General features: G+C 34.7%; 2 pseudogenes; both read right to left on the minus strand.

Annotated features, from left to right (window-relative positions):
• Positions 1–30,375: 30,375 nt before the first annotated feature.
• Positions 30,376–36,956, minus strand: LOC118851056 (annotated as a pseudogene).
• A 30,684-nt stretch (positions 36,957–67,640) lies between these two features.
• LOC118851057 lies at positions 67,641–68,005 on the minus strand (annotated as a pseudogene).
• Between the last annotated feature and the right edge of the window lie 4,084 nt (positions 68,006–72,089).

A 72,089-nucleotide genomic window follows, 5' to 3' on the forward strand; every position in this document is an offset into this window, starting at 1 on the left:
TGTCTAACTAAGCTCTAATCCTCGACAGTGACTGTTTCGGCCACTTTGATGGCCATTGGAACAAGTTGCTCACACCCACTTCTCCATTGGGGAAATTTTCATATGTTTGGGATAGATGCCTCCCAGCTCCCTCATGGCTTTCAGGCCCCTCAGTTACCTTCAATATGATTTATCTCATCAACCTAAATAGTTTATTAGGGTGTGGCCACTGTGCATATTGCATAATGGAGCCACAGGTAAGAATTGGACAGCAGGTGAACACTAAAGGTTGAAAGCAGCTCTGGAAAAGGACTCAGTAGCCCTCATACCAGAGATAACAGTCTTCTCTGAACATGCATAAACCCCAAGCCTCACAACAGATTAAATTTGCCATACATTTTGTAATTTTAAAAACATGCTGTAAATTCTGGCTGTTACGATTTTTTTTTCTTCAGAGAAATTCTTCAAAATTTTTCAAAAGGGCAAATGGAATTTTTCTGTCCTTTTATCACAAATTTAAATCAAATTTTATTGAATTTGTACAAGTTTTAAAATATTTAACATATTTCCAAACTATGTACCAATATTCCTATAGGCATCATGATTGAATAATAGACTCGGAAAGAAATATTATTTTCCTCTATCCTTCCAGAGCCAGGACATCACTGAATTTCATGCTGAATAGACAACTTATCTTGGCATTCCCAGTTATTCTTCCCAAGAAGTTGTAATTTTGGATAAACCTTAAAAAAGATAAAGGATTTAAGGATAAACCTTAAATCATAGTTGTTTTGTTTTGTTTTATAATGAGTACTCACAATCTTGAATGTTTTCATTTCTGAACTCTGTGATTTTATGAATGTAAAAAGTGTACCTGTATTTTGGTTCAGTTTATACCCAATTACATTATTTTTCTAATATTTTATTGAAATTAGCATCACATATCAGTCTCATCCCAAACAATGAAATTTAACATACATAAATGACAAACTTGTTTAACTTCAAATTACTTAACTTCTAATCATCTATTTTAAGTATCAAATATAAATAAAAATGTGTATCTTAATATTAAAGGTTAATAAGAGAGACAACATGAAGTACTGGAAAAATACAAGAGTTTGAAGTGGGGGACTTGGGTTCTCAGCTCATTTTTCCTCTCAGTTGCATAAATTGATCAATTTATTTAGCCTTTCTCATGCAAAGAGTTCATGACATTAACTGAAGTGAAGAAACTGACCTAAATAATTTCTTTGGTTATTTCGAGTCCTAAAACTTATAAATCTTTTAGTTTGTTAGGAACTGGTAATTGAAATTTTATTATCTTTTTTTTATTTTGAAACACTAGTATTCTATAATGATGCATGCAATTAGTGATAAAGTAATTAAGCATGAAAAACTGATAAGATATGGTCAATGATGGTTTCCTTCAGATAATTGGAAATACAGATACATGTCGATACCACTCCATTTGATATATGAGGTAATTGCTATAGGTATTACCTCCAGTAATGCAAATCACAACCAATCTATGCAAATATATGATTTCCATATATATCTTAAAAAAATATATTAGCAATAATGATTCTACCACTACTAACAATAATAACAAAGCACTTTACACATATTGTGTCTATTTTGTTATTCTCAATAGTCCCTGGGAGAAACTGATATTATTATTCCTATTTGGTAAATGAGGTTAATGATTTGCCCACCATAACACACACACACACACATGTATACACACATATGTACACATACACATCTATTTATATATATGCACACACAATACATATGTACACACGTATTACACTGTTTACGTATGTAGGTATATATGTGTATGTATATATTTATATCTGTGTGTATATTTAATATATGTTTATATCTATATATGTATTGTGTATATTTGTGTGTATACAGAGAGAGAGAGACATCCATTTTTAATATGTTTCTTTTGTTTTTGTTTACATTGTTTTATCTGTAGTCTTCCATGTTCCAAAAGACTGAGGGAATGTGGGAAAATGAAAAAATGTGTCTTTGTCTTCCAGGTGTGAGCATATATATCCCAAGGAATTTTTGGAAAAGAACTATGTCTTTTTTTTTCCTTTTTTGCAAATATGCTCACTGAAACAATAAAGTGTTCTAAACAATGCCCTTTGGGGGTACTAATAATACACCTCAGGCTGTAAAATAAATTGTAAGAGCAAAGGCTAAGTGACTTTAACCACATGAAAAGCTCAATAACAGTTTTCAAATCCATTGTTTCAAGTGACTTAATGTTGTTACAAAACTGAATTCTTACATAAAAACAAAGAAAACAATATGGCCTATGACTTTACTTGGCAGCCTTGATAATGGACTTGGCAATACTGTCATCCAGTCATAAAGCTCTAATTATGTCCCAGGCTCTGAAAGCATTTTAAGATAAAGTATAAAAAGCTTCATTCACTCAATGTCAAATCAGTCAGCATCCTCCATCTTGAATCAGTAACTAGTTTAATAATGACTACAGGGAATGAAGACCATTTACATAACTTGACAGTATTTAGACAATCCAAAACTGAGTTTGAAGTTTTGCACTATCACTGCAAAGAAAATCTATTCATGAATTGATCTTGTCATTAATTATTTGTGATGACATTTTAATCAATACAAAATGCATTTCATGAACTCTAGGGGCTTGCTGCTTGCCAGTTGATGGAGCTAGGCTAGTTAGAGCAATTTGTTGCTTGATTTAAATTTAACAATAGACTCACTATCATGCATTAAAAGAATGACAAAGTATGTCAGAATACTTTGGAAGTTTTACCTTCTAAGTAACTCAAAGATGATAGATTAACATGGTCTAGGAATACTTCTCTGGAAAAGGAAGCATATTGTATATTACCTAGAAGTAAATTTGATGTAACATTTAATTATTATATTACTTTGATTTTTAAAATGTATGGATTGAGAAACTGAGGTAACAAAAGAAGCAGCTTTGTATAATATTTAGTGATCTGTAATGGAGTCTGGAAATCCTGGGTTTAACTCCTTTTTCATAGTTACATTAACTTCATGCAACTTGGTCTCTTTCAGCTTCAGTTGCTTCAACTGTTAAATGGATATTATAATATTTTGGGCCACAGTTAATAACTGTTTAAAGTCTTATTACAAATGCAGATAAAATAAAGTGAAAGTTTAAAAATCCATTGAGTACTTGATTACCAATTTCATGCTTTATATATTTATTTGTATCACTCTCATATTTGAACATCATAACGTTTCTTTTCAGAAAGATTTACAGATTCTAATCATAGGTGCATTCCTTTTCATCTTCAAATTGGAGGCATATACTGGTCAGAGTAACTCTAAATTATCATGGCAGCAGCCATGGTCAAAGATGAACAAAACATATAATACTTGCAACTGGACCTCAGTTGTTTTTTTTTTTTTTGGCCCACTGTAAAATGAGGGTGGTAGACTAGATTACCTCTGAACTTTTTTCTAGCTATCTATTTATGATACTATGATGAGTTGACCCATCTCTAGCACAGAAGGACCTGCAGTATCAGGGTAGCTATAGAAGCTAAAAACCCTGAGATATTAACAACAAAGAAGATGTACTTATATCACGAATCTTGCAATTAAAGTTGAGATAGATCATGAAACCATTCAAAGACTATTTCAATCATAAGCAGCCACCCATGAAAACAATATAACATGCCATACACATTTAAAACTAAGCAAAATGATTGACGCTTGAGAAATCACTATGACTTAAAACGGCCATATAAATATTATTGCAAAAGAGAATTGTAACCTACTATCAATGCTAAGGAAGAATAATTTCTGATTCATTAATTTTGGATCAGTTTATTTTATTAAGGTTTTCTGCCTCAATTAAAGAGGTGATATGACATGAATGTGTTTTCTGAGACTGAATTCTGTATTGAACGCGAGATCTGGGATATGGAAAGATAATTCCCGTACCCATTAGTCATAATCAAGTTGGAAACAATGTATATTAAAGAATTTCGAGAATTGTGATACGAACCAAAACATAGCTTGCAATGTTATTTATTTTCTTCATGTTTTTGCTGTTAGAAACTATTTAATCACAAATTCACACTTTGAAGACTCACATTAAATACTCTAGTGGATTTCCTATCTCATAAATGTAGGTACTTTCTTTACATTTCAGAACTCAAGAAATCCATGTGTTCTTACCCTGTGTGATTTTTCTCCGTGTATGTCTTCCTATATGATCAATAGAAGATGTCTACCCAATATGCTAAGGACCTCCCCCACTTGCTCTTTGCAAATAAGAACAAAAATTGATCTTGAGAATTGTGACCATTCATTTCCATTATAAATTTATTTGATGATGTGCTTTGTATCACTTTGGGCAGTGAGATGGTTCAGTGGATAAAGTGCCAGGCTTGGAATCAGGAAGACTCCTCTACCTGATCCAATCTAGCCTCCGACACTTACTAGCTATGTGATCCTGAGCAAGTCACATAACCTTGTTTGATCCAGTTTTCTCATTTGTAAAATGAGTTGGAGGAGAAAATGGCAAACACTCCAGTTTTTTTTTTTTTAAGAAAAACCATCATCAAGTTATCAAGAGTTGGACATGACTGAAAAAGAACTAAAAAACAAAAATAATAATTCTAGTGGATAAACAATTAAAAGTTTCTTACAATTTAGATTTGTTCCAGTAAAGCCTATTTATACTATTTATACAATTTATTAGGCTAAGATTGTTCTTTTCCTTTTAGTTATTCAAACATAATTCCACTAATAAAACAAAAAGAAACACTTTCTTTTTCTTCAGAGTTAAAAAAAAAAACAAAGCAAACAAAACTTCCAACAAGGGAAAAGCTCTTCATTTTATATGCTCTTTGGGATTATTTGCTTAATAATGTCTTTTTTCCCTAGAACAAAAAAAAATTAAGTCAGAAATTGTTCAAGGACATCTGCATATCAAAAACTTATTATTCAGGTTATTCAATATATAATAATTTTCTTTCAAAAATAACCTATTGAAAATTTTATACATGTTCTTTCTGTCTGTTTCTCTTTTTCTTCTTCTCTCTCCAATGCATTGAATTGCCCAAGCTATTTGAGATATGATAGATATCAATTAAATCAATCATTTCAAATTTCATCAAAATGTATTTTTGTCATGTGTGAAAGTGTACCTGGGGCAGAAGAAATCAGAGTTCTGAAGTATAAATGCTTATTTTTAACCCAATGTGTTTATATTTTTATTTACAATCTCACGTCATGGTTTCTGTTAAAAATGCCCTGCAGACAATTTGAAAATCACAAGATAGGGTATCTTTTTTATTTATAGGGAATCATATGTTCCCTGCTTGTTAAAAAGAACATCTACTGACTTCAGTTTACATTCAAGTTTTGTACTGTTTCATTGGTCTATCTGATAGTTTCTCTCTTTTTAAAATGCCATCTATTTTGCATTTTACATTAGAATTAATTAGGGTGATAGTGTGCTCTTGTACTGTTCCTTCTAAGAAATCATAAAGTACTTCACTTCCAATTTGCAGTCAAGATCACTGCTTAAAACTTCAGCCTTCTGTGCTGCTTCTCCTTGTATATTCTCTCAATTGTCATGCAGAAAAATTACAAAGTGATTGTGTAAAAACAAGACAATTATCACTATTTAATTATGTTTCCTTATAGAGGGATTTTTTTTTCTGGAAGCTGAGGTCTTACTGGTTGCATCATATCAAGATTATTAGATTTAGTTCTGGACACTCCATTTGGGGAAGGACAATGAGATACTACCCCATCCAAAGTAGGTACAAAAGATAGCATTGGAAACTATGTGGAATCTGTAGGGCTCCTTTCTCTCATTTTTTTCATAAGTCAGTCATGGCAGGTGGCAGCACATTTGCCTCTAACTGTTTATTAGATGACAGAAATGAGGCAAGAACATGTGTAATATAAAACATGTAGTTGTTTAGTGAGTTTTAGGATTTCTAAATCCTAGGATAGAAGATAACAGAATTTGAGAGTTGGAAAAGACCTCAGCAGTCAACTGTATACAGATATAAACTGTATACAAAGCCACTACAGAATATCCAAATAGTCATTCATCCTCTGCTTTGAAACACTTAGGGAAATGAAATGAATCACTTCTCAAGGTAGTCAATTACACTTTTGAATAACTCTACTTGTTCAGAATCCCCCCCCCATATTAAACCTAATATGATTTCTTTATACTTTACATCTATTTCATTATTCTTGGTTCTTTCCTCTGGGGCCAAAAAAAATCAGCCATATCGTTTCCACATAATAACCCTTTGAGTCCTCATAACAGCTATTATACTCTCCTTAACCCCACTCCCTCACATTTTATCTTTTCTTTGACAGACTAAATATACATACTTTCTACAAATGATCCTCATTTGATGTAGGCTCAGGGCCCATTCTGGTTATCCTCTCATTCTCTAATTATCCATGCCCTTCTTAAACCATGGCATTCAAAATAGAATACAATATTCCAGATGGTATCTTATGAGGTTAGAAAACAAAGAGGCTATTGCCTACTTGTTCTGGGAACAAGGCAAGCTCCTAGGAAGCTATGCTTCTCTTAATACAGTGCAATTTTGCATTAATCTTCCTTTGACTGCCATATTACATGCTAACCTCTTTTGAGCTTCTGGTCTACTAAAATCCCAAGATCATTTTTTCAGACAAATTGCTATCTACCAATGTTTACCCACCTATTATTTGTGTTATTGTTGTCAGCTATAAAATCTAACAACACAGATATTACCATAGTATTTAGCAACTGAGTGATTTCACAAATACCTCCAATTTATACTTGCTTTGACTGAGCCAAGCTGAGCAGTAAATGTGGGTATAGGAATTTTAAGAGAATTATCTACAAGTCGGCAAATCACTACATAGTACAAAGAAATAGACCAATAATGATCAAGCAGTTCCATGTGCAGATTTGTAGATAAATAAGAAGGCTTATAATCAGGCCCTCTTAAACCTGAAGCAAGAGTGATATTCACCTGAATTAGTAAACACAAGAATATACAAAGTAGAATAAGACATACAGATAATTCAAAACCATGAAATACATTATTTTGAAAGAAAATTCTATGGTTATCTGCATCCTGCAATAATTAAGTCCTCTGAATCAATACCCCATATTTTCACCTTTCATATTTTCTTAATGATGATATATAACTGCAAATCATGGACTAATGTAACAGTTGATCAATTAAAATGATAACACAAAGAATAATTGAAATATATATATATATATATGGTGTTCATAAATAAGCTACATCACGCTTTTTATTGTAATTTGCCAATTAGAGTCTGAGTTCTAGGATAATCTAGAGATATGTTTGAATATTTCACCTCTAATTACTACATTACAGTATCTATTTAATTATTCAACTCCCTCCAACTTGTTAAATATTATTTATTTTAATGAACTGGATAAGTACATTTTACATAAGTAATTCATATCTGTCTATTTAAACATATGCATATGCCTCCATATGTGTATGTATTTACATACATATGTATGCCCCTTGATATTCTTAGTTTAATTAAATATTAAAGGTACTAGATAAATAGTTTAAAATAACAATAGGTAGCATTTATATACTCTTTAGGGTAGCTAGGTATAACAGTAGATAGAGTGCTGGGCCTGAAATCAGGAAGACTCATTTTCCTGAGTGCAAATGTGACTTCAGACAATTACTAGCTGTGTAACCCTGTGTAAATCACTTCACCATGTTTGCCTCAGTTCCTAATCTGTAAAATGAGCTAGGCAAAGAAATAGCAAATCACTCCAATATTTTTGTCAAATGGGTCATGAACAGTTAGACACGACTGAAATGACTGAACATCAAAAACAATATAGTGCTCTAAGGATTATCAGGTATTTCACAAAAATTATTTTATTGTATCCTCACAACAATTGTGAGAGGTATTGTTCCCCCCTATTATTTCCCATTATTTCCCCCATTTTACAGATAAGGAAACCAAGACAGACATTGATTAAGTGACTGGCTTGGATTTATATAAGTAGTAAGTGTCCAAAGGAAGATATGAACCCATCTCCTGCAGGAGATCTATTATGCCAGCTACCATCTTTTATTGTTAACTTTATTTAGTTTATTAACTAGTTATCAGCTATGATGTTCTATAGCTTGTTAGTAATATTACTATTAATAACAAAAAAACATAAAATTATTTACAATGTTTTAGCTGTGCAAAATGGCAGAGGAAGAGTAATTCCAAACCTCATTGCAATGACAAATGATTTCTTTTTACTTCTGAAAACAGATCTGTCATTCATCTCACTCAGGATACTGGTTGTATTCACTTCTTTTTTAATAGTATTTTATTTTTTCCCCAAATACATATCAAGACAAATTTTAGCATTCATTTTTACAAGGTTTTGAGTTCCAAATTTTGTCCCTTCCTCCCCTCCCTTCTTCCTAAAATGGTAGACAATTTAATATAAGCTATACATGTGCTATCATGTAAAACATATTCTCATATTAGTCATAGTTGTGAAAGAAGAAACAGATTAAAAGAAAAAAAAACATGAAAAAGAATAAAGCGAGTGAAGAAAGTATGTTTCTATCTGCATTCAGATTCCATCAGTTCTTTGTCTGGATATGAATAGCATTTTCCTTCATGTTTCCTTTGTACCTTTCTTGGATTCTTGTGTTACTGAGGAGAGCTGAGTCATTCATTGTTGACCCTCAAATAATGTTGTTGATACTGTGTACAATGTTTTCTTGGTTCTGCTCATTTCAATTTGCATCAGTTTGTAAGAATCTTCCCAGGTTTTTCTGAAATCTGCCTGTTTATCTTTTGTTATTGTACAATAGTATTCCATTACATCCATATAAGACAGCTTGTTCAGTCATTCCCCTGTTGATAGGTATCCCCTCAATTTCCAATTCTTGGCCACCACAAAAAGAGCTGCTATAAATATCTTTGTAAATGAAGGTCCTTTTCCCATTTTTATGATCTCTTTGGGATATAGACCTAAAAGTGGTATTGCTGGGTCAAACAGTATGCACAGTTTTACAGACCTTTGGGCATAGTTCCAAATTTTTCTCCAGAATGGTTGGATCATTTCACAACTACACCAATAGTGCATTAGGCTTCAAATTTTCCTACATCGTCTCCAACATTTATCACTTTTCTATTTTTTTCATATTAGCCAATCTAACATGTGTGAAGTGGTACCACAGAGTTGCTTTACTTTGTATTTCTATAATAAAAAGTGATTTAGATAACTTATTCATATGCCTCTAAATATCTTTCATTTCTTGCTCTGAAAACTGAATGTTCATATCCTTTGACCATGTATCAATTGGAAGATGGTTTATATTCTTATAAATTTAACTCAGTTCTATGTATATTTGAGACAAGAGAAGGATTGTGGTTTTCAATGCACTCTGCTATCCACTTCCATTTTATGGGAGAGTTCACCCCATTCACATTCACAGTTATGATTATAAGTGTGTATTTACTTCCATCCTCCTCTTTCTACTCTCTTTCCTCCTACCCTTTCCTTCCTTGACATGGTTTTGCTTTTGTCTACCACCTCTACTATTCTGCATTCTCTTCTTTCAGTCCACCCCACTTCTTTAATTACTTTCCTCCCCTCCTACTTTCCTGCTGGGTAAGATATATTTCTATGTTCAACTGATTGGGTATATTATTCCCTCTTTGAGCCAATACTGATGAGATTAATGTTCAAGTGAAGCCCACTGCTGACCCTCCCATGTTTCCCTTCACTTAATAGGTTTTTCACCCTCCTTCATTCTAAATTACCTACCCCATTCTACTTCTCCCTTCTGCACCCAGTGTACCACTCTTTCTTATCCCTTAATTATTTTTTATGTCATTCCCTCAAATTTACCTTATACTTGCATGATCTGTCTACGTATATTCCTTCCAGATATACTATTAGTAGTACAGTTTTTTTTAAGAATTACAAATATCATCTTCCCATATAAGGATGTAAACAGTTCAGCTCCATTTAATCCTACATGTTTTAATTTCTCTTTTTACCTTTTTAGGTTTCTCTTGCGTCTTGACATTGGTGAACAAATGTTTTGCTCAATTCCTATGAAAGCTTGAAATCCTTCTATTTCATCAAATAGGCTTTTTTTTTCTGTTGATGTATGATGCTTAATTTTGCTGAATAAGTGATTCTTGGTTATAATCCTTGCTCCTTTGCCTTCTAGAATATCATGTTCCATGACCTCTGATCTTTTTATATTACAGCTGATAAGTTCTGTGTAAAGCACTAAGGCCTTGTGGTCCCTCATATTTGAATTGTTTCTTACTGGCTACTTGCAGTATTTTTTTTCCTTGACTTGATAGTTCTAAACTGTGGCTATAATGTTCCTTGGAGTTTTTTATTTTGGGATGTCTTTCCTAAGCTGATCAGTGGACTCTTTCAATGCATATTTTGCCCTCTAATTCCAGGATATCTTGGATGTTTCCATTGATAATTTCTTGAAAGATGATGTCCAGGTCCTCCTTTTGATTATGGTTTTCAGGTAGAACGATGATTATGACATTGTCCCTCCTGAATCTATTCTTCAGATCAGTTGTTTTTCCAATCAGGTATTTTACATTTTCTTCTATTTTTGTTTCATTCTTTTGAAAGTGTTTGATTGATTTTTGATGTCTCATAGAGTTATTAGGTTTGGTTTGCCCAGTTCTGATTTTTAAGAAGTTGTTTTCCTCAGTTAGCTTTTGCATTTCCTTTTCCATTTGGCCAATTGTACTTGCTAAGGAGTTGTTTTATTCAATGGATTTTCATATCTCCTTTTCCATTTGGACAATTCTATTTTAAGCATTTGTTTTCTTTTTCCAAGTTGATGACTCTTCAGAATTCCCTTGCATTACTCTCATTTTTTCTCATTTTTTCCTTTACCACTCATTTATTTTTTATTGGTTCCTGTAATTCTTGCTGTCCTTGAGTCTAATTAGCATTCTTCTTTAAAGCTTTGCTTATATCTAATTTCATATTGTTATTTTCTTCTGAGTTTGTGTCTTGTTCTTCCATACCACTGTAATAGCTTTTTTTATGGTTAGGTTCTTTTTTGTTGTTTGCTCATTTTCCTACCTTTTTTTTCACTTTGAACTTTATGTTAAAATTAGGCTCTGATAACCTGGGTTGGTGGGGAGGCATTGTGCCAATTTCAGGCTTTTTTATGTTGCTACTTTCTAAGTTAGTTCTGGGGATCTGTAAGTTTTTTGGTCCTCCCAAGTTGGTGTTATACTGGGACAGGTGTGATCATTGCTCTTCTGGCCTCTGTTCTGGTCTATTCCAAGGAAGGGACTATGCTCCCCTGCAGCAACAAGTACTAGTACTCTTCATGACCTTGTGACTGTAAGCAGGTTCCCTGCTGTCCACCTTGGACCTGCAACCTATAGCTGCTTATGGGCAATACAGCTGCCAATCACTGACAGTTATACCCTGTGCCAATGAAGGGTCCCCTGCAATATTCTTTTGACTAGTTATCTGACTCCCTTAACATCTTTGGACTGGGAGTATCCAAATGCTCCTGTTGCTACCACTACTACTACTCTTGTCACCACCTCCTGGAATCAGCAACTGCCTCCTGTCAAGTACCAGGCTATTGCCCACCTCAATGACACAGACCTCTCATTTGGATCTCCTAAGTTGTCATAACCTGGATAAAGGTCTCCCTCTCAACTATTGTTGGCCTTAAAATTTTATTTGAGTTGTTATTTTGAAGTTATTTGGAGGAAAATGTTGGGAGAGTTCAGCTAGGTCCTGTTCTGTACTCTGCCATCTGCTATTGACCAGTGTTAATAATTATAATAATACTTTTATGGAAATGTTATTGAGTAAAATACAAAACATTAGGAATAGAATAATAGTACAATAATAAGGTTATTCACATAGAAAAGTTTACATTTGTATGAGGAATATGAAATTAATTCACATTACTAAAACAATGAAACAGAAAAAATTAATAACAAAACCTACATAAATTAAATTAGTATATGAACCGAGACAGAAAAAGCTTTTGACAAAATATAGCATTCCTTATGCTTAAACTGTCCTTTGAAAGAATAAATAGATCTTTCCTTAATATGACAAACAGCAACTAGCAGTATTTGTAATGAAGAAATACAAAGATCCTTTTTGATAAAATTAGGAATGCATAAAGTATATTCACTCACAATGTGGTTTATTTCAGACTCTTGATGTTTCAATGTAAAAAATAACCAAATGAATTATTAACTTCTATAAAATACCAGTATGTACTTCACAAAATAATAAACTTAGAGATAGAAAAGTAATTTTTAAATGTGTACATACTTAAAATAGCTTGGAGTTGACCAACAAAAATATATATAGGATTTATATGAACATAATGATAAAAACATTCTTGACAGTAATGAGCATCAGCTTAAATAATTTGAAAAAAGTTAATTTTCTGTCATTAAACCATTCTAACATAAAATCATAATACTTAATTTGTAACTGTATTGTCATGTTAAGCAAACTAAGATATTAGTTTATAGAATTATATACCTCTCAAAGGGAATAAAAATTCATTTTCAGTTACAATCGCCTCTTCAAATTAAATTGATTGATTTTGAAAATTAATTCAGAATTTTTTATTAGTTTCAAATTATCTCTCACCCATCCCTCCATAGCCCATTTGGCAGAAAAGCAATATGGTACCTATTCTATATGTGAAGCCATGCAAAACATAATTCTGTATTAGCCAAGATGCATAAAAAGAAGACTATTTTTTAAAGGAGTGATGTATGCTACAATACGCACACTCAGAGTTCATCAGTTCTTTCTCTGGATGTAGCTAGCATTTTTCATCATGTATCTTTTGGAATTGTCTCTGATCATTTTATTGATTAGAGTGGAGTCTTTCATAGTTGATCATCATGACCATGTTGCTGTTATTGTGTACAGTGTTTTCCTGACACTACTCATTTCAGTTTGCCTCCTATAATTCTTCCCAGGTTTTACTGAAACCATCCTACTCATCCTTTCTTGTAGCACAATAGTGTTCCATCACAATCATATACAATATCTTACTCTGCCATTCCCTAATTGATGGGCATCTGCTCAGTTTCCAATTATTTGAAACCACAAAAAGAGCTACTATAGATATCTTTGTACACACAAGTCCATTTTGTTGGAATCTGTTTCTAAATTATTTGGCTATTTGCTTTTTTTATTATGGGTGAGTTCATCTTATTTACATCCACTGTTACGTTTATTATCTATGCATTTCCCTCCATCTTGTTTTCTTCTATATATCCTTACTTTTCTTTTTACCCTGTCCCTCCTCTGATATTTGTTTTGTTTTTCTCACCACTACCACTCTTAACCTACCCTCTGTTTTATTACCCTCCCCTTTCACTTATCCCCTTTCCCTCCTACTTCCCTGTTGGATGAGATAGATTTTCATACCCAACTGAATATTTGTGTGTGTTTGTATATACGTATATATGTGCACATATGTGTGTGTGATACATAAATACATGCACGCATACATACACAGTTACTGGAAGTGAATATCTAGACTTGAGAAGAAATTTGATATTCAAAAGAAAGAATGAATGTCCTAAGTTAATAACGTGAATTGTAATAAGTATAAATATCATACCATACCCTTGGCCTAACACATAAATATATAATAGATAGATAGATAGTCAATCAGTCTTCAGAGACAAGACACTAACAGCAACTAAGTGTAAGGTAAAAACAGACAATTCTCCATGTAGAAAATTCAATTTAAACTGAAACTTGAAGTAATTTAGATATTCTAAGATTTGGAGGTAATAATGGGAATGATATTGAAGAAAACAGAATTAATAGATTAAAAACTGAAAAGAAATTATTGAATTTCTTTGGTACTATTTCAAAACAGAAAATTAGGTCAGTTGAACTGAATGTACAATCAAACATAGTGGCACAATATTTGTTAAATTTCAAAATAAGAGCTATATTCATGAAGATTTCCAACTCAACAAAAAATTGCTAAGAAACCAGGAAAGAAGTTTTGTAGAAGTTAGCTTTAGAATAACATCTTATGCCACATTCCTCAAGAAGCTCCAGATACATATGTGAATAATTTTTAAAAGATGATATTATAAAAAATATTAAAAGGTAAAAGAAGTAGTTTTCTTGCACAAGTGTGAATAGAGAATTTCTTAACTCAATAAGGAATAGTAGCAATCAAGAATTATCAACTAGATGTTTCCATTGATAAAAAAAATTGAAAAGCATATTCATAAGTAAATTAGGGCAGCTAAAATAAGAGGAAAAATGGTTAATTGGCAAAGGGTCTTTCATATTAAATATTTCTGATAAAGATAAGTGTTAAGACATATTAATGAATTGTTTATATAACTGTGAAATGGCGCAACCATTTGGTAATAATTTGCAATTATTATTATTTAAAAATATATATTTTTTCCATTGCTTTTTAAAAATTTTGAGTTACAAACTCTCTCCCTTCCTCAAGCCCCTCCTCTTCCCATTAAGAAGGCAAGTAACATATCAATTATACATATTAAAAAACCTCCATATTAGCAATGTTGAATAAAAAGGCAAGATAAATCAAGTTTAAAAATATACTTCAGCTTGCCTGAGAGTTTATCAGTTCTCTCTCTGAAGGTAAAATGCATTATTCATCATGAGTTTCCTGGAATCATCATGGACCACTGTATTGCTCAGAGAAGCCAAGTGCCTCACAGTTGAATGTCACAATAGCACTGCTCTCATAATTTAAATAATTTTAAAAATCAATAAATTGTTCATGTCTTTTGATCCAACATAATCATTATTAGATTGTGGAATAATATCTCTAGATCTGCAAGTTACTCAGAAATTTGCAAATCCAATCCTTTCATTTTACATAAGAAGACATTGCAACCCAGAAAGGTTAATTGATTTGACCAATGTAAGGCAGGTAGGAAAACTTCAGGTGTATGAGTTAAATTCAGGTTCTGTGATTTGTTTGTTTTTTTTTCCATTATACCATTTGGCTTTACATGACACTAAGGAGACTGAAAAAAAAAAACACACGAGCAAAGATCCCATGTTTAGAAAAAGAAATGTTTATATTATACACTTTTTCAAAGCAAAGAAATTAAAAGGAAATGGAGTCATGCAGTTTGAGAAAGAGTTGAACAAACTGGTATATTAATTCAATTGAAAAAAACAAATATGAAGAATTAGAAAAACTGGGTAAAAATTGTATGAATTGATTCAGAACAAAATAATTATAATCAGAACAATTTACCCTATGACCATGATAATGTAAAAGAAAACCACCTTTGAGATATTTTCTGAATTCTTGACTTCATGGGATTGATGACAAATTGTGACTCTTTTGGCAAAGATATATTAGACTAGAGGAGTTGCAAGGTGCAAACATTTCCTTTTCCTTTTACAATCTTTTTCTTTAATTTGAATTCAAAATTATCTCCCTTCTGCCACTTACCTATTATTGAAAAGGCAAGGAATGTGATATCAATTAAACATGTAAATCCATATAAACTGTATTTTCATATTAGAAAATAAATATATTCTGACATGGCAAATGTGTAAATTTGATTTGTTTAAGGTGATTATCATTATATATTTAAAATATTATTTGTACATTTTAAAGTGGGATGTTTCATTGAATTTGAAGAGGGTATATTTGGGTAGTAAAAATTGTAAAAATGCTTTATTTGAAACATTGTAAAAATTAGTAAGAAAATCATGCCTGTTCCACAAAATTACTTATTCTCTAAAAGTATAAGAACATTTTAAGAACATTTTTGTGTTAATTGTACCAGCAACATTTCACTAATGTCTTAATTTTTAAAAGAAACACTTAATGGTGAGCTTTTTAGAACTATATTCAAACAATTAAAAAAACTGAACATAAAAAGCTACAACCACGACAGGCAACATCAAAACAGAAACTCAGAAGAAGACAACGAAGTTCTTTTGTTTGTTATTGTTGCTGTTGTTGTTGTTGTTGTTTTAAACTGAAAGAAAAACCTCCAAGAAAATGTGAATTGGATACAAGCCCAATAAGAATTCCTGGAAGAGCATTCACTCCCCAAATATTTTAAAAATCAAATAAAATTGGTAGAGGAAAAACTTGGTAAAAAATGAAAGTAAAGGGGGAAATATGAAAAAATAGCTAAGAAAAAGAGATACATAAAAACCCTGAAGAAAATAAGACCCTGAAAAGTGAATTGGCCTAATGGAAAGAGAGATACAAATTTCCACTGATGAATATAATTCCTTAAAAAGCAGAATTGACAAAGTAGAAAAAGAGGTACAAAAAAGCCCTAAAAAAGTAATTCCTTAAAAATTAGAATGGAGGAAGTGGAAAGTATTGACTCCATAAAAAACCAAGAAAGAAAACAAAATCAAAAGAATGAACAAATAAAAAAAATATTGGAATATTTAATAAAATATTGTCCTGCAAAAGAGATTGAAGAGAGAAAATTTAAGAATTGTTGGACAAGAAGATGGTGGCTGGAAAGCAAGGACCTGTTGGGAGGAATTAAGTGGCAGATCAGAGCAGCAGTGCACAGCCTGCTCAGATATGAGTTGCAGTCCAGATTGGCAGTTCCTGGGAGAGGAGGAGTCCTGGTGTGGCAGAGCTTACTGTGTAGAAATAGCTCTGGAAACAACAGTGCAACCCCTCAAGCTTGGAACAAAGTCCTCTTTACTCTACAAGCAATCATACCCCAACGAAAAACTCAGGGGTCAAGTAGTTGGCTGAAAACATGAACAGGCGGTGAAAACAGACCGAGATTCAGACTCAGATTTTGGAATCTTTCTTTGGTAACAAAGAAGACCAAAACACACAGACAGAAAAAATCAACAAAGTCAAAGAGCCTACATCAAAAGCCTCCAAGAAAAACATGAACTGGTCTCAGGCCATGGAGGAGCTCAAAAATGATTTGGAAAAGCAAGTTAGAGAAGTAGAGGAAAAATTGGGAAGAGAAATGAGAGTGATGCAAGAAAACCACGAAAAACAAATCAATGACTTACTAAAGGAGACCCAAAAAAATGCTGAAGAAACTAACACCTTAAAAATAGACCAACTCAAATGGCAAAAGAGCTCCAAGAAGCCAATGAGGAGAAGAATGCCTTGAAAGGCAGAATTAGCCAAATGGAAAAGGAGGTCCAAAGACCACTGAAGAAAATACTACCTTAAAAATTAGTTTGAAGCAAGTGGAAGCTACTGAGTTTCTGAGAAATCAAGATATAATAAAACAGAAACAAAGGAATGAAAAAATAGAAGACAATGTGAAATGTCTCATTGGAAAAACCACTGACCTGGAAAATAGATCCAGGAGAGATAATTTAAAAATTAGTGGACTATCTGAAAGTCATGATCAAAAAAAGAGCCTAGATATCATCTTTCAAGAAATTATCAAGGAGAACTGCCCTGATATTCTAGAGCCAGAGGGTAAAATAGAAGTTGAATGAATCCACCAATTGCCTCCTGAGAAAGATCCCAAAAAGAAAACTCCTAGGAATATTGTTGCCAAATTCCAGAGCTCCCAGATCAAGGAGAAAATATTACAAGCACCAAAAAAGAAACAATTTGAGTATTGCAGAAACATAATCAAGACAATCCAAGATCTAGCAGCTTCTACATTAAGGGATTGAAGGGCTTGGAATATGATATTCTGGAGGTAAATGGTGCTAGGATTAAAACCAAGAATCACCTACCCAGCAAAACTGAGTATAATGCTCCAAGGCAAAATATGGATTTTCAATAAAATAGAGGACTTTCAAGCTTTCTCAGTGAAAAGACCAGAGGTGAATAGAAACTTTGACTTTCAAACACAAGGATCAAGAGAAGCATGAGAAGGTAAACAAGAAAGAGAAATCATAAGGGGCTTACTAAAGTTGAACTGTTTTTTTTTACATTCCTACATGGAAAGATGATGTGTATAATTCATGAGACCTCAGTATTAGGGTAGCTGAAGGGAATATACATATATATATATATATATATATATGTATATATATATATATATATATACACACACACACACACACACATATATATATATACATTTTATATATATGTATACACATGTGTGTATGTATATGTGTGTGTTTATGTCTATGTATGTGTATGTGTGTGTATATATCTTGCACCATATAACAGGATAAGGTCAAAATAGATAAAATATGTAGATACAAAAGAGGATACCATGAACAAATTAGGGGATTAGGGAATAGTGTACCTGTCAGATCTATGGATAATGGAAAGGTTCATTACCACACAAGAGATAGGGATATGAGATATAAATAACTAATTTTGGTTACATTAAAATTATGGTTTTTTGCACAAACAAAACCAATGCACCCAAGATAAGAAGAAAAGCAGAAAGCTGGGAAAAAGAAATTTATGGCTAGTGTCTCTAATAAAGAACTCATTTCCCAAATATACAAAGAACTGAGGCAAATTTGTAAAAAAAAAAAAAATACAAGTGTTTCCTGGATTGATAAATGGCCAAAAGTTATAAAGAGGCTGTTTTCAAAGACATCAAAGCTATCTACAATTACATTAAAAATGCTCTAAATCACTATTGATTAGAGAAATAGAAATGCAAACAACGCTGAGGTACCACCTCACACCTATCAGCTTGGCTAATTGGAAAGAAAATGAAAAAATGTTGGAGAAAATTGGAAAAATCAAGACACTAACATACTGTTCGTGGAGTTCTGAAGTGATACAACCATTCTGGAGAGCAATTTGGAACTATTCCAAAATGGCAAACGCTTTGATCCAGCATTGGGTCTGTATCCCAAAGAGAAAATTAAAAGGAAAAGGATGTATATGTACCAAAATATTTATAGCAGCTCTTTTTATATGGCAAAGCATTGGCAATTCCCATCAACTATGTGATTGGATAACCATGTTGAGGCATATGATTGTGATGGAGTACTATTTTGCAATAATAAATTGTGAAGAAGATCATTTCAGAAAAACCTGGGAAGACTTATTTGATCTGATGCAAAGTGAGGTGAATAGAATCAGGAGAACATTGTACACAGTAATAACAATACTGTAATGATGCTTACATGTGAAGAACTTAGATACCTGGATAGATAATGATCAAAGAGAATTCCAAAGTACTTGTGGAAAAAAATGCTATTCACCTCCAGAGTGAAATGTTGAATTTTGAGTGCAGATAGAAACATATTGTTCTTCACTCTATTTTTGCTTGCCTTTTATGCAATATTGCTAATATAAAAATGTTTTGTATGGCTTCATATTTATAATGGGTATCATATTGCTTATCTTCCCAATGGATGGGGGAGAAGTGGGAGAGAGACAATTTGAAGCTCAATTAAAAAAAAAAACAAATGCTAATAAAAAAATAAAAGTTTACCAAAGATAAAAAGAATAAATTTTAAAAAGAACTACTGCATTCCACATTTTGAAAAATTTCTCATTATTTTAAATTCATTTCCAACTGGATTATATAATTATATACATGGTAATATAATATATCTTCCCCATTGTTCTAATAGTCACATCAGCACAGATTAACTTCTAGAACAATATTATATGCACACTACAACTACATCTGATTAAAACCCCTCACCATATTTTGTTCTGTTTTCCCCAAGGTATCAATTATACTGAAATTAAAATTACCCAGCTGTTAAGTTCAGTGCTCACTCATGTTTAGCTTACAGCTAGCTTGCTAAGAATGCTCACTTCTACTGGATTCTGTTTTCATGCAATATTTCCAAACATATATGATACATTAATTTGCTCTCTGTTCAAAGGCAGCAGATGTTACCAATTGACTTTTGCTATAAAGTTCATGCAGTGGGGCATTGTTGTGTAGTGGTCCCTTTAGAATATTTTTGACATAGTAACATTATTCATTTTTATCACTGAAAATCATCAGAGATGTTTTTATGTTTGTATATTTATGCATATATACATATATAAATTTGTATATTTATACATATGATTGTGATGGAGTATTATTTGGCAATAAGAAATTATGAGGAAGATCATTTCAGAAAAACCTGGGAAGACTTATTTCATCTGATGCACAGTGAGGTGAATAGAACCAAGAGAACATTGTTAAGTATGTACTCACAGGACTAATATATGTATACATATATGTATGTATAGAAAAATATATATTTTATCTATTTAAATATATAGATAGAGAGAAATGAAATGAGAGACATAAGAGAGAGAGAGAGTTCCTTGCATGTGCCATCAGTGGTCTTGGCATACATTTAAGAGTTTAAGCTTCCCACAGAGAATGCAAATACAGAGAATAAGTTTCAATTACTGGATCAGAAATATAAACAAACAGATTATGTTTCCCTCTGAGTCTCTTAAATTTTCATGTATAAGTTTTTAGCTCAGTGTACCCCAAAACCATCAATCACATTCATTAATGCTAAAAATAATTGTGTTTATTGTAAATTTAATATTAGCATTACTAATTAGTCAGTTTAGATTCCCAAACACTACTTTATCTCTACTTAGAGGAGAAATTTCTGAACAATGACATTTAAGTGCTTGATAGGAAAATCGGACTGCAATATGGGGTGTTAGACAGGAAATAAAAATGAAGCAGAAATGAGATAGTAAAAGTGTGCCAGCTTTTGCCTTTAGTGTATAAACATAAAAGTCAAGTTCAAACTTTTCCTGGTTTTTCCAAAAGTCTGACCAAGTGTGACTGAACTACTGTAATGTGCTATTACCTTTCATTCCCCAAAAGAAGTCTAGAGTTTGGGAGTTTGACATGTAAGCATAGGTTGCTTATACCACATGGATTAATTACTAGGGAGCATATCCATACTCCACAATTTTTGAAATGCCACTGAGAGGAGAATGACACAGCATCTTGAATCATTGCTTATTTGTCCTCAATAACCAAGTCTCATTAATCTAATGAAAACATTAAGGGCACACATATCTGAAACACTATTTTCCATAGATGTTTTTTTGTTTTTCTTCTAAGGAGTTTGAGCTCAACCTTAGTGCAAACCTGGGAATGTAAGTTTTGGAACAGTCTTTCTGTCACTGATCTGTCACAGTGCTTTGAATATCCCATTTCTATGGTCCTCAGAATGATTTGATCCACATATTCAAAATATGAATTTTGAGGTTATAAGAACTTGCTAAATATCTCCTATGAAGATATAAAGATTGATAAACAAAAGAACATGAATAATAATAATAACAAATGTATGTAGCATCTATATAGACCTTTAACTGCTTTATATATTAATTTATTTGGTATTATAAAATGAGACATATTTCTGAAGATGGCCAATGGATAAATTTGTTACTCTCAACTATGCATTTCTGTATGAAGGCTTATTTTCATTTTTTTTAAATTCAGTTGTGTGTGTGTGTGTGTGTGTGTGTGTGTGTGTGTAGAAGGGGAAGTGGGAAAGACTGCTAATAAATAGTTATATGATAAATAGATATATAATAAGTAAATAAAATAATTCAAAAAAGAATATTACATAATGAATAATGGGGAGAAAATATATGTATTATGAGAACTTTACTGCATTAAAAAATTATGAGCTTTGAAAAGTAGTTGGGATATAACATGTATTCAGGTACATAAATATGTGAATAAAAAACAAGACAAATCACATGGTGAGAGCAAACCCTTCTATCTTAATGTCTTCAGGAGAAAGCAAGGAGGTCTCTGGTAGATTGAGTGGAACTTTGTGGTGAACTTTTGGGCAGGCAAGGATGGGTCATGATCTCTATTTCTGGATCCCAATAAATGACATCATGAATCAAAGACCATTTTAGATATAGAAACATATATTCTTCCCCCAAAATATGCATTTGTCCTCAAACAATATCTATTGATAGAATATCGATAGTTGTCAAAAATAGTTTGTTCTAAAGCATTTGAGTCAACGGTCGTTTTTTGACAATATGAACCATAGCAGAGTTTGAAATAGAGCTTGAAAGGCATACAGTCTCACAAAAAGAAATACTTTCTGCATGCTCATATGTGCACACGGAAATTTTAGAGTTAATATTTGCACATAGTCCCATCTGAGAATAAATTGGAACCAAGAATAGAATATGTGAGGCTAATGAAAGAAATGTTTTCTCCCATCTAGAACTAAGGAATGCCTGATCTCCAGAGAGCAAAGGAGTATTGGGAAGAAATGTGCCAATTCAATTGCGATTGCAGATTGACACATTTGCAGAGACCATCTGAACATACCACTGGGACCTTACCTCAAACGCTGATGATAACTTCTTCCATGCTCGATATATTAGAAAATTAGCTTCAATCTGATGAGTCCAATTAGTGGACTAGCTGGAATTTTTTTCTTAACTATTTTTTACAAACAGTTCCCTTTACCAGTTGCTAATTTTAAAATAGATCTCTAGCCTTTGCCAATAAAGGTGATTCTTTGAGTGGCCTTATAACCCATTTTGGTATTGTGGGACCAATTGAATTAATGAGGGGAAGATTGGATCATTGGATACCGACAAGTATCACTGAGAACATTGGCTTAAAGCTTACCTCATTAACTCTGTTTTAAATGGCTAAAGTACTTACAGCCCCAAATTAAAGACCACCAATTGGTATGGAGCAAATATAGTAAATAAGAAGTAGTTGCATATTGGGCGAATCTTTCTTAATGGAGATGAAGGGGGTGATAATTTTGATTTATAAGATCAGGTGTGAATATAGCCAGGCTATAATCCAAGAATCAGGTAATTAGGTAAAATACTGAAGTAACAATGTTAGATTAGAGCAAATGGAGTTTTAAGTGGGGCCTGAGTTAGGGAAAAGGCAAGGATGTTATAGAAAATTAAGTATCAGGTGGTGATGACAGAGATGAACTGCACATTTAACAGGGACTTCAGCAGGAATTAACACTTTTAAATTTTGAACCACCCCAGACATGGGATATCTTAGGTTCAAAGAAGACCAGCAACTTATTCATAACAATCTAGAAAACCAAAAGCAGAAAGAAAAAGGGATGTATTTGACAAGGATAATATCTTTTTTCTTCTCTCTTCTATGATCTTTTGCCCATATATTGATTCTGGGTCTAAGCCATTTTAATATCAAGGTTCAACAAAACAGATAACTGACCCCTAGATAATGGATAACTTCTACAGGTTTCAAAGGATTAGATGAAGTGGACAATTTAAATTAGTGCTGGCTGTAGAGCCTTGCATATCTCTCTAAATATCCTTTGTTAAGAGTAACAAAACTATTGAGGGCTACTTGTCCTAACCCTGACAGTATTTCCAAAAATGCCTGAGAAGAAAAGAATGATGCAGGAGGGCAGAAAGGGTGAAAACCAGGCTGAGCCCAATTAACCTAAACAAATAATATATTAAATTAAAATGCTATATTCCTCAAAGTTTATCCTGCAGACATTTGAGGCAAAAGCACATAATGCTTTGACATTCTCAAATTATGATTCAATATGAATGTGCAGGGGCAGCTAGGTGGCACAGTGAGTAGAGCACCAGCCCTCGAGTCAGGAGGACATGAGTTCAAATGTGGCCTTAGACACCTGACACATTTACTAGCTGTGTGACCTTGGGCAAGTCACTTAACCCCAATTGCCCTGCTTTCCCCCTGCAAAAAAAAATGTAAAAAAAAATATAAGAATTTGCAATATATATGCTGAGAGTCTGTCTACTAGCATATATTGTGAAATACCATTGTCCTTCCACTGTTTCAGAGACAGTTTATTAAGAAAAAGGAAAATATTCTGCAATAGAGTCTTTCTCCACATAAATCAATGGGAAATATTCATTACTAGGTGAAATTGTACAGCTATCTTTGACATGAATGTTATAATGGAAATTTTAACTTGAATAGAAATTGTGCTAGAAAATGTACTTCACCGAAAAAAAATGAAAATTAATTCTTCAGGTTTTCATCTTTTTTTTTTCATTCCACAAACTACACTCTAGATGTTCAGCATTTGTGCAGGTTTTTTTTAATTATTAGAATTTATCATGGAAATCATAGGTTCATAGACTTCATAAAAGAACAGTAGGTTTTTTTCCCAAATCCCCAGGAGAAGGAAATAAATTCCTCTGCTTTACCTGTAGTTACTTTGATTCATAGAGAATTATTGAGTTTTGGAGTTGGAAAAAAATGACATACTATTTAGTCCAATTGTTTCTTTTTTACAAATTGTGAAACTGATTTCCACAGAAGCTTCTCTATGATCCTATCATTATTGAGTAACAGGGAGTAGAACAGAACCTAGGTTTTCTGATTTCTAGTCCAAGATTCTTTCCACTAAAACATGTGGCCCTGATGTCTTTTCATACTTAAGATATGTCCATATGTGAAAAAAATAAAAGTGAATCAATTTTCGGATTTATCTTTAAGTTACATGAACATTGTTATTCAATTTAATGTAAAAGGTGATTATTTTGATACAATTCTTGAATTTGTTTTGGGTATCTGTATATACAGACTATGTTTATCTAGTCTAAGGACATGAAATAAATTATTTCAAGATCTACCATTTTTGTCAATTTATAGACAATAAAATTAAATCCAATAGATTTTTTTCTTTTAAATTATATTTTTTGCAATTATACAGAGATGATTTTTAACACTTGTTTTTCATAAAATTTTGATTTCCAAATTTTCAGCTTCCGTCCTATATCTTCTCCCTAGGATGGTAAGCAATTTCATATAGATTATGTATTGCAGTCATGTAAAACATATTTCCATTTTAGTCATATTTTGAATGAGGAAACAGAACAAAAGAAAAAAGACTCAAAAAAAAGAAAGTGAAAATACTACGCTTTGATATGCATTCAGAGTCCATCAGTTCTTTCTTTGGATGTGGATAGTAATTTCTATCATTCATCTTTTGTAATCATCTTGGAGAAGACCTTAGTCAATTAAAGTTGATCATCACAAAATGTACCTGTTATTGTGTACACTGTTCTGGTTCTGCTCACTTCACCTTGCCTCAGTTCACATAAGTCTTTTCAGGATTTTTTTTGGAAATCCACCTGCTCATCATTTCTTATATTACAAAATTATTCCATTATATTCATATATCTCAGCTGATTAATCATTCCAAATGATGGGCATCCACTCAATTTCCAAGTCTTTGCCACCAGAAAAAGAGCTACTATAAATATTTTTGTACATGTTAGTCCTTTTCTCTTCTTTTACCATATCTTTGGGATACAGGCCTAGTAGTGGTATTGCTGGATCAAAGGGTATACACACTTTGACAGCCCTTTGGTTATAATTCCAAATTGTATTCCAGAATAATTGGATCAGTTCACAATTCCACCAACAATTCATTTGTGCCCTAATTTTCCCACGTCTCCAACATTTATCATTTTGCTTTTCTGTCATCTTAGCCAATCTGTTAGATGTGATGTGGTACCTCAGAATTATTTTCATTTCCATTTCTCTAATCAACAGTGGTTTAGAGCATTTTTAAATAATCATAGATTGTTTTGATTACTTCATCTGAAAATAGCCTGTTCGTATATTTTGTCCATTTATCAGTTGGGTAATGACTTGTATGTTGATATATTTGACTCAGTTTGCTATACATTTAAGAACTTGAGCCTTTACCATAGATACTTGCTCTAAAGGTTGTTTCCTAACTTTCTGCTGTACTTCAAATCTTGGATGTATTGAATTTACTTGTGAGAAATTTGTTTGTGTTAAATTTAATATAATTGATTTCTAATTTCCATGAGCCAAGATGATAGAGTGAGCAGTAAATCACTTTCCCTCCCCCTTTCTCATCCAGAAACACCTATAAGACAGTGCCTCAGAAGAGATCCTGGAATATCAGAGACAATGGAAAGATTTTGTCTCATTATTGTCCTTCTCTTTGATGAAATTATTGCTTGTGTCTATGATTTACTCCACCTATTCTTTATCCACCTATTAGTTTCCAATGATTTTTCCTTAAATAATGTTTTATTTTTCCCCAATTAAATGGTAAAACCAATTTTAAACTTTTGCTTCTTTTAGGTTTTGACTTTCTCATTCTATTCCTCCCTCACCTTTCCCCTCTCTGAGATGGAAAGCAATCCAATTTAGTTTATGTATATGCAATCATGTAAAACATTTCCATAATCATAATTTGGTATAAGACTTAAATAAAAGAAAAAGAATGAAAGTGAAAAAATATGCTTCAGTCTACATCCAAACAATATCAGTCTGCTTTATCATTACTCCTTTGGGATTGTTTTAGGTTATTGTATTGCTGAGAATAGCTAAGTCATTCACAATTCTTCATCACACAATATTGCTGTTACTGTGTACAACGTTCTAATTTTGCTCACTTCACTTTGCACCAGTTCACATAAGTCTTTCCAGATTTTTCTGAAATCACCCTGCTCATCATTTCTTATTGTGCAATAGTATTTTATTACATCCATATACCAGAGCTTGTTCAGTAATTCCCCTATTGATGGGCATCCCTTTAATTTGCAATTCTTTGCCACCACAAAAAAGTGCTGCTATAAATAGTTTTGTACAAATAGTTTTTTTTTTCTTTTTTATGTCTTTGGGATATAGCTTTATCAGTGGTATTTCTCAATCCAAATACATACACAGTTTTATAGCCTTTTGGGCATAGTTCTGAATTGCTCTTCATAATGCCTGGAACAGTGCAGAGCTCCACCAATAGTGCATTTTTGTCTCACTTGTCCCACATCCACTTGAACATCCACCACTTTCCTTTCTCTCTTAGAAGTCAAACTTATAGGTGTAAGTTGGTACTTTGGAGTTGTTTTAATTTGCATTTCTCTGATCAATAGTTACTTAAAGCATTTTTCCTGTGATTGTAAATAGCTTTGATTTCTTTCTGTGAAAACTGCCTGTTCATATACTTTGACCATTTGTAAATCAGGGAATGAATTGTCTATTTATAAATTTGTCTCAGATCTCCATATACCTAAGAAATGAGGGCTTTATTAGAGACACTTGTTGCAAATTTCTCCCCAGTTTTCTGATTTCCTTTTAATTTTGGTTACATTCGTTTTACTTGTGCAAAAACCTTTTAAATTTAATATAATCAAAATTATTTAGTTTACATTTTGTAATACTCTCTGCATTTTCTTTGGTCCTAAACATTTCCCTTATCCAGAGATTTGACAAATAAACTACTCCATTATCTCCTAATTTGTTTATGGTATCACCCTTTATGTGTAAATCCCATACCCATTATGACATTATCTTGGTAGTTGATGGGAGATGTTGAGTCTATATGTGGTTTCTGCCAAACTGTTTTCCTGTTTTCTCAGCAGTTTTGTTAAATAATGAGTTTTTGTTCCAAAAGCTTGGATCTTTGTGTTTATCATATGCTATAGTACTATGATCACTTACTACTGTGTCTTGTTTACCTAGTCTACTCTACCAATACATCACTCTGTTCCTTAACCAGTACCAGATTATTTTGATAATTACAACTTTATAGTACAGTTTGAGATGTGGTATGGCTAGATCACCTTCCTTCACATTTTTCATTGATTTCCTTGATATCCTTGGTATTTTTATTCCAGATGAATTTCATTATTTTTATAGCTCTATATAATAATTTTTGATAGTTGGATTGGTATGGTACTGAATAAATAAATTAATTTAGGTAGAATTGTAATTTTTATTACATTGGCTCAGCCTACCCATGAGCAATTGATAATAAAGTCAGCAAAAATATTACTACTATAATAATAGATTCAGAAAAAAATCTTTTAATAGAATGTAAGAATCATTCTGAATAAAAAAACAAGAAAACATTGAAATAAATATACACTTACTATCTTAAGTAGTATCTCTTTAACATTAATCACTAATATTGTATGTAATAGAGATAACTGCATTCCTTTTGAAAAAAATCAAAGGTAAATCAAGGTTGCCAACTATCATTAGTAATATTTGACATAATACCAAAAACACTAGCTAGAACAATAAGGTTAAGAAAAAGTCAAATGAATATGTAAAGGAAAAGAAGAAACAAAATGATCGCTTTTTGCAAACTTTATGATAGTGTATTTAGAGAACCTTTAGGAAGTCAACCAGAATTTATTAAAATAATTCAAATCTTCAGCAAAGTAGATGCATATAAGCTACATAGTGCTAATCAGTGGAACCAACTAGTTAAGCAACTTACTGAAGCAAATGAACACAGGAACATAATATTTAAAGAACAAAAAGTCGTAGTCAGTGGCTCCTTAAACTCATTATTTGAACAAAAAGACACAAACAAAATAAAAACTGTTGGGAAAAATGGAAAATATTCTGGAAGAAATTACATTTAGATCAACAGCTCATACCATAAAACAAATTTAATTCCAAATGAACAAATTAATTAGACATAAATTCGAGTAAGAAGGAAGAAATTACTTTTAAAATCAATGGGTACAAGAATACTTCAGGACCAAATAAATGATAGAGAGAGTGTGAAAATGGCACTGAAAGAAGATCAAATGAAGCAAAAGTATTTCCACTGCAAATCATGAAGCACTACACAAAATAGGTTCTTAATAAATACTTTATTAATGAAGCTGAGTACATCCAGAACAAATCCATGCTCATAGTTACAATTTTGTAAGCACTGAAAAGGTGATTTTCATGATATTCCAATTTCAAAAGACATTAAAATTTGAAAAAAAAGAAAAGGTAGTATTTTTTAAAGTAATTGAGAGGACATCAGCAAAAACTATTCCATATGCCTACTTTCTAATCTTTATGAATTAATTGTGAGAATGATCTGCTTAATAAAATGAGCATGAGATAGAATCATATATTATTTTTTGTAGCTGAACATATTCCTTTTTCCCCCAAGGCAACTTTTAATAAATCTGAAAAACAAAAATCCTGTTGGGATAAAATAATGTAATGAGAAGGGCAGGGGAGACCCAATATAAATTTATGTTACTTGAATGTATCTTATAGGTCTGCTCTGAGTTGGATGGCTTCATCAATTAAGCCAAGGAGGAGAACACTATCCCCTCAAACCAGAGCCCTCCATCACATACTCTGGCTTGGCCATGTCCAAACCTGCCCCAAGGATTACTCCAGAAAATGTAAAAATAACAGGAGATATCATGCTACTCCCATCAAATTAAGATCCTCTAACCCAGATGAATTTTAAGGATCAATTAATTTCAAAACAACCATAGTAAACATTAATAGAGCACCCTTTTCCCATGGACTCAGGGCTAAGCTAGGGGTTGGCCAAGGCCTGACCCTACTTCGCACTCTATACCACAGGGTGTCCTGCAAGCACCTGGTGGACTTTTTTCAGTCACTTACACTGAGCTGGGAATGCCTATCCCTGTCCTTCTTCTTCCTGCTGGATTTGCTTCCTCCTTGAAGGGCTAGCACTTTGCTCTGTTCTAAACCATGGAGAAACCCCCAGGCCCACCCCCAATCCACTCAGCTATTTCACAAGTGTGTGTCATAAGGCAAAGGAGGAGTCTGTTGAGAAGATGATGGTTGGCTCTGAGAAAACCATTCCAAGTGACCACTCCACTGCTGACCCGGGACGGGCTGCAGCATAAAGGAAGAAAATGTCTGCAGTTACTGGTTCTATGTCTCAAAACAACATGAGTGCATGCACACATTGTAGCCAGAATGGACTTTGTTTTCTTTGAATGACTCAGCTTGCCTCGTTGAGCTTCGCTGGACGCTGGGGCTTGCTCTTCCAGGGCAGGACCAGAGCTTCCTGTGTGATGAGTCGTGGCGCTGGCTGAGGGGAGGTGTGTTAACGTGGTCTACGCTGGGGGAGGGGCCAAGTCAAGAACCAATCGGCCCTGGTCGTTCAGGTGGCGCTTGATGATGTCAAAAACTCTATAAGAGGGGAGAGGACAGCTTGAAGATCCTCCTTTCCTTTTCCGGTTGGAGCCAGAGATGCCTACAGCCGAAGCTGAGCTGCCGGTAGCAGAGCTGACTAGAGGCTAGTGGGTAATCTTCTTACCATAGAGGGGAAGCATGTATACAATTTTGCCTTATACCATCTCGCTTCTCTGTGGCCTCCTAGTTACTCTTGTGAGGCGGAGTTATTGGGCCTGGAAGCTTTTGATGAAAATATCAAAATGGGGACGCTGGTTTGTGGGATTGTTACTGTGGAGTGTAAATACATGCTTTAGTTCTCCTGCCTTCTGCCTAGAGAATTCCTTATATCCTGTGGTTCCGGACCTTTTAGGCACATATGAGATTCTCTTTGAAATCATAAATTCTGCCTTCCTAATATACACATGGACACACAACACAAATAACAGCAAGAGAATTCTATCCTCTCATCAGTGAGACAGGAGCAGGAATTGAGGAGTGAGAAGGTGCTGAGAGCTTCATGGAAGGGAGGAGACCTCAGAAATCTTTGTGGATGTTCCAGGTATAGCACACTAAATTGCTCCACATAAAGTATTTGCTTTATTTCAGGATCTCTTCCATGTTGAGGTGATGGCTTTGCTTCTCATTGGTCACTGCTATTAAATGCTTGGTTTCATTGAGAGTATTGTATTCATTCATGGTGTCCATGGTGGCAATCCCATCATGGTTAATATCATTTGCTTCTTTGAAATCCTTCTTTATATCTTTCACTTAGTCATTATCAATGTCCCAGACCTGCTAGTTTTGAACTGTCCCTGCATGTATGGAAATGAACTCAGACAAAACTATCTTCTTATCACCATCCTGCTCCAAGTCTAAGACAATTTCCTTGACCATAAGCTTCAGCATGCCCCTGCTGTGTTCTGGGTAGAGAAAGGGTTGGAGTTCTTCCTCATTTAGCAGTAGGTCAGATGGAGGGTTTTAGTCCTGACACCAGCAATCATTGAGTTTATTGAGAACATCCAAGGTTAACTTGTCAATGTTCAGGTCCTCATTTTTTTTTCTTTTTGGCAACCTCTTTTTCTTTGTGGAAAAGATGAACATATTTTCTGTCATGAAACTGTATTTATTGTTTGTTGATATACTTTAAAGCAATTATTTTAGTAGACTAAAAAGTATCCTTAAAGACTCTCCTCCAAAAGATTTTTCCAAAGCTTGTATTAAGCTCATACTAGATTCCCATGTAAATGAAAGTGCAGAGATAACTACTCAGCAGCCAATTGGTTTTCTACATCAAGCAAGGCATGGCAAGAATGCACATATTCTGCAAAGATCAAAAATGGAAGAGAAATCACATGAAAGATGTTGAGATTCCTCAGGTGTTTCTGTGTTCAGATCAGACTGTACTGATTACAGCAAGCTTGAAAAAGGCACAAAGACCAATCAAATCTATGGCCACTTAAGTGAGGTCAGTCTGACAGTACACACTGGGCAGAGGATGGACATGCTCACCACTCTCTCCAAAAGTTGTGGCCGAAGGAACTGGCTTTTAGCACTGACCAAAAACCAGATATTACCCCCCAAAAAACCTGTCAGTTTCTAATTGTGATGATGGAGGAGTCCAAACTCTCCAAATTCCAGTAGCTGCAGCTCATGGATTCTACTAAAAGTAATTTAAAGTCATTAACCTCCTCCTCCTTTTCTTTGTCCTCCTCTTCCACTGTCCTTCCCAACTCCTAACTACAGTGGCATGATAATAGTTGACTATATAGCAAATTAGTCACTTTTCTCTTACTGCCTAGAGATTCCTCTGGCATGAGTTATTTGGAATCATAATGTAATATGTACCATGTGTATGTCTCATTTACAAAAATTACATTGACTTCATCAAATGAAGAATACCTGTTATTCAGACACATAGTTGCATGGGCAATAAACTGAAATAGTCCATAAATACATGTTTCCTACACTGCAATGGATAATCCCTTAGGAGCACAGCTGAAAGGAAGGGAGAGAGCAATAGATTAGATTTTATAAATGGTATAGTTTTTTGAGAAATTTTTAAATATCCTAAATAGAGAAATCCATCTTTATAATACCAACATCTTACAGTAATAGAATATGACTGAGAACCATGAAACAACAGTATGCAGAGCATCCAAATTTCAAGTAGTCTCGAAGGCATTTAAGAAACATATTAGTGAACACAAGTAGGCCACAGTTATTGGTGATGACTGTTATTCTTGAAATGGCATAAAATATGAGATTAAGGCATCCACGATTGAACCAAGATTTTTCTTAATATCTCCTTTTTTAATTGAATCAAATGTATTACATGACATTAGTCATATAAACTATTCATGGAGTGAGCAGGTAGGGTGACAAAATTTAATTCATTCTTCAGAAAACTATCTTAGGGCATCCCATATGTTATTACTACACATTCAATGTTCAATACAATTGGATTAAATAAATGACATAGGAGTAATGGTAGTATTATAATGCCCAGCATTGTCCAGGGCTGGTGATGAAAGACTTTGGTGAGGGGGTGGGGAAGATTTTTAAGGATAACTAAGTAGCCTAGCTTTAAATTTTGGTTTATCTTCCTAGCCAAAAACAATCATGTGATTAAAAATAGTAGGGCAAGATAACATGGCTTTAATACCTTTGTGTTATAATAGTTATTATTATTAATGCTAGTAATAATATTTATATGAATTTATATAGTATACAGAATTAGTAACATCAGAATTGCCACAAGGTTAGTTCTTACTTCCCTAATCTACTCTCTTCATGACCATCTTCTGAGTAGCTAGTACAAATTATTACTTTTATTTCATAGAAAAAGAATTATCATCCTAGAGAGATTAAATGACTCACTACATTTATAAAACTAGTAACAGAACTAGAACTTGAATCTGGTCCATCTGATTCCACGTATAATATTTCTTCTACTAGTCCATATTAACTGTAGTTTCAAAATGTGACATTCTGCCTGGCTTTACACTTATCTGATTTCCTAATATAGATCACAACAGTGTATGAACCACTTGCTAAACAGTGAAAACTGCTTTTCAATAGTGTATATCCTGGTATGCATGAGGCATACTGATGACATTAATTTAGAGTTTTTGGTTCTAATTTAATCAATTAAACTTATATAAATTTTGATTCAGAAGCATGAATTTTGGTCTATTTTTTGTTGGATACTTATACTTGTGTGTGTATGGGTGTGTGTGTGTGTGTGTGTGTGTGTGTATATATATATATATATGTACATATATATATATATATATATCAGTTTACTGGTCACATAAACCATTTGCACTAGCCTTGATGGCTTCTCCAATTTGTGTTTAAAGCATTTCCACTGAATGCAATTTTCCACTAGTGGAGACTTGGGGATTCACTGTAAATGAGTTACACCATTTTATGTGTGATTATAGACATATATATCAAACATATCTATGTTTGGATGCATATTTGAGATAGCGAATGATATTGCAGGACATTTATCTTTATAATTTCCTATTTTCACTGGCTCATAAACTTCAGAAAAAATTCTTTTTTTCAGCTTAACATTTCTATGCTTCCTTTCAGTCCCAAGGTGATTTTCTGCTAAAGCTTAAGGAAAATCTGTTCAGCTATTTTTAAGCTATAGGAATATGAAAACTATATTTTTGCCATCATGAAAAGGTAATCTGTTATATTCACTTTTTCTGTTAATCTCCATGACTGAGTTTCTCAAGATCAAACTCTATGTAAAAGGTAACTGGTACTTTCTAAGCTATTTTGCCTCTCTCTGAAAGAGAAAGAAGACACAAGTCTCCCAGTCCCTAACCTTAACACTTTCTTGCTTAAATCTCTAGGATATTTCCTCCTACCTAAAGTCATGTGACTGCTTTTATTTTTACGCATAAAGCCTTACAGGCAAGTCAGAGCAGAAGCTTCCAACCCAGGGTTGTACTTGAAGGGTGTACTTGAAGGTTTTGGAAAATGAACACGATCTATCATAAAATTTGGAGCTTGAAGGGACCTGGAAAAGTAGTCTAATGTCATCAGTCAACAAATGGTGCCCAAACAAGTCTTATGTCACATACTACAGAGTCGGGGGTTCAAATCCAGAATTTCTAATTCTGTTTTAAAAAAAAATCCAACAATTACAAGTTTCCATCTGTTGTTCTGATTTGGAATGAATTTTGACAGGTAGAATTGATGTTGTGAAATAGTCTGCCTTTAAGTGCAATGTATTATTCCAGAACAAATTTTATATATCATATTCTTCTAGTTATGCTACACCACTGAGAAATGTGGAATACCACAGTTTCCAAAGGTCTTAATTTGCAGGTCAGCCATAAAGTAATGGGGAAATGCATAGTTGGCATGACCTGGCACAATCTGGTCTTCAACCTCATCATTCCTCCAAAAATGTTTTATCCAAATTTACCAATTATTTCTTCATTGCCAGATGCAATGGCCTTTTCTAAATCCTCTTTCCTTCTATACCTCTCTCCAACTGCTGATCACACTTTCCTCTTTGATACTCTCTTCTCTTTAGGTTTTCAGGAAACCACTCTCTCCTGGTTCTCCTCTTACCTGTCAAACCACTCCTTTTCAGTCTCCTTTGCTGCATACTAATTCAGATCACACCTTCTAACCCAAGATGTCCCACAGAGTTTTGTCCTGGGCGCTTTTCTTTCTAATCTCTATACTACTAAACTTAGTGATCCCATCGGTCCCCATGGATTTAAATACCATCCTTGCTGATGGTTCTCAAATCTCTCTGTCCTTCTCTAACTTCTCTGTTGACCTCCAATCTCAAATCTCCAACTGACTTTTAGACATCTCAAACTGGAAGTCAATTCAACATATTCAACTCAACATGCCCAAAACTGAACTCATTATATTTCCCCCTGAATTCTCTCCTCTCCTACCTTCCTAATCACTGTAAAGGGAAACATCTTCCCAGTTCTAGAGGGTCACAACTTTGGTGTCATTCTTAGCTCCTCATTATCTTTTACCCCAATATCCATTTTGTTGCCAACACCTGTTGTGTTCACTTTTCAGCATCTATTCTCTGATAGTGCCACCACTTTGTTGTGGGCACTTACAACCTCATGTCTGAATTATTATAATAGCCTACTTGTGTATCTGCTTGGCTAAAATCTCTTGCCACTTCAAAAAAAATCCTCCATTCAGTCACCAAAGTTATTTTCTTAAAGTGTAGGGCCAGCCATGTTACCCTTTCTACTTAATAAACTCCAGTAGCTCCCTATTACCTACAGGATTAAATATCAAATATATTTGGCATTTGAAGCCCTTCATAATCTAGCAGCCTCACATAATCTGCTACAACTAGGGTTCCTTCACATTTTTTGCTGCTTCTCTTGATATCTTGATCTTCTGTTCTTCCAGGTGAATTTTGTTGCCATTTTTTCCAGCTTTATAAAATAGCTCTTTGTTAGTTTGGTATGCCTTTGAATAAATAAATTAACTCAGGTCCAACTGACATTTTTATAGTGCTCTGGCCTACCCATAAGCAATGAATATTTCTCCAGTTGTTTAGATCTTTGTAGGAAAATTGTTTTGTAATCATATTCATATAGTACCTGAGTTTGTCTTGGCAGGTAGAATCCCAAGTTATTTTATATTGTATGTGATTATTTTATTTTCTTTCTTTGCTTTTGTTTGTTTGGTTTTTTGAGGGGGAAAGAAGGGCAATTGGAGTTAAGTGACTTGCACAAAGTCACACAGCTAGTATGTCAAATGTCTGAGGCCAGATTTGAACTCAGGTCCTCCTCACTCCAGGGCCGGTGCTCTACTCACTGTGCCACATAGATGTCCCTGTAGATGATTATTTTAAGTGAAATTTCTCTTTCTATCTCTTCCTGCTGGACTTTTTTAGTAATATATAGAAATACCTATGATTAATGTGGATTTTTATTTTATATCCTCCCACTTTGCTAAAGCTCCTTTATTTTCTGTTGAAATATGATGTCTAGGATCTTTCTTATCACAGATTTCAGGCAGTCCAGTAATTCTTAATTTATCTTTCTTCAATTCTTGTCATAGTCAGTTGTTTTCCAATGAGATATTTAATGTTTTTCTTTTATCTTTTGTTATTTTGCCTCTATCTTGCTGTTTCTTGATGTCTCATGGAGTTCTTAGCTTCAGTTTGCCCAATTCTGTTTTTTTAAGTTTTAACTTTATTTTTAAGAATATTTTCTTTTTCGCAATTGCACATAAAATACCTTTTAACATTTTTTAAATACTGAGTTCCAAATTCTCTCCTTTCCTCTTATTCCCCTGCCTGAGATGGTAAGAAATTTGATGTATGTTATACATGTACAATCATGCAAAACATTTCTATATTAGTCTTTTGAAAGAAAAAAATAGGTTAAAAACATTTAAAATCATGTCATAATAGTAGGCTTCAATCTGCTGTTAATAGCATTTTTCCTCATGCCCTTTGCAGTTTCTTGGATCATTTCATTTCTGAGAATAGATAAGTAATTCACAATTGATAACCAGGCAATATTGCTGTTACTATGTACAATGTCCTCCTAGATTTGCTCACTTTGCTCTGAATTAATTCATGAAAATCTTTCCAGGTTTTTCTGCAATTATCTTCTACAGCTTTTCTTGTAGCAATGTAGTATTGCATTATAATCATGTACCATACTTCATTCAGGCACTACCCAATTGATGGGAATCCCCTAAATTTCCAATTCCTTGCCACCTCAAATGAATATTATAATATAGATATTTTTGTACCAATAAGTACTTTCCCCCTTTTTAAGTATCTGTTTGGCCTACAGACCTTGTAGTGTAATTGATAGTTAAAAGAGTATGCACAGTTTGGGAGACCTTTGGTCTCACACATATTTATTTTCATCAATGTAATTTTGTATCTTTTTTTATAGTTGGCCAATTCTGCTCTTAAAGGTGTTATTTTCTTCATTAATTTTTCTGTCTCTTTTACTAATCTGTTGATTGTTCTTTTTTTATAATTTTCTGCCATTGCTCTCCTGTTGTTAACTAATTTTTCCTCTGATATTCATATTTGATTTTTAAAATATTTTTAGTTCTTCAAGTAAGTGTTTTTGATTGTGTCCAATTCACTTTTCCCCCTAGGAGGATTTGCTTGTAGCTGTTTTGACATCATTGTCATCTTCTGAGATTCTATCTTCATCTTCCCTGTCACCAGAGTAATTTTTATGGTCAGGTTCTTTTTCATTATTTGCTAAATTTTCTATACTTTTTCTTGACTTTGGACTTCAAGGTAAAGTCGGATTCTGTTCCCAACATGGGTGGGAGGAGTATGAGCACTATCTCAATCTTCAGGCTTTTTTGCCCTGCTGTTTTCAGAGCTAGCTATGGGTGTTTAGAAGGTTTTTGTGCTTCCTAGGTGGTGTGATCTGGGAAGTGGTGTGGCCATTGATCTCCTAGTCTGAGCTATGGTCTTCACCCAGGAAAGATCCCTGATTCCTTAGGATTACAATTGATACTGCTTCTTAGGTTCATACTCCCTCTGGACCAGAAAAGATACTGCTCCTCAGGATATGATAGTACTCCTCAGGGCATGATACTCATCCTTTGCGATCATAGGTAATACAGTTCCTTAGAGTCCCTAGTCCCTTATGACCAAAGGCAATACTACTGCTATCTTGACTGACAGTTCTCTTCTCTGCCCTTGAACTATGACTAAGAAGTGGAAATAATCAATGCAATTGCCAGACAGCATCTGTTCCTGATCCTGCAGCTAGCTCAAGGATCCCCTATAATCTCTTTCTGTCCACTTGCCAGGTCACCTCACCATTTCTGGCATGAGAGTTTCTGAAGTTCCTGAAATTCCTGTTTCTTCTGTCACCAGTCCGAAGTCCCACCAATGGAGTTACATCCTCATGAGCTCCTGGCCATCCTCTATCCCCATTGTTACAGATCTCTCCCATTAATGTTGCTTATCTGGGGCTTGAAGAGTATCTTACCCTGACTTTTTATTGGCTCTGATATTCCAGGATTTGATTTGAGATGTTGTTTTAAAGTTCTTTGGAGGTCCTTTTGGAAAAGCTCAGCTGAGCTCTAAAATCTTTTTAAGGGAATAAATATTCCAGGCCCTCTTCCTTATTAACTCCCTTGATGAGCCTTGATGTTTTTAGGGTTCTTAGAGGAGAGATTTCATTTCTTCCTATTAGAATGGGATAATACTTTTCATTTGCTCACACATATATATTGTTTTGTGTTTCCTTTTCCAACTCTGTATTTGTCTTTCAGAGATTTACTCAGCTCTGGAATGCTTAGAAGTCCTCTGTTTTACTTCAGATCCATACTGGTTTTGACACAGTGGAATTACATTAAGTTTTTTTCTGTTAATAATTATTATTTGTTTACCTATACCTTTTGCCTTTTAAAATAGTATACTCCAACCTTTCAAATCCTTTAGAGTGCTAGCTACTTATACATTTTTGGTTTGTGGAGTCCTAAATGTGGCACATTGGTACTTTAGCTCCCTTTTTGACTTCTTGTAGTACTTTTAATTTTACCTGAAAGTTCTAGATTTCGGCTATAAAATTTTTGGAAGTTCACATTTTAGAGATTATTTCATGTAATCATTGGATTCTACTTTCATTTTTTTTTCTTCTCTAAAAAGTCTGGATAATTTGGTCTCATGATTCCTTGAAATGTGATATTTAGGATTTTCAAAAATTAGGTCATAGATTTTAAGCAGTCCAATGATTATTTTTTAAAAAAATTATTAATTAATATTTTTGTTATTCTCAATTACATGTAAAACCAATTTTCAACATTCATTTAAAAAATTGAATACCAAATCTCCTCCCTTGCTCCCTCCTTCCCCCTCCCCCATTCAGTCAAGTGATTCTTAAATTATTTCTCTTCAATCTCTTTCCCAGTTCCATTGATTTGTCATATTTCTATTTTTTTCTGTGTTTTGCCTTAGATTTAATACTTCATGCTGGTTCACAGATTTATTAACTTCCATTTGGTCCACTCTACTTTTTCCAAAAGACTGCTACTTGGGAAACATTTTAGTCCTCTCATTCTTATCTGTGAATTCTATCTCTAAGCCTTTCCTTCGAAGCTACCATTTATTTTCAGTTCTTTACCCTAATACTCTCACTAAATTTATAATATTGTTTTAAACTATTTTAAAATTCTTGATTCATTTTTAATTTTTTTTCAGATTTAAGATTATTTTTGCCAGTTACATGTAAAAACACTTTTTATCATTCATTTTTTTTTCAATTTGAAATTTTCTCTTTTCTTCACTCCCCCCTCTCTCTCTTTTTGAGAAGACAAGCAATTTCATATGGATCATGCATGTGCAGTCCTGCTAAAGATATTTTCATGTTGGTCATGTTATACAAGAAAACACAGACAAGAAACCTGGAAAAAAAGAAAAAGAAAATTTATGTTTCGATATGCATTCAGAATCTATCAGTTCTTTCCCTGGATATAGATAGCATTTTTCATAAGTCCTTTGGAATTGTCTGAGATCATTGTATCGCTAAAACAGGTAAGTCATTCACAGTTGATCATCATGCAATATTGCTGTTACTATATATAATGTTGTCCTGGGTCTGCTCATTTCACTTTGCATCAGTTCAGGCAAGTCTTTCCAGTTCATCTTTTCTCACAGCACAATAGTATTCCATTACAATTATAAAGAACAACTTAATCAAATGTTCCTCAGTTGAAGGACATCCCCTCAATTTCCAATTCTTTGACACCACTAAAAAAAGATGCTATAAATATTTATTTGTACATATAGGTCCTTTTTCTTGTTTTATATGTCTTTAGAATACAGACCTAGTAGTGGTATTGCTTGGTCATTTGGTATACATGCTTTTTAATGCCTTTTAGGCATAGTTTCCAAGTGCTCTACAGAATAGTTGAATAAGTATTGTCTTCATCAGCAGTGCATTAGTGTGTCAATTTTCCCACACCTCTCCAACATTTGTCATTTTTGTTTTCTGTCATGTTATCCAATCCTATGGGGGGTACCTAAGAATTGTTTTAATTTGTATTTCACTAATCCATAATGATTTAGACCATTTTTTCATATGATTATAGATTGCTTTGATTATTTCATCTGAAAACTGCCTGTTCAGTATCCTTTGATGATTTATCAATTAGGGAATGGCTCTTATTTCTATAGATTTGACTCAGTTCTCTATATATGTGAGAAATAAGGTCTTTATGAGAGAAACATGTCGATTTTTTCACAGTAATGATTACTAAGTATTTCTCTCCATCCTATTCTTATATTGTCACTTCTGGATCTATTTTCCAGGTCAGTTGTTTTTCCAGTGAGATATTTCATATTATTTTTTTCATTCTTTTAGTTTTACCTTATCACCTCTTAATATCTCATAAAGTCATTAGTTTCAACTCATTCAATTCTAATTTTTGAGAAATTATTTTCTTCATTGAAGTTTTGTACCTCCTTTTCCATTTGCCCAATTCTGATTTTTAAGGAGTTCTTCTTTTCAATGAATTTTTGTATATCTTTTTTTTCCATTTGGAAAGTTCTATTTTATGGGATTCTTCTCTTCATTGGACCTTTTTGCTTTTTTCCATTTGGCTTCTTCTGAATTTTTTTGTTTGTTTGTTTTTTTAGTAATCAAGGAAATTATATATATATATATATATATATATATATATATATATATATGTATATATATATTATATATATATATATATATGTATATATATGTATATATATATATATATATATATATATATTCTTTTTCCCACCTAATGGCATTTTATTTTGTCCAATTAAAGTTAAACATAGTTTTTAACATTCACTTTTATAAGATTTTGAGTTTTAATTTTTTTCTCCCCTATCCCACCCCCAAGATAGCATTGCAATCTGATATGGGCCATACATGTATAATCAAATTTAAAAATATATTTCCATATTAGATATGTTGTGAAAGAAGAATCTGAACAGAAGGGGGGAAAAACATGAGAAAGAAAAAAATAGAGAGAAATAGTACATTTCAATCTTCACTCAAACCCCATAGTACTTTCTTTAGATGTGGATAACATTTTCTGTAATGACTATATCACAATTCTCTTAGATGATTATTTTGATGAGAAGAGCTAAATCTCTCAAAGTTGGTCACTGCACAATGTTACTGTTACTGTGTATAATGTTCCCCCAGTTCTACTCACTTCACTTAGCATCAGTTCATGTAAGTCTTTCCAGGTTTTTCTAAAATCTACCTCCTCATCATTTCTTATGGCACATCAGTATTCAATTATATTGCCAAACCACAACTTGTTCAGCCATTCCCCATTTGATGGACCTCCCCTCAGTTTCTCATTTTTTGTCACCATAAAAAGAATTGCTAAAGATATTTTTGTACATGTGGGTCCTTTTCCCTTTTTTATGATCTATTTGGGATATGGCCCTAGAAGTTGTATTGCTGGGTCAAAAGGTATGCACATTTTATAGCCCTTTGGGCATAGTTCTAAATTGCTCTCCAGAATGGTTGAATCAGTTCACAACTCCACCAACAATGCATTAATGCTTCAATTTTTTTCACACCATCTCCAACATTTATAATTTTCCTTTTTTGTCATATTAGTCAATCTAATAGCTAAGAGGTGTTACCTCAGAGTTGCTTTAATTTGCATTTATGCTATTAATTGTGATTTAGAGCATTTTTCAAATGACTATGGATAGCTTTTGTTTCTTCCTCTAAAAAATACCCATTTATATCCTTTGACAATTTATCAATTGGGAAATGACTTTTATTATTATAAATTTGATTCAGTTCATATATTTTAAAAATAAGTCCTTTATCAGAAACTCTGGCTGTAAAAAGTTTTAACCACCTTTCTGCTTCACTTCTAATTTTGGCTGCATTGGTTTTATTTGTGTATAACTTTTTTTTATTTTAATGCAATCAAAAGTATCCATTTTGCTTTTCATAATGTTCTCTCTCTCTTGTTTTGTCAAAAATTCTTTCCTTTGCCATAGATCTGACAGCTAAACTATTCCTTGCTCTCCTAATTTGCTTAAGGTATGACCCTTTATGTCTAAATAATATATCCATTTTAACTTTATCTTGGTATACAGTGTAAGCTGTTGGTATGTGCCTAGTTTCTGCCATATTATTTTCCAGTTTTCACAGAAGCTTTTGTCAAATAGTGAGTACTTATCCCAGAAGCTGCAGTCCTTGGGTTTATCAAACAGTACATTACTATAGTCAATGAATACTGTGTATTGTATACCTAACCTATTCCATTTCTTAGCTGGTACCAGATAGTTTTGATGGTTGCTTTTTTATAATAAATTTTTACATCTTGCATGACTAGGCCACCTTCCCTTGCATTTCTTTATATTAATTCCCTTGATATTCCAGATGAATTTTGTTATTTTTCCTAGCTCTATTAAATTATTTTGTGGTGGCTTGATTGGTATGGTGCTGAATAAGTAAATTAATTTAGGTAGAATTGAAATTTTATTACATTAGTTCAGCCTATCCACGAGAAACTGATATTTTTTCCAATTATTTAGATCTGACTTTATTTGTGTGAAAAGTGTTTTGTAATTGTGTTCATAAAGTTCCTGAATTTGTCTTAGCAGATAGTCTCCCAAATATTCTATATGGTCAATGGTTATTTTTTAAATACAAATTACCTTTCTATCTCTTGATACTGGGCTTTGTAAATAATATTTTAAAAGGCCAAAGATTTGTCTGTGTTTATTTTATATCCTGCAACTTTGCTAAAGTTATAAATTATTTCAAGTAGTCTTTTAGTTGATTCTCTAGGATTCTCTAAGCATACCATCATATCATCTGCAAAGAGTTATAGTTTTTTTTGTTTGCCTAGTCTGATTACTTCAATTACTTTTTTCTATTCTTATTGCTAAAGCTAACATTTCTAGTATAATACTGAATAAAATGGTAATAATGGACATGCTTTTTGTCCTGTCCCTCATCTTATTGGGAGTGTTTCTAGCTTATCCTGTTTACAAATAATGCTTGCTGGAGATTTTAGATAGATGCTATTTATCATTTTAAGTAAAACTACATTTATTCCTTTTTTTAAAATGAAAATGCCAAATTTATTTTACTCATTCTCCAGCTATCTTCTACATATCTTATACACAAAAAATTACCCAAAACAGTCTGCAAATTTAGATCTGGTTGGTGACAGTGAAGAAGAAAAAGAGCCAAATGTCTTTTTTGTCATTCATTCTCTTGGCCAGTCTTACAACCCACATGAACCTTTGATCTGTTGCTAGACATAATTAAAGAAATTTCATAAATGTGTATGATGGGCTTGAATTGATAAATTATTTCCTCATCTTGAATTTTGGTGATAAAGCCCATCATCTTCATAAAAAGATTCTCTAAAATCAATGAGCTACAAGGTGGGGTGGTGGAGGAGGGGGAATGTGGGGAGAGGAAATGTCACACATAAAAAGAAAAGAAAAAGTAGCATCAATGGTGCAAGATATTTTAAATTCACTTTTTTCCCCTTTTGAATCTTTTGTTTTCCCCAATTTAATAATTAATTTATTTTTAGTTTCCAACATTCACCTCCATAGGTTTTAAATTTTCTCCCTCTGGGGGCAGAGCCCAGATGGCTCTGTGAAAGGAACTAATTACCCAAGCTTTTTCACAAATTCTGTCAGATACATCTAAGAAAGTGAATCTGAGCAGATTTGAGAGAATTAGAAGCCACTAGTAGACTGAGAGGGGAAGGAGGGCCAGATACATAGAAAGGTACCATACCAAATCAACCTGGAACAGCAGAGGAATCCAGCCAGCTTGTCAGTCTGGGAGGTTGCTGGGTGAGTGAAATGCTGAAGCAGGAACAGGCCCAGGGAGGAAGTACCAGCTATGGCCACAATAGAGCTGCAAGCCTCTCAGCCCAAGACAGGAGCATTTTTTCATATGCCTATAGATATCTTTAATTTCTTCCTCTGCAAACTGCCTGTTCATATCCTTTGACCATTTCTCAATTGGGGCATGACTTGTATTCCTATAAATTTGGCTCAGTTCCCCATGTATTTTAGAGATGAGGCCTTTATCAGAGACTCTGGTTGTAAAGATTTTCTCCCAAGTGTCTGCTTCCCTCCTAATCTTTGTTGCCATTGGCTTTTTTTAAATACCAAAACATTTCAATTTAACATAATCAAAATTATCCATTTTGCATTTTGATATGCTCTCTATCTCCTGTTGTGTCACGAATTCTTTGCTTTCCCATAAATCTGATAGGTAAACTGTTCCTTGCTCTCCCAAATTGCTTATAGTATCAGCCTTTATTCCAAAATCATGAATGAATTTTGACTTTACTTTGGTATGTGGTGTAAGACATTGGTCTGTTCCGAGGTTCTGTTTTACCATTTTCCAATTTTCCCAGCAGCTTTTGTGAAACAGTGAATTCTAAGCCCAGAAGATTCTTTGGGTTTGTCAAAGAGTAGATTGCTATCATCATTGACTTCTCCATCTTGTGTACCTATCCTATTCCACTGATCCACAACTCTGTTTCTCAGCCAGTACCAGGTAGTTTGGAGGACTGCTGCTTTATAGTACAGTTTAATATCTGGTATGGCTAGGCCACCTTCCCTAGCATTTCTTTTCATTAATACCCTAGATATTCTAGACCTCTTCTTTTTCCAGATGAATTTTGTTATTATTTTATCCAGCTCTGTAAAATAATTTTTTGGTAGTTCAATTGGTATGGCACTGAATAGATAGATTAATTTAGGTAAAATTGTCATTTTTATTATATTAGCTTGGCCTCACCATGAGCAACTGATACTTTTCCATTTATTTAGATCTGACTTTATTCACCTGAAAAGTGTTTCATAATTATGTTCGTATACGCCCTGGGTTTGTCTTGGCAGATAGACTCCCAAATGATTTATAGTGTCTACAGTAACTTTGAATGGAATTTGTCTTTCTATCTATTGCTGCTGGGGCTTTGTTAGTAAAGTATAGGAATGTCAAGGATTTATGTGGGTTTCTTTGGATCCTGCAACTTTGCTAAAGTTGTTTATTATTTCAAGTAGTTTTTTTTTAACTTGACAGCCTTGTTTCAACCCTGATTTTATTGGGAATGCATCTAGCTTATCCCCTTTATAAATAATGCTTGTTGATGGTTCACCGAATGTCAATCTCCTTGCCTGGAAAATTATACTCAGTTTTGCTGGGTAGTTGATCCTTGGTTGTAGTCCAAGCTCCTTTGCCTTTCAAAATATCATATTCCAATTTCTCCTGTCTTTTAATGTAGAAGCGGAAAGATCCTGTGTGATCCTGACTGTATTTCTGTTACATTTGAATTGCTTCTTTCTAGCTGCTTGCAGGATTTTCTCCTTGACCTGGTAGTTCTGGAATTTGGCTATAATACTTCTTGGAGTTTTCAATTTGGGATCTTTTTCAGGGGGTGATTGATAGATTCTTTCAATGACAATTTTACCCTCTTGTTCTAGGACCTTTGGGCAATTTTCCTTAAGGATTTCATGGAAGATACTGTTCAGGCTCTTTTTTTCCTCATAGCTTTCAGGTAGACCAATAACTCTTAGATTGTCTCTCCTGGATCTATTTTCCAGGTTGGTTGTTTTTCCAGTCAGATATTTCACGTTTTCTTCTATTTTTTTCCATTTTTTAGATTTTCTTTGAATGACTCTTGATGTCTCATAGTGTCATTAGCTTCTACTTGCCCAATTCTAATTTTTAATGTTTTGTTTTGTTCCTTTATTTTCTCTATCTCCATTTCAGTTTGGTTGGTTTTCTCTTTTCAATGAGACATTTTCTCCAATTATATTCTGATTATCCTTAACCAATTCCCCAATTTTACCTTTTAAAGATTTGTTTTCCTCATTGAATTTTTTTTTCCATTTTTTCTTTTACCTCCCTAATTTGTTTTTTAAAGTTCTCCTTGAGTTCTCCCAGGAATACTTTTAGGTTGGGAGACCAGTTCACTTTCCTTTTTGAGGTTTCAGATGTGGGTGTAGTGTCCATGCTGTCCACTTCTGAATGGGTATTTTGATCATCCCTGTCTCCATAATATGAATCTATCATTTTTGAAAACTTCTTGCTATCCTCTTTCATGGTGGGTTTTTTTATTCCTCCTGGCTTCTAAAGTGGATCTCTGCTTCTGGGGCTCAGGGTACTCTGTCCCAAGATTCTTGTTTTGGGATCTAGCTTTATGTGCTATGGCCTCTGGTTTCATGACATGTGGGGGAAGGGTGGTCTGGCTGCTTGGAGATCTACTCTTCCTCAGGACTGTTCTATGGAATGGGTGCTCTCAGCTCTTGTCTGTGCTGGTGTCTGCCACTTCCCCTGGCTGTGCAAAGCCAAGTCTGGGGTCCTGGTATTGACATTATCTCTACCCCCTGGGGCTCAGTTACTCTCGTTGTTCTGCTGAGGTGGGGCCTGCTGGGACACCTCTTTTCCTACACTAGTCTCCTTCTGCCACCACAGGAAGGCCCCTCTCCCCACTTCTCTCACTACTGAAGCCCCCCCCCCCTTTTTCTGGCTCCTCTCTTTCTCCTGAGGTTTTATTCTCTGGGTTTATTCACGGGAGGGATATGAGCAGTTTTACCTGGCCATCATCGCTCACAGAAGTTCAAGAAGGCGAGTTTCAAACCTTTAGATTGTGTATTGGAGGCCTCCCTGCTAGCTGCTCCCATGGCTGCGGGCTCTGTGCTTGGACAGACTCCCATCCTGGGCTGAGAGGCCTGGAGCTCCATTGCTGCCGTATCTGGTACTTCCGCCCAGGGCTTGTTCGGGCTCCAGTGTTTCGCTCACTCAGTGCTCTCCCAGAGCCGCAGGCTGACTGGATTCCTCCGCTGTTCCTGGTTGGTTTGGTCTGGTGCTGTTCGGAGTGCCCCAGTGCTCCTACCCGTCTCAGTCTACTAGTGGCTTCTAACTCTCTCAAATCTGCTCAGATTCACTTTTTTTGACTTATCTGACAGAATTTGTAAGAGAGCTCTGGAAGTTCCTTCCTTTCACAGAGCCATCTTGGCTCCGCATTCTGATACTGATTCTTTTCTGTGTGTCCCAATGCCTTTCATAGTACCTGATATACTTAACAAATGTTAGTTGAATTGAATTAGATTATTCCTCAGGGATGTACATATGGAGAAAAGTAGGGAAGATGAGTCTAGGAAGAAAAAATACCTTGATGAAAGGGAAAGATACAAAGACTAGAATGAAAAAGTTGTATAAAGGTCAAGACTGATAGAGAAATGAAATTTAAATTAATGCCTGTAGCAGCAAGCACCCTAGCATACCCAGGATACCCTGCTAGCACAGGTTTTTTAACCTTCTTTTCTAGGCAAGACTGTTCAAAAAGGGGTTAACAAGCCTACCTTTAATTACATTCACTAATTCTGGGGAAAAGTCAGCCCTTTAAATGTCACAGAAAATGCAAATACAGAAAGTACACAGAAAATACAAGCAGAGAAATTACCATAAAGACCAGCAGATAAGGCTCTTAGATGCCTGAATCAAAGCAATATTGCACCTTACATACACCACTGGATTGAGAAACCCTTTACATCTGAGCAGTAAGGGGTTTTGAATATATGGCTACTCAGAGTCTTAATCAGGGAATCTAAAGATCCTTCTTATAAATGAACTCCAAAAGCAAAATACCAACTCAGAGTATATATGCACTTCTCAGAGCCAGAAGGCATTGTGATCCTCATAACTCAGTACCTAACTAAAAATTAGCAAAAGCTGTGAAAGCCTTCCTACAAGCAAGCCTCCCCTAAGAAAGCTTCCCTCCCCCAACAGGCTCCATGAGAGGCCTATTAATAGGGCAGGGAAGATCTTCTACCCCATTAAACTTACAATGCTAATTTAGAAGCAAGTATATTTTAAACCATTCTATACTGCTAATTTGTTCTCTCTACCTCCAACCTCACTCTTTTTTTCACTCTGTATTCTACATCATATTCTTTCCATGTCATTCTCCTGCTTGAGAAGGCCAAGAGTCTCCAAATTGCTTTGAGAATCAAATACAAACTCTGCTCTTTGACTTATTTGAAGACTAGCTTCCATTCTTTTTCACTGGATGGCCCCCAGATCAGGAAATATTTTACCTCTTCATCTCTGACTCCTGGATTCTTACAGAATGCAACTCTGATCCCATTTCCTGCAGAAGATTCTTCTTAGTCCCCTTCTGGTCCCTGTCCCTTCCCACTATTAATGGCTTTCCTCTGAACATATGTACATAAATATACATATATAGTTAAATACATATATACTGTGTATGTTCACAGTTATTTGCATGATTTCCCACACAATATAATGCAAGATTGTTCATGATATCTCTAATGATTAGTAGCACAATGCTTGGCTTAGAGTAAGTATTTAATAAATTCTTATGGGGGGCAGAGACAAGATGGTAGAGTAAAGATGGGGACTTGCTTGAACTCTCCCCCAAACACTTGCAAGTGCCTGTAAAAAATGACTCTAAACAAAATCTAGAGCAGCATAATCCACAAAAAGAGTGAAAAAAATAGATAATTAATGTTGTGTTGTTATTGTTAATGCACAAGGTTTTGTGATTAAAGTAAGAAGATTGTACTAAATGACCTCTAAATAGTTTTTAGTCTGTAAATCTATAAAACTATATATGCAAAGTGAAGAGGAAACAGTGGTTTTCAATAAAAATATCGACATTATATTTTTAAAAGGTATTTTGCATATTGATCATACAGATGAATAGCATAGTCCTCTATTTCACTTGGTATGTATAGACAGAACTTACATATTTACACAAGCTTGAATAATGAACTTAGTCAAGGTGTAAAAAACTATAGATGGATTTCTTGTTGAAATAATGAATCATTTTTTGCTCATGAGCTGTTTTGATGTAGGACAAACCAATGTATATTTTAGAACAAATTAAATCAATTTATGAAAGCTTTTACAAATGGAAAATAGTTATTAACAGTTCTATGAGAAATTCACTAATACTAGCATATTTTTTCCTCAGATACATGAAATTTGAGGTTACTAAGTTTCCCAGAACAAACCCCCAGTGATTTGCACTGACTCACTTGGATTAGTAAATGTCAACAAATGGTGTACTACACTGATCTCTCCCATTTTAGAGAATGTTACTTTCTCTTTGCTTTTGTGCATAGGCTTTAAAACATAGAAAACCTTAAAAACCGTTTTTCTTTCCATTAAAAAACTGTAGAAACCTCAGTGTACATTAAGGTCTGTCAAAGAAGTAAAAATCTGAAATTAGTTGAATTTTTAGTTATAGCATCTTTAGAACTGATGAGTTCCCCCTCAATGGAAATTGTTTTCAAAAAAAAATCCGGGATCACCACTTATCAGATGTAGAGGGAAGTCCTATTCAGTTACATATTCAACTGGACAGCCGCTTGGGTACCTTCTTACTCATATTCTATGATTCTGTATCTGAATCTGTGACCTGGAACTCCAAACTTCCATATCCTGACTAGGTTCCTATGTTTTATGGTGATATGTTGTGTAAAGTATCAGTAACAAAGAGGGGATAGCTAGGCAGTTAACATAACTAAATTTTGTTACTTAAAAATGCACAGCAGGTTAAACAGAGGATGTCTGTGAATGAGATTTGGTTTTCTGGTCCTTAGCCTTAAAATACAGGAATGTTGAGATCTTAACCCACTAATGCATAAATTGATTCATTTAATAAGCATTGACAAGATTTATGTTCTTGTGGCATCTCTATTCCTATTTCACTCCCAACACCAATGCTTAAGGTGGATATATAAATATGCCCATAACATTCCAGTATACAACACTAACTAGATTAATGTGTAATTGGGAAATATTTAACAAAATAAATGAAAATACAGTAAAACAGACAATATCACATTTTACAACTAAGCCTATATGTGGTCTTCAGGGATCCTTACATACAAATTAGAAGCCCTAGGTGTTTTTTTTTCATGTTTGCCTTCACTGGCACAGTTTATAATTTGGTGGATGATCAGTTTTCTCCATTTTTTTGCATTCTTAGTTTAAATTATTTTAAATTATATTTGCATAATTCTAAACTAACACCAAAACTTCCAATAGTTTTAGTAGAATCTGATCTCAGACCTTCGTATAGCTGGATCAAAACCTCACCATTTGAACTCTTCCAAGTTTGGAGAAGAATGTGTCATAAACACTGATCAAGACTCCAAGAATAAATGGGATAGGCTGGTGCTAAAAAATGGAGTCCCATAAAAGTCTGATGATCAGTACAAATTGTAAAGGTGTAACCATAGTGCTAGTCAGTGAACTTCTTAACCCTTGTGGTAATAGTAATATCTGCTTTGCTCATTTGTGAATAGTTTTCCATAAATGACATTGTTCTGAGTAGTACACAATTAACACCTCAATTCCATTTGCCATTTTGTGGATGAATGGAGTTTCAATACCACTAAGTGAACCTTTATTGGTGAGAAGCAGTAATTTATGTCCATTGTAATGGATTAGGACACCTTCAGAAGCCAGCACCTATGTGATGCTCTAGGATACATCCTTACACTAGTAAGGGTGATGTGACAAAATACTAAGTTGTAGCAGATTTAAAAAGTGACTTAGGAAAGGTTGCATTTTGTGGAGTAAAAAACAAATTACTAAGTAAGTAATGATAAGCAATAAAAATAAGTAAATAATAAATAAAAATAAGTTTAAAAAAAGAATCTAAGAGTTGGAAGAGAGAACGAAGTCTAATTTTCACTTGATCAAGAGTCCCTTCTACAGCATCTCCAACAAGTGATTGTTTTGCTTAAGGAACTCCAGTGGGGCAGGAGAGACCCACTACATTATAACATTGCCCCATATATATATATATATATATATATATATATATATATATATATATATATATTCTCTTTTTTTTGGTCTATATTTACTTTTATATGTTTTAAGGTCTCTTCCTTTAAAAAACGTAATGTCCTTGAGAATAGAGATGACTTTGTGCTTTCTCTGTATCCCTAGTGCTTGACACAAGTGCTTAATAAATTCTTGGTTATTGATTTTGTTGTGTTCAGTCATTTTTTTCAGTCATGTCATACTCTTCTTAAGCTCATTTAGGGTTTTCTTGGCAAAGATACTAGAATGTTTTTGCCATTTCTTTCTCCAGATAATTTTACAGATGAGGTAACTGAGGCAAACAGGTTATGGGACTTGCCCAGATTCACATAGACACTAAATGTCTGAGGCCAGATTTGAATTCAGGAAAATGAGTCTTCCTTCCTCCAGGCCCAACACAATATCCAATGCACCAAGTACCTGTCCTGATTGGTCATACCAAGTCCAAATTTCTCTCTGCCCACCTTCCACTCCCTTGTTCCTAGATTGTTTCTTGGGTCAAAAAGAGCATATCTTCTTCTAGAGACAGCCTTTGAAAGACTTAGAGGCAACTATCATATTTCCTTTAAGGCTTATCCTCATTAAACATCTCCAGTTAGTTCAATAGATCTATATATGGCATGCTTGCCATTCTTCTGAGCAAACTCATCATCTTCTACTAGAAGGATTACCTAGGTGTTTCCTGACATTTATATTCAGAATTATACCCAGTTCTCTGGATATAGCCTGATCAAGGCAGACTATAGTAGGTCTATTTCTTTCTTTACTCCAAACACTACACCTCTGTTAATGATATCTGTGATAGTTTATCAACTCTAAACCCAAAAGAGCTAAATATTATATCACTAATCAGTATCCCTTTTAAACCTAAATTCATTAATCCCAGGAAATCTGGAAGTTTTATTTTCTTTTTAAAATAGATGAATGATGGATTTCGAACACATGATTTTGAGTAGAACAAATACCAGCTAAAATGAAATGAGTGACAATGGAAGTATTACTTTTATATTTTCATTTTTCCCATTCTGATACATAACATGTTGAAATGATGTAAGATTATATAAAAATTTTCTGTGAGTTCATACTATGTTGTGATCATGATGAGAGTGACAATGACATATGGTAGTTGTAGAGTTCCTATAGGGAAAAAGCCATAAAATACAGTAATAAGTGAAAAACCATAAAAATTTAAATTCTGTGAAAGGTGGAAGACTGAAGATGGTGACCTATTAGACATCATAACTTAGATACTAAATCATAACAGAGGCATAACTTAAGATACTGTGACCTATGAAAGCCAAATCAAGAATATTGTGACCTATATGTGACTAATATACAAAAAATATACTAACTTGGGTTTGGGCATAGCATTGGCTTATCTCTCAAGCTCATTACTAAGCAGAAAACAAAAATATCCACCAATGAGGAGCATGTACTCTCTAGCTTCTCCTAGCTTTGTTTTCTATAATCACATGGAGATTTGGGGGGTTCTTAGTGGGAATCCACTAAAATTTCAGGCTATTACCCCAGAGTGAAGATTGCTCTGATTTGTAAGTATTCATAATGATTGATTAAACTATTATCTATAAATAGTCTGAAGCACTGTGGGTAAGGTCTATTGCATGGAGCTGGGAGTGGAGCTAACCAGAGCACAGCGTGGGCTACACCCCAGACCAACCAGACAGGGAGTCGGGTGGAACAAGGCCCTAGTGCCCTGATTCAGTGCACTGTGACAGTTACCAGACTTCTCAACCAATACCAAATACCAAATACCAAAGACAACACAGAAGGTTAGTGGTAAAAAACTGCAGGGACAGAGTGAAAGGCGTTCCAAGTTCAGTCACCACCCTGGGGGCAGCAGAGGCAGTAAAGCTACGGAACTACAGCTGCAGTTGCTTCCAGCCCCAGGCTAACATGGTGGGAGGAAACAAGTGGCAGATCAGAGCCAGCGCAGAGAGAGCTTAGATCTGAGTCATGGTCCAGGTTCATAGTTCTTTGGGGAGGAGGAGCACTGGTGTGGCAGATCTTGTTATGTAGAAATAGCTCTGAAGACAATAGCACAGCCCCTATAGGTTGGGACAAAGTACTATATACTCTACAAGCAGTCATTCCCTGACAAAAAACTCAAAGGTCAGGTAGCGGGCTGGGAACATCACCAAGCAGTGAAAATAGACTCAGATTCAGACTCAGACTTTGGAATCTTTCTTGGTTGACAAAGAAGAAGAAAACATACAGCCTGAAGAAGTCCACAAAAGCAAAAAGCCTACATCAAAAGCCTCCAAGAAAAACATGAACTGGTCTCAGGCCCTGGAAGAGCTCAAAAGGATTTGGAAAAGCAAGTTAGAGAAGTAGAGGAAAAATTGGGAAAAGAAATGAGAGTGATGTGAGAAAACCATGAAAAACAAGTCAATGACTTGCTAAAGGAGACACAAAAAAATACTGAAGAAAATAAAACCTTGAAGAATAGACTAACTCAAATGGCAAAAGAGCTCCAAAAAGCCAATGAGGAGAAGAATGCCTTGAAAGGCAGAATTAGACAAATGGAAAAGGAGGTCCAAAAGACTACTGAAGAAAATACTACCTTAAATATTAGATTGGAGCAAGTAGAAGCTAGTGACTTGATGAGAAATCAAGATATTATAAAAGAGAACCAAAGGAATGAAAAAATGGAAGACAATGTAAAATATCTCATGGAAAAAACCACCAACCTGGAAAATACATCCAGGAGAGATAATATAAAAATAATTGGATTACCTGAAAGCCATGATCAAAAAAGGAGCCTAGATATCATCTTTCAAGAAATTATCAAGAGTAACTGCCTTCATATTTTAGAGCCACAGGGCAAAATAGAAATTAAAAGAATCCACAGATCGCCACCTCAAAAAGATCTCAAAAAGAAAACCCCTAGGAATATTGTCACCAAATTCCAGAGCTCCCAGATCAAGGAGAAAATACTGCAAGCAGCCAGAAAGAAACAATTTGAGTATTGTGGAAAAACAATCAGGATAACACAAGATTTAGCAACTTCTACCTTAAGGGATCGAAGGGCTTGGAATATCATATTCTGTAGGTCAATGGAGCTAGGATTAAAACCAAGACTCACCCACCCAGCAATACTGAGTATCATGCTCCAAGGCAAAATATGGACTTTCAATAAAATAGATGATTTTCATGCTTTCTCAGTGAAAAGACCAGAGCTGAATAGAAAATTTAACTTTCAAACACAATAATCAAGAAAAGCATGAAAAGGTGAACAAGAAAGAGAAATCATAAAGGACTTACTAAAGTTGAACTGTTTTGTTTACATTCCTACATGGAAAGATGATGTGTATGATTCATGAGACCTCAGTATTAGGGTAGCTGAAGGGAATATACATACATGTACATATATATATATATATATATATATATATATATATATATATATATGTGTGTGTGTGTGTGTGTGTGTGTGTGTGTGTGTGTGTGTTTATATATATATATACACAGACAGTCAGAGCGCACAGGGTGAGTTGAATAAGAAGGGATGATATCTAAAAAACTAAAATCAAATTAAGGAATGATTGAGGAATATATTGAGAGAGGGAGAAAGGGAGAGATAGAATGGGGTAAATTATTTCACATAAAAAGTGGCAAGAAAAAGAAGTTCTGTTGGGAGGGAAGAGGGTGCAGATGAGGGGGAATGAGTGAATCTTGCTCTCATCAGATTTTACCTCAGCAGGGAATACCATACACACTCAGTTGGGTATCTTAACCCACAGGAAAGAAGGAGGAAGGTGATAAAAAGGGGGTTCAATAGAAGCAAGGGCAGACAGAGAGAGGAGGTAATCAAAAGCAAACACTTTTGAAAACGGACAGGGTCAAAGGAGAAAATTGGATAAAGGGGGATAGGATAGGAAGGAGCAAAGTATAGTTAGTCTTTCACATGAGTATTGTGGAAGGGTTTTGCATAATGATACACATATGGCCTATGTTGAATTTCTGGCCTACTTAGGGAGGGTGGGTGGAGAGGGATGAGGGGAAAGAACTTGGAACTCAAAGTTTTAAAAGCAGATGTTCCAAAAAAAAAAAGTTTTTGCATGCAACTAAAAAATAAGACATGCAGTCAATGGGGCATAAAAATCTATCTTGCCCTATGAGAAAGTAAGGGAAAATGGGATGGGGGGGGGGAGTGGGTTGACAGAAGGGAAAGCAGACTGGGGAATGGGGCAATCAGAATATATGCCATGTTGGAGTGGGAGTGGGGTAGAAATGGGGAGAAAATTTGTAATTCAAACTTGTGAAAATTAATGCTGAAAACTAAAAACATTAAATAAATAAATGATGTTTAAAATAAAAAGAAAAAAGTATCATCCAATTGGAGCAATAGGGAATCACCTGTTGTTAATAGATCTCGTTCGTCTCAAAATCTAGAAGCCAAGGGTTTAAATGCTGGTCCTGCTAGTTATTATATGTAATCATTTAGTCTCTCTGAACTTCAATTTTCCTTATCAGGAAAATGAAAATAAAAACAGGCACACCACCTCCTTCCTATGGATGTTGAAAGAATATTTTGCAAAATTCAAAATGCTATATATCGATAGGGGCAGAGCCAAGATGGAGGTTGAAAAGCAGGGACTTGCATGAGCTCCCTGCCAGGTCCCTCCAAAAACCTATAAAAATGGTTCTGAACAAATTCTAGAATGGCAGAACCCACAAAATAGCAGAGGGAAGCAGGGATCCAGCCCAGGACAGCCTGGATGGTCACTAGATGAGGTCTATCACACACAGAGTGGAGGGGAGCAGAGCTCAGCGTGGATGGCGGCAGGACCAACCAGACCAGGAGCCAGGTGGTACAGGCCCTAACTCCCTGAATCAGTTGCTGTGGCAGTTGCCAGACTACTCAACCCACAGACACCAAAGAAAAAGGAGAAGATTAGTGAGAAAAGCTGCGGTGACAGAGGGAAGGAATTCGGGGTTTGGCGACCACCCCGAGGTCACAGGAGGTGTTGCAGCTAAAGAACTACAGCTGTAGTTACTTCCAGCCCCAGGCCCACCTGGTGGGAGGAATTAAGTGGCAGATCAGAGCAGGAGTTCAGAGCCTGCTTAAGATTTGTGTCAGGTCCAGGTTGGCGGTTCTTGGGGAAGGAAGAGTGCTGGAGTGGCAGAGCTGGCTATATAGATATAGCTCTGAAATCAACAGCACATCCCCTCAAGCCTGGAACAAAGAACTCTCTGCTCTACAAGCAGTCATATCACCCAAAAAACTCAAGGGTCAAGTAAGATGACTGAGAACATGGCCAGGCAGCAAAAACAGACTCAGATTCAGACTCAGACTTGGGAATCTTTCTTTGGTGACAAAGAAGACCAAAATATACAGCCAGAAGAAGTCCACAAAGTCAAAGAGCCTACATCAAAAGCCTCCAAGAAAACATATGAACTGGTCTCAGGCCCTGGAAGAGCTCAAAAAGGATTTGGAAAAGCAAGTTAGAGAAGTAGAGGAAAAATTGGAAAGAGAAATGATGGTGATGCAAGAAAACAATGAAAAACAAGTCAATGACTTGCTAAAGGAGACCCAAAAATATACTGAAATAAATATTGAAGAAAACAAAGCCTTAAAAAATAGACTAACTCAAATGGCAAAAGAGCTCCAAAAAGCCAATGAGGAGAAGAATGCCTTGAAAGGCAGAATTAGACAAATGGAAAAGGAGGTCCAAAGACCACTGAAGAAAGTACCACCTTAAAAATTAGATTGGAGCAAGTGGAAGCTAGTGACATGATGAGAAATCAAGATATTATAAAACAGAACCAAAGGAATGAAAAAATGGAAGACAATGTGAAATATCTCATTGGAAAAACCACTGACCTGGAAAATAGATCCAGGAGAGATAATTTAAAAATTATTGGACTACCTGAAAGCCATGATCAAAAAAGGAGCCTAGATATCATCTTTCAAGAAATTATCAAGAATAACTGCCTTGATATTCTAGAGCCACAGGGCAAAATAGAAATTGAAAGAATCCACAGATTGCCTCCTCAAAAAGATCCCAAAAAGAAAACCCCTAGGAATATTGTCACCAAATTCCAGAGCTCCCAGATCAAGGAGAAAATACTGCAAGCAGCCAGAAAGAAACAATTTGAATATTGTGGAAAAACAATCAGGACAACACAGGGTCTAGCAGCTTCCATATTGAGGGACCAAAGGGTTTGGCATCGATACTCTGGAGGTCAATGGAGCTAGAATTAAAACCAAGACTCACCTACCCAGCAATACTGAGTATCATGCTCCAAGGCAAAATATGGAGTTTCAATAAAATAGAGGACTTTCAAGCTTTCTCAGTGAAAAGACCAGAGCTGAATAGAAAATTTGACTTTCCAAACACAAGAATCAAGAGAAGCACGAAAAGGTAAACAAGAAAGAGCAATCATAAGGGACTTACTAAAGTTGAACTGTTTTGTTTACATTCCTACATAGAAAGAGGATGTGTATGATTCATGAGACCTCAGTGTCAAAGCAGCTGAAAGGAATATGCTTATGTATACGTGTATGTGTGTATACACACACACACACACACACATGTGTGTGTCTATGTATGTATATGTGTAGGTGTATATATATATATATATGTATATATATGTGTGTATATATATACATATATATATATACAGACAGAGGGCACAAGGTGAGTTGAATATGAAGGGAGGATATCTAAAATAAAATATAATTAAGGGATAAGAGAGGAATATATTAAGAGAGGGAGAAAGTGAGAGATAGAATGGGATAAATTATCCCTCATAAAAGTAGCAAGAAAAAGCAGTTCTGTAGGAAAGGAAGAGGGGGCAGGTGAGGGGTAATGAGTAAATCTTGCTCTCATCGGATTTGACCTGAGGAGGTAATACCATGCACACTCAATTGGGTATCTTTCCCCACAGGAAAGAAGGAGGAAGGTGATAAAAAAGGGGGGACAATAGAAGGGAGCACAGACGGGGGAAGAGGTAATCAAAAAAAAACACTTTTGTAAAGGGACAGGGTCAAGGGAGAATATTCAATAAAGGGAGATACGTTAGGAAGGAGGAAAACATAGTCAATCTTCCACAATGTGAGTACTGTGGAAGGGTTTTACATAATGATACACATGTGGCCTATGTTGAATTGCTTGCCTTCTTAGGGAGGGTGGGCAGGGAGGGAAAAGGGGAGAGAATTTGGAACTCAAAGTTTTAAAAACAGATGTTCAAAAACAGCAAAAAAAAAGAGTTTTTACATGCAACTAGGAAATAAGATACACAGGCAATGGGGCATAGAAATTTATCTTGCCCTACAAGAGAAGAAGGGAAAGGGGGATGGGAGGAAAGTGGGGTGACAGAAGGGAGGGCTGACTGGGGAACAGGGCAACCAGAATATACGCCATCTTGGAGTAGGCGCAAGGGTAGAAATGGGGAGAAAATTCGTTATTCAAACTCTTGTGAAAATCAATGCTGAAAACTAAATATATTAAATAAATTAATTTAATAAATAAATAAATAAATAAAATGCTGTATATCGATGTGGGCTAGTACTATTCTATTAAATATTAAATTTTTCACACATTATGAAATCTTGATGTGAGAACAACAACAGAAGCTCTTGGATTTTATAAGTAGAGCACCATACTGCAAAGTTCATTCCCACTAACTCATATCTACTATGTATATATAAGACATTGCACATCTGTTTTTAGCAGATGACTGTATATATATAATAAAGTCACTTCACTGATTATAGAGAAATGGGTTTGAGAACTATGTCAGTGAAAGTTTTAAGGTGAAATTCTGACTATTTGAAGAATTGTGTATTTTAGCCAATTATCAATTTTACCTTCTTGATTATCATGGAAATGGAAAGGCTGCTATTGTAGTTGCCTGAAGGCAGGGGTCTAAAACTACCTTTGTTTATAGATAGAACTTTAAGCAAGTAATTGAAGCTCTTTGAGTAGTTCCTATATCTGTAAAGTAAAAGAGGTGGTTAGATGTCCTTTCAATGCTTTCCAGATCTAAAATTCTGTAGTTCTGTGATGAGATCATTTTGTGGCATAGAATCAGATGCAACATTAGTCAAGACAGATTACATCTACAGACTTGTTTACAATCCTGACCTTTCTGTTGCAAAAAGGTACTAAATTTACACAGCATGTCTGGATCTTCACAATGATCGGTCCACAAGCATTTAAATACTGACTGTCTGCCAGGAACTCTACTAAGCACTGGTGACACAAAAACAAAAATAAAAGACTCCCCGCCCCCTAATGACTCTATATATGAGGGAACATATATATAAAGTAAATAAAAATGACTTGGGAGGATGACACTAGAAGTTCAGGAGGAAGGGAATGCCTAATATAAGAGATATCACTTCAGTTAATATTCTAAGAGGTGGCAGAGAAAACTGGGTACATTCCAGACATGAGACACAGTCTGTGAAAAGGCACAGAGATGGGAGGTGGATTGACCTGGGTGAGGGAAAGCCAACTAAGTAGCTTAGCAGAAATGAGAATAATGTGTAATAATTTGAGAAAGGCAGGTTAGAGTCAGGTTGTGAAAGGCCTTAAATGTCACTTAGAGTAGATTATATTTGATCTTAAGAGCAATTGTGGGCCACCAGAGATATTTGCATGTGGTCAGGATCTTTACTTTAGGAATACCATTTTGAGAGCAGTATGGGAAATGGTTTGGAGACAGGAGAAAGGTGAGGGAGAGAAACCAATTAGGAGACTTGCAGTGATTTATGAAAGAGGTGATGAAGACCTGAATTTGGATGGTGAGTAGAGAGAAATAAATGATGGATATGGGAGATTTTGTGGAAGCAAAAATGACAAGATTTGGCAATGGTTTGGATAAGGGGCTGGGGGGAAGGTGGCAGTGTGGAAGTGTGAAAATTCCATATTTATAAAGAACCTCCTCAATAAAATTAAGGTAGCATGAGTGCCATCTGTAATGCAACATACAAAGTCAGGTTGAAATAAGAATTCTGTACAAAACTCAAAGAAGTTGATGACCGGTGTGCCATTTGAAACATTTGTTGTGAGTATTCTTGTTGTTGCCATAGCTACTTACAGTCATAAATTATCTTGACAGTTGAACAAGATAAAGTTCCTCTGCTTTCTGTACAAATATGACAAATGTGTGATTGGAGAATACTTACTGCCAATGACTTTCCACCTTGTGCTAGAACCTGCTTGTGTTCATCCCAGTTAAGAAACAGGTTTGTTGGATGTAAGAAAGGAAAAAAAAACGGATAAAGAAAGAGTCAAAAGGAAGCACTGAGCTGAGCATCAAACCAAATATTTTTAGATTCCAAGGGTTGAGGAAGCTTTTATGATTTATTTTCATAGGCTCTTACTTTCAACTGACATTGCACTAAAAGATGAAGGACCTGAAAAAAGAGGTATTTTGGGATTCTGCTCAAGACCAAACCATGGAAGAATTGAACATGCTGTGAAAAAAAAAAACTATTCCTACATATACTTTCAGCAGGGTATTTTGAGTATGGAAGTTCTTTTTCATTGAGCCAAATTCTGCCTCAGCTCAAAAGATTTTTTAAAAAGAAAAAAAACACAAAAAGAGAAATATCTAAACATTTTCTCATACACATTGAGAATTCCACTGAGTACAATGAAGTAATGACTTGTACTAGAGATCTGAGGAGGCAACTATGTGGTGCAGTGAAAAGAGTGTTGGCCCTAGAGTGAGGAAGACTCCTTGAGTTCAAATCTGGCCTCAGACATTTATTAGCTGTGTGACCCGGGGCAAGTTACTTAACCACGTTTGCTTCAGTTCCTCATCTATAAAATGAACTGCAGAAAGCAATGGCAAACTAATCCAGCATCTTTGCCAAGAAAATCCCCTGAAAGTGGTTACACTGAGTCAGGTACAACTGAAAAAACCAACTAAATAACAACAGAGAGAGTTAATTGAAAATCTAATAATGCGTGACTTCTCCCAAAGAATAATTTCATTACTCAGAGATTCTAGGTCAATACGACACCAAAGTCTGTCTTCTAGTGCCCAAATATGTTGAGCTTGGTCTGAGCTCCTTAGCTATCACTGGGATGGAATGGTGTGTCCTGTCACACATTTAGGAATAGGTTTCCTTACATGTATTCAATTATAATCCTTTCAGTAGCCACATTTATATGTCCTTTGTCACATTCACCCCTTTCTCAAGAGCATCAAAAAGGCCTCTTTTACCTCCTACATCAGCTACATACCTCTCTTTAAGGTTTCCTTTAATTTGCCCTTACTTTATTTCAGAATCACAGAATCTTACCTCAGAGGCTCTCTAGTCCAACCTACTCCTGAACAGCAGTTCTTTCTCCAACATCTTTGAAAAGTGATTATCCAGCCTCTACTTGAAGACCTCCAATAAGATGAAAATTACTTGCTTCTCAAGGCAGCCCCTTATACTTTTATATAGCTCTCATTATAAGGAAGCATTTTCTTACAGTGAGGTGAAGCTACCTCCTTTGCTACTTACTTCAACTCATTTCTCATAATTTTGCCATCTGAAGATAATAAGTTCAATTTACCTCCTGCTATACTGTAGCATGAACTTTTTGTTGAGAGTGTGATATACTTAATGACCTACACAAACCATGCTTATCCCCAGCTCACCTCTGCCACTCATCTCATATTACTACCTCTACTTGTGATGTCCTTACCATCTCTCTATATCCTACTTATTCTTCAATGTTCTAGTCAAGGTTAAACTCTTCCATGAAAACTACCCTGATTATCACCATTCCGAACCTACCTCCCTTTTGGAAACCCTTCTATCTCTTTCAGGCAGTAGTGCATAATACATAATGGGATTATTGTAGTTGTTTTATGTGTGTTCATCTTCTCTCTTCACCCTGATCTTCAGGCCCTTGAAGTCATGGCTTACAGTCCTTTTGGATCCCTCACAAACCCTGGTCTGGTATTTGTTCAACAAATACCTATTGTTTGAATATTTGATTGGTGAACAGTCTTCAGCACCCTCTAGAGAACAAGCCTTCACTTGACAACAGCTTATATGATCTACATATAGATGGAAGTTTAGAAATTATCTAGTCCAGCTCTGATTTTTCAGAGAAGCACATAAAGACCCAAAAAGAGGAAATGATCTACCCAAGGTTATGCAGACAAGTAGGTTGCAAAGCAGAGTCTATTCCAGGATTCCTTATTCTGAATTCAGTATTATTTCCACTATAGAAGGTTAGATATTTTCACTTTCAGGAAAATATCTGCATTGGTTTCTGTGTAAACGACCTAGACTCCACTCTAATCCTCATTTTATCTTTGTTGACATGACAGTTTAGCTTTTTAATTTCTTAGTCCTTACCCTACCATTGTCTTCTCTGTGTGATTTTATTTCACTCCCCTGTTGATTACAGGGTTCAGTCTGTCTCTCAATAACTTCTAACCTGGGCTTAGCACAGCTGCTCTTTGTCACTACTTTTCCAGATGGTAACCCTTTCGTAACCAAAAACCACCTGAGGATAGGGTAATTCTATACTTTTGGCATCTAATTTGGCTATAACCAGAAGTGATAATGAGCTACACATAACAACTTTTTTAAAAATCTCCAAATAAAAATAACACCTTTTAAAGCAAATTTCCAATTTTTGTAAATAACTGACTTTACATATGAAGAATGCACACACACAGATGCCACTGTGTATCATTGTCTTTCATATTTAACAATTTCCTATTGACATCATTTTCTATCATGGTGATAATTTATAAATAAATTTCACATGGAAGCAGACAGATTCCACTGCCTCTCCGATGCACATTAAATTAATCAGTGAATGAATACGTATGTGAATACAGCATTTATTAATCATTTACTGTGTGCAAAGCACTGTAGTGTGTTGGAAACACAAATATAAAATTAAAACAGTCCCTTCTCTCAAAGAAGCTCAAATTCTAGTAGGAAGGACAACACGTAAGGATGGTTTTAATTGCAGGTCATGGAAAAGTTATATGGCCCTTAGGATTCAGTGGCAAAGCAGATGTTAATGCCTCTTTTTTGTCATTTCAACTGATAAACTCATAGCATTTTCTAATGCTGAAACATTTGTCAGTGCCAAAGACTTTAGTAAACAAAAGGTTTCTTTTCTTCATCGTCAGGAGCTACCACCCACAGAAGCATTTGGCTGGCTACATCTCCACAAGAGGCATTTCCCAGGAATGATGTATGAGGTCAATGACCTGAAAGTGTTGCTATTTCCAAGGTTCTTGGGCTTGGGGTAATGGCCTGTTCCTGTCAAAGTCTGAGAGGAGATGGTAATCAAAGAAGTGGTGGTGGTTTTACTTGCCTGGCCCATGGTCCATGTTTTCTCTCCATCAGGATGCCTTTAGCTTAACTGACTTGTCTTTCAGTGAGCAAAAGGGATAGCCGCAGCATGGCAGATTAAATATAGGAGCAGTGCTTAGTCCGTTGCTATGAATTCTGATCATTTTGACAATTTTCATTGTGGCGATTATTCTATTTGTTACAGAAGCATAAATAGACCAAACCTAATTCCTCAAAGGCAAGCTGAAGTAGCAAGTTGTGCAATCATCCAGAAAATTTGTTAACTGTAAACAATTAATCTGGATAATTTAGTTAATGGGAAACAAAACACAACTCAACGGGAAGGGTTTTTTTTTTGCTTGAATTACCTGGATAATTACTGTTAACTCTCCACTTCTCACTGCATTTGGGTAGAGCCTAAGAAAGGGACCATAGTTTGAATTCTCATACTATTATGACAGTGACAAAAACCTATATGGCATGTGTGGAAAACAACCCTACAGTAGAGTTGACTTCTCTTTGCCCAGAAACAAAAATGTGAGTGACTGGTAAGACATTCAACCCTTCCACAGGCACAGGAAAGAATCAAAAGGATTTTGGTGACCATTTTATTTATTTATTTTTCTTTAAAAAAATCCACCTTAACTCTTGTTCTCAATATGTTCGTCATGTAGCAGAGAAAGGCAAGATTTTCCTTTTAACTGGAGGTGCACATTGAACCTATTATTTTACTCTGTCATTGTCATTATTTAAAGTCTAATTATAGCAGTTCCTGCTGGCACTGTTCTATTATAAGCCCAGTTTTTCAGGAGTTTATGACTCAATGGTTTTAATTCGAATAAGAACAAAAACAGTGCACAAAGTTGCAAGCCTGCATGCAATTTATTTTCTAAAAAAAGAATATAAATGTGTTAGGATGATTTTTCACACAAATGGTAAAAAATATTTTAAAAAATAATCTTATTCAACTGACCCAGAACAATTAAACAACTGTCTGTTTCTTTAATGATAAATTTCCAGTTATTTCATTTCAACCTGGAAGTGAAATATTTTTAATGTAAAATAAGTTAAATATGTTGTTAATGCTTCTCAAAATATTCACCTATGTGGATTCCCATGCCCACTGTTATATTTAAAGGAATTTTAACTAGATGCTCAGAGTAAGGCTATCCAGATGGGGTAATAGAAAGTATTACAGATTGTAAATCAGAGGAACTATGTTTAAATCTTAACTGTGCCTCTTGAGTACCTGTTAACGTTGGGCCTGATTTTTCCTCATCTGTAAAATGAGAGTTGTACTACATGACCACTATGGTCTCTTCTAACTGTTAATATATAAACTCATCCTGTAAAAGTTCCTTCTCTCACTTTATGTCTAACATTCATATAGCACTTTGTTTCTAAAATGCCTCATGTATTATCTCAAGTGACACCTTTAACAACTCAATGAAGCAAATTGTATTATCATCTCCAATATATAGGCAAAGAAACCAAATCTGAGATAGGTTAAGTGACACACCCAAGGTCATTCATCTTGTTTCTATGGCAGAATTCAAACAAGGTCTTCCTGACTCCAGGTCCAATACTTTAGCCACTATACCTGCCACCTAACCACAAAATAAACCCGAAGTTACATATAACTTTAGCTGTTGTTCATAAAAGTACACTTTAAATATATTAAAGAGATTTGTTATTTAAAGGGGTCAAAAGAGTCTTTTCTTATGGAAATCTTAACCTTATCATTCAACTCTGTGAAAACTCCTTTATTATGTACATTAAACCTATATTTTTTTTAGAGAATCGTGCAATTTTAAATTTGGAAGTAACCCTAGAAATCAACTAGGCCAACCCACTTATTTCCCAGACAAGAAAACCAAGACCTGTTATGTTTAAACATGATTTGTCCAAGGTCATGTATTATGGTAATTTTACAATGTAACACCTTAATTCAGAAATACAAACACAATTACAGTGGAGATGTAACTGTAGCATGGAATTTGCCATAATATGTTTGCCGTGGATACCATCCAAATGATACAAGTTACTGTAAGTATGAAAAAAAATTGACAATCTCACCAGTTAAAATCCCTATAATTTAATTATAACAAAGATGTTTAAAAAATAAAGTAACCTTCTGTGTGACTCTTATTATACATACAGATTCCAAATTCAGAAAAGATAACACCATTCACAACATTGGCAAAGTGAGACTGAAAAAGAAATACAAAAAAAGGGGGGGAATGAAAGGAAAGAATAGAGAGAGGGGAGAGAAAATACAATATTTGAAATGGTATTTTGCATCAAACATTACACAGTTGAATATCTTGGATAAATTTTTCAGTTATTGAATTTAGTCTGAATAATAATCTGGGTGAATTTTGCTTCTACCAATCTCAATTAATAATTTGAAACTTTGCATAGATACCTGATGGCCTGCATTAAATCCTGATATTAGTGAATGAACATCAGCCATCTTTACATCTTGAATTTCTTCAGTCTAAACTGAAAATATGCCAATTTCCACAGAACTTTCCTAAACTGTATTTTAATTAAGCTGTTATGAATAATGAAATCGATTATCAAGGAAATGAGAGACATAAGCATTTCTCATCCCACTCAATTTCTTTTATTTTAGACACTGCCAGTCAGTCAACAAGCAGTTAGTTATTAATCTCTTATTATGTTTCAAGAATTGTGTTAAGCAGGATGGATATCCAAAGAAAGGCAAAAAAAAATAACCACCTATACTCCAGGAATTCACATTCTAATGAAAAAGATAATATGCAAACAGCTATATATGCAAAAGATATATACTGGGTAAATTGGATATAATCTCAGGAGAAATTCATTAGAACTAAGTGGGACCAGGAAAGATTTCATGAAGATTCTTTATTTCATTATTATAGTTGTGTCTATATAAATGCTATATAATGTCAATATAAATGCTATATAAAAGACTTCAATAATCATCCTAATAAAAGATTTGAATTTGTCTCCTCATTGCTCAAAATATTTCAATAGATCCTTACTGCTTATAGAATAATATACATATTTTTTTAGCCTGGTATTACAAGTCTTATATAATTTTATGTCTATTTAACCTGTCCATACCTTAATACTGGCCTTCATCTGCTCTGTGCTCTGATCAAATTGTTCTACTCACTACTTCTCAAACATGCTCTATGTTTACCTTTAAAAAAAAATTCATGCTAATCCCTATGCCAGGCATGTACCCTCCCTTCCTTATCTTCATAAAGTGAAATCTTGTGTACCCCTCAAAACTATCCCAAATGCTCTGTCTCTGATTTATCCAGGTGTGAGTGATTTCCTCTTATGAACAATATTAGCATGTTACATCTCCTTAATAGATTTACATTCTCATATTTGAAAATATTTTGTTATGCAAACAGCATTCTTCCTACTGATTGTTAAGTTCCTTGAAAGCAGGAACTGTGTTTTATTTACTTTTAGCAAAGCTTGGAGAACCAGATATGCCTCAGTGAGTACCCTTTGTACACAGATAAGATGATTCTTCAGGTATTTTTCAACTCTCACCTTTTGTGATTCTCTGAGGTAGAATGTGATTAATAAATGTTTGTTGGTTGAATAAATAAATTAAAAAAGCAGTACTGCAAAGATGTCTTTAAGTTGTAAGCTTCTTGAGCACCATATATTTTGTTTATTGTTCTCAATAAAAACCTAGTTGGTTGATTCAAGTTTCCATCAGATTACAGCAGTCAGTCAATAAGCATTTTTAAGTGCCAGGTATAATACAAAGTGCTGAGGATACAAAATGAGGCAAAAGGCAGTTCCTACCCACAAAGAGCCCATAATCAAATGGGGACAAAGAAAAGTGAACAAATATGTTCAAATAGAATAAAACAGAAATTATTATTAGAAGAAAGGTGCTGGAATTAAGAGGGATTGGGAATGGTTCCCCTTAGAAGGTAAGCTTTTAGTTGGGGCTTGAAGGAAGATATGGAAAGCAAGACATGGTGATAAGGAGTGAGAGCATTCCAAGCATGATGGATAGTCAGATAAAGTGTTCAGAGCTCAGAGATAAAGTGACTTATTTGTGGAATAGCAAATGTAACTGAGTAGAAGAGTGTGTGTCAGGAGTAAGATGAAAGTGTGTGTGTGTGTGTCTGTCTGTCTGTCTGTCTGTCTGTCCATGTGTGGTAGAGGGGTAGTTATAAAGGGGCTTTGAATGCCAGAATAGTTTGTGTTTGGTCCTTGAGGTGAGATGGAGCCACTGGAGTTTTTTGGGTTAGAGAGGTGACATAGCCATGTTGAGACTTTAGAAAAATCCCTTTGGCAGCAGAATGGAGGATGGATTGGAATGGGGAGAGAATTGTGGCAGACAGGCCTGTCAGTGCATCAGAAATGAATGTGGTAAAGTCCAAAATTTGTTTTTTTCTTTTAATTTTTAAAATTTATACATAGTACAATAAAAAAGATGATTGCATATGAAAATACAAATACATCATTTACAACTAACTATTGCTAAATACAGAGAAAGTACCATTATATGCAAGTAGGTATATGTTTGTAAAAGTATTCTATGCATACTACTATATATCAGTTCTTGCTCTGGATACAGATAGTGTCTATCTTCACAATTTGTATATTTTTTTTTATTTGTCAAATCTTTATTGGGTAAGTGGGAAAGATTGGCAGGGTCCAGTTTTGTCCTTCTTGGCAGCAGCCTTCCTCATGGCAGCTAGGACATTGCTGAGCTCCTCTCTCTTCCTCTTGGCCCGGATGTGAGTTCTCACCCTTTTTTTTTGATGAACTTAAGGGCTCTCTTATCCTTAGAGACCTTTAACAATTCCATGGCGCGCCTCTCATAAGGGGCAAATCCACACTCTTTCCGGATCATATCTCTCACAAACTTGGTGTGTTTGGTCAAGCGCCCACGGCGGCGGCAGTGTCGCGGCTTCGAAACGTTTTTGGTAACTTTGTGGCCCTTATTGAGGCCCACGGCCATGGGGTATCGGATGGCCATGGCTGCCGCGCGTAGCCCCAACGGCAGCCACAGCAGAAAGAAGGAGAGAGCGTTGAACTCTCACAATTTGTATATTTAAAATAAATCAAAATAACAACCACTCAAAGTCTTTCTTAATACAATATTGTTGTTACTATCATATTTTGAAGAAATGTTTTTGTTTGTTTATTTAAATCTTATCTTCCTTCAGTTCAGAATAGTGCAAAGCTTCCTTCTATGGTTGGGATGTAGGGGAAGTACCAAATGCTGTCCATGAAAATAAGAAACGTGTTTCTAAATATGTTCTAAAGTAACTGGATGTTTGATACTACATAGAAAAAAAATGAATCCAAACAATTGACTGACATTGTGCCTTTTAAAAATATCAGCTATTTTGACATTGCATAGCTATACTCTTTATGGAAAAAAATTCTGAGAGACAAAAGAACTTCATTTTAATACTAGTTTTGCTATCTATGTGACATGGGGTTATGCCTTGCACATAGCAGATGTTTCTTAATATTGAATTGAATTGGATTAGACTGAAATGAAGTCACTATCACTAGGGGCTTTTATTTTTTGTGTGTATAAAGTGAGAAGTTGGAATAGATTATGCCTCAAATTGCCCTTCAGATCAAAGTACGAGGATTCCATGTACCCAGGTTAGCATTAAATCTTAATCTAAATCTTTTCAAACATTTATGTTTGCTATAAAAGACATGGCTCTGCTGAACAAGCAATTTCTATTGGAGGCAAATCTATCTGTCCAGAGGGCCATCAACTATATTATCACGTGAACATCATTTTATGGGTTTGGACTGAATTTCTAAGATTCAATTTAACAAGCATGTGTCAAGTGCCCACTAACAACAAGCATTTGTCAAGTACCTAAAAAGAGCACCTTCAAAGTATTATCATTCTATTAATTTTCAAACTAAAGGGAAAAAAAAAGATTGAGTAACCTTTGTGTTTATGTTCCCCTATCTATAACACACAAAGGATTTTTTATGTAAAAAGAAAATAAAAACTTAAATTTTTAAATGAAACAAATTTAGATTATTATTATTTTCAATTTAATACTATCCTATGGTCCCATGATCATTGGAGATATTCCCTAATCCATGCTAAAATTAATGAAAAAGTGACGTTAAAAATAATATCTTCCCATTTCTTTTTCTCCCCAATTCTGTATCCTCATCTAAAGTCTTATGTTGTTCTTAGGTTTAACAAAATTTGCTACTGCCATCCTCCCATCCTTTCCCCAATATTCTTTTATAGAGTTCCCTCATGATTAAGTTCTTCAACATTTTCCTTTTTAAAAAAAATCCATTGGATAGGATTCTGGGAAGATGGCAGAGTAGGTCAGAAAATTCCAAGCGCTCCAAATTTCCCCCATAAATGAGATAAAATAGTACCTTGGGGCAAAAGTAGAGTAGTTAAAAATAAACATGAGTTGAGGCAGAACAGTGGTCTTGGTTTTGGTTCCAGACCATAGAGGGGAACCCAAGGAAGCTCTCATACCCTAGGACTACCCTAGGACTAGAGGTGACTATAAAAAATAAGCTGCTACAATTTTTTTAAAAATAGTAAGCAGGCAAAGGATAAAGAATCCAACAAAAGAGAGTTACTAAGCTTCAGGGGTTTTGTGCTGCTCTTTTCAGAGCTACATCTAGGTACCTATAAATTTTCAGTTCTTCTCAGGTGGTATGATCCAAGGACAGGTATTTGCTCCACTACTGGCCTGTGCTGTAGTTTGTGAGTGACCTCAAGAACTTTTTTCTTTCTTAGAACTGTCAGGAAGACTCCCTCTCCACAGCCACCCCAAGTTCTGCCACACCAGCATTCCCCCTCATCGCAGGACTGAGACCTAGATCCAAGCAGGGCAAAGCAAGAGAATCCTGCCTCAGTGCCAGTAAAGAGATCCCTGTATTCCTGCTGTCATCAGCCACTTGATTACCCCCACTGTCAGTGGGCCTGGAGCTGCAGAAGCAGCCTCTGCTGCTGCTGCCACCCTGGGGCTGGGCTGGACTTTGCCCTTGTGTCACCCAGGTCCAATAGAGTTTTCCCACTAGCCTGTAAGTTGTCTTTGGTATTTGTGGGTTAAGAAGTCTGGAAATTGCTACAGCTCAGTGATTCAGTGACCTGAGGCCTGTTCTGCCCAGTCTGCTCTAGCCTGGTCTGTGCTGGTGCAGGCTGCGATCTGCTCCCAACTCACTGTGATAGACCTTTTCCAGCAACCATCCAGGCCATCTTGGGCCAGAGACTTGTTTCGCCCTGTCATTTTGTGGGTTCTGTAGCTGTAGAATTTGTTTAGAGTAATTTTTACAGGTGTTTGGAGGGATTTGGGGGAGAGCTCAAGCAAGTCCCTGCTTTCACTCTGCAATCTTGACTCCACCCCCTGGACACCCGTTGTCATTGGGAATGGGTTTAAGAATGAACAAGACCTACAGAGAGAGAGAGAGAGAGAGAGAGAGAGAGAGAGAGAGAGAGAGAGAGAGAGAGAGAGAGAGAGAGAGAGAGAGAGAGAAAGATGTATTAAAGACATGAATTCAGAAAGAAATAAAATGCTAATGGGATAGGGACAGGGGAGAGGATAAGGGAGGAATTTTTAAAGGGGATGGTGAGGAGGGAATAGATTAAAGAGGGGTATAAAAAGGTGTTCAGATTAATGGAAATGGGAAGATAAGGGAAGGATATTTGGAGGAACAGTAGGTAATAGTAAGTAATAGTAATAGTAAGTAATAGAAGGGCAAGGTAGCAGGTAGAAGTAAAGTAGGGGAAATAGGAGGGATAGGAAATAAGAGTTATACACAAATAAAATAAAGATCAGAAGCAGAATTTGTTAGGGAAAAGGGTGCAGGGTGGTAATCATGATCTCAAACAAAGTTAATGCAAAATAGATGTAATCAAAAGAAAAATTAGGGGAACTATACTATGTGTCAGCCATGTCCATCAATGTTGTTTTGGAATATCTAAAATAACTAGACAGAATAAAGTTGAAATATTGTTGTGGATAAATGTATATATTTATATATTAGTATGATTATAGATTTTTAAATATACATATATATGTGTAAGTGTATGTATGTAAGGGCATATAACATATGTGCATATATATATATGTGTGTGTGTGTGTTTATGTATGTACCTGTGAATGTGTGTATGCTTAATTTTAGTCCTGGAAAAAGGGTAATGGGGAAAAGGAACAAAGTAAAAACACAAAGCAGAGAAGAAAAACCTTACAAGGAAGCAAAGAATAGATGGACAGCTCTCAACAAAATGTATAGTATTTATTATATAGACTTTCTTGAAATGGTCATGCATTGCTGAATATTTTGAATCCTCTCTTACATTCTGCTGTGATGATTTTTTTCTTCTTATTTTGTGTTTAAATTTCAATACTTAAGTTTGTATGTTAATTTTTCTTATTGTGTATCTTTTAATATTTAAGTATAATTTTTTTCAAAAAATCCATTATTTCTGTTTTTACATTACTCCTATTTCTGATTATATTCTTCCTCTTTCTACATTCAGAAGCCATCTGTTTTAACAAAGAACTTAAAAGGGGGAGATAATTTCAGGAAAAAAACACATCACAAGAATCTAATTGGGATACTCATTCAACACTGTACATTTGTAATGTTCCCCTTCCACTTCTGCAAGGAAGGGAAAGAGGTGAATTTTCTCAACTCTTCTCCAGGACCAACTCTGTTTAGTTTTATTATTATTGCTATCACTATTGTTGTTTCTAATTACATTGTTTAGCCTTTCACTCATCATTGGGTACTTATTTTCTTTCTTGTTTTTTTTTTTTCAGTTTCCTCATTATTTATTTATTTAATATTTTTAGTTTTCAGCATTAATTTTCACAAGAGTTTTAATTACAAATTTTCTCCCCATTTCTCCTCCCCCCCACTCCAACATGGCATATATTCTGATTGCCCCGTTTCCCAGTCAGCCCTCCCTTCTGTCACCCCACTCCCCCAATCCCCTTTTCCGTTACTTTCTTGTAGAGCAAGATAGATTTCTATGCCCCATTGCCTGTATATCTTATTTCACAGTTGCATGCAAAAATAACTTTTTTGAACATCTGCTTTTAAAATTTTGAGTTCCA

This window comes from Trichosurus vulpecula, chromosome 5 (genome assembly GCF_011100635.1).
Source record: "Trichosurus vulpecula isolate mTriVul1 chromosome 5, mTriVul1.pri, whole genome shotgun sequence".
NCBI classification, from domain to species: domain Eukaryota; kingdom Metazoa; phylum Chordata; class Mammalia; order Diprotodontia; family Phalangeridae; genus Trichosurus; species Trichosurus vulpecula.